Source organism: Vidua chalybeata, chromosome Z, assembly GCF_026979565.1.
Source record: "Vidua chalybeata isolate OUT-0048 chromosome Z, bVidCha1 merged haplotype, whole genome shotgun sequence".
In the NCBI taxonomy this organism is placed as follows: Eukaryota; Metazoa; Chordata; class Aves; order Passeriformes; family Viduidae; genus Vidua; species Vidua chalybeata.
The window spans coordinates 26,849,729-26,903,172 of NC_071570.1; the positions used below are offsets into that span (position 1 = coordinate 26,849,729).

The 53,444-nt window shown below is 44.1% G+C and overlaps 3 protein-coding genes across 3 annotated transcripts in view; all 3 read left to right on the top strand.

Annotated features, from left to right (window-relative positions):
• Positions 1–1,465: 1,465 nt before the first annotated feature.
• S100Z (S100 calcium binding protein Z) lies at positions 1,466–38,668 on the top strand. Its single transcript, XM_053931772.1, has 3 exons — positions 1,466–1,514; positions 36,038–36,195; positions 37,341–38,668. The coding sequence occupies exons 2-3, from the start codon at positions 36,055–36,057 to the stop codon at positions 37,512–37,514; spliced, it is 315 nt and encodes a 104-aa protein (XP_053787747.1). The 5' UTR covers positions 1,466–1,514; positions 36,038–36,054; the 3' UTR covers positions 37,515–38,668.
• Positions 1,686–7,797, top strand: F2RL1 (F2R like trypsin receptor 1). The gene is made up of 2 exons (XM_053931771.1): positions 1,686–1,908; positions 5,922–7,797. The coding sequence occupies exons 1-2, from the start codon at positions 1,839–1,841 to the stop codon at positions 7,022–7,024; spliced, it is 1,173 nt and encodes a 390-aa protein (XP_053787746.1). The 5' UTR covers positions 1,686–1,838; the 3' UTR covers positions 7,025–7,797.
• A 6,714-nt stretch (positions 38,669–45,382) lies between the features above and the next one.
• Positions 45,383–53,444, top strand: part of CRHBP (corticotropin releasing hormone binding protein) — a 12,708-nt gene continuing 4,646 nt past the window's right edge. Inside the window, exons 1-6 of the mRNA XM_053931934.1 lie at positions 45,383–45,545; positions 48,528–48,657; positions 48,997–49,182; positions 49,613–49,706; positions 50,309–50,466; positions 52,375–52,585. Coding sequence (XP_053787909.1) covers positions 45,466–45,545; positions 48,528–48,657; positions 48,997–49,182; positions 49,613–49,706; positions 50,309–50,466; positions 52,375–52,585 — 859 coding nt within the window. The 5' untranslated portion in view covers positions 45,383–45,465. The remainder of the gene's footprint in view (positions 45,546–48,527; positions 48,658–48,996; positions 49,183–49,612; positions 49,707–50,308; positions 50,467–52,374; positions 52,586–53,444) is intronic.

Sequence of the window (53,444 nt, forward strand, 5' to 3'; positions counted from 1 at the left end):
CTGGGACTCAGATGAGAAATCTGTTAACTGTGTGGATGACAAACACAGACACACACAGATACTTACTTTGCTTACTTACTGTGCTTTAAGCATGCAGTAATTTATAACAAAGACTCAAAACCAACAGGCCCTTAATGTCAATTCTGACACCCAAAACTTCCCAATGCCATTTACTTTCATCTCTCTGTACTCCCAGACATCTATTCCCAACTGTATCTCATGAGCATCACAGAAAGACAAAACCAAAAGAAATTTATTCTCTTTCAGAACCATGTAAAACTGAGTATATTCATATAAATAGAATGCTCATTCAAAAAAGGAGAAAAGAAGGCAATTTTATCAGTGCTTGAACACAGAGCATTTTGCAGAATAAGGCAGAGAGAGCATTTCTGTCTGCAGGTATGAACCAGGGTTGAACACATTCCGGAATTAATTTAACACATTCTGGTTTTAATTCTGGAATTTGGTAAGCAGTGTGCTTGATCTGATGACCATGAAAATGTTCAAAATTCGTATCTGTGCAGATAAACAGAAAATACTGATGACATTACTTTGTGTTTAATTTTGTTCCTGAAATCCCTATTTGCAAAACCAAAGGGAAGTTGGGCTGCCAAGTGAAAACTTCTTACTTAACCTTTCTTAGTGGGTCATGTCAGCACAGTACCACAAATGCATGTGGGTTAAGCAGCAATTACAGTTTTCTGCCCATCTGTCGTATGACACATGTAACCCATATATGACATATCTGGGCCCAGTGCTGTTTAACGTGCTCATCCATGACTTCAATGAAGGGCCAGATGCCTCCTCAGAGAGTCTGCTGACAACACAAAGCTGGAGGAGTCTCTGATACCCGGAGTGCCCATGACAGACTGGACTTCATCAATGTCTTTAATGATCTGAAGGGAGGCTGCCAAGATGGACCAGGCTTTTCACAGTTGTGCCAAGCAATAGGGTAACAGGGAGAAACTGATGCACAGGACATTCCACCTGAACATGAACAAGAACTTCTCCACTGTGAGGGTGACAGAGCACTGAACAGATTGACCAGCGAAGGTGTGGAGTCTTCTTCTCCAGAAGTATGCAAAAGCTGACTGGACAGGACAAAATCCCGAGTAATGCACTCCAGAGGACCCTGCTTGGGCAGGGAGACTGGATCAGATGACTTTCTCTGGCTTCTTCCAACCTGACCTGTTCTAAGATTCCACGATTCTGTGATTCCGTAATGCTATAACACGGAAGGATAAGAAACCTGGAACGCACAACACGGTGTGTTCACGAGGCAGCTGAAGTGAATGCTCCCACTAAACGCTCCTGGGTCCTGCCGGTGTGACCCAGAACAATCCTGCTCCGCCGCACCAGCAGCCTGGCACGGACCGTGGCCGCTGCAGTGGTGGCCGCTGCAGCCGCGCTGCTCAGCTGTACTGGGCAGTCAGGGGCCGTTAACAGCGCAGCCGCTGCGGCAGGGCCCACCGGCGGACTCGGGGATGGGCGACCGCGGGCTCAGCGTGAGCACGGTAAGAGCCGGGACCCCCGGGAGCCCCTCCGCCCCTCAGCGGCCGAGCGGTAGCCAGGCGCGGCCTGACGGTGACTAACAGCCTGCGGGGGCTGCAGCGGACCCGCCATTTTGCGCCGGGCGGAACGGAGCCAGCAGCGAGCGACTCCCACCATTTCGGGGACAGCGCCGCCACCCTCCGCCGTGAGGGAAGGGCTCGGCCTGGCCCCGTCCGCGGCAGGGCTGGTCCTGGGCCCGGCCGCGCCCCTCGCTCCGCCCCTCTCAGGTAATCAGGTGGAACGGGTCGTGAGTGTGGACGGAGTGGCGGCGGCTGGAGTGCGGTGAGATGGTTGCACGCCGTGGGTTGTGCCTGCTGCTGTTCTATGCGCTGCTGGGAGCTGCCGCCACTGCTGAAGGTGAGCGGAGCGGCGTGAGCCTGCCAGCTTGGCTGGGATCAGCGGGGCGGCCAGCGCGGCACGCCCGGCGGGCTCGGCCGCCGCCCCTCAGCCGCGGGCGGGGGCACGGCGGGGCGCTCGGTGGGGCAGGTGTCTGGCCTGGCTGGGATTTGGGGAGCCCGGAGTGGACGGGGCGGGGTTCCGCGGAGCCGAGGGGGTCGGAAAGTTCGTGCGGATGGCAGTATGGCTGCCGGGACCCGCGGGCAGGGCTCCCCGGCCGGGAGGGAAAGCGCTTCACGGCGAGCAGGCGGGTGTGGCGAGCAGCCCTCTCAGGGCTTGTGGGACGCGTGGGGCTTGGCTTCACCCGCCTTGTAGAGAACCGTGGAATGGTCTGGCTTGGAAGGGACCGTAAAACTCCTCTCTAATTCCACCCCACTCCCCCCCGCCACGGGCAGGGAGGGACAGCTTCCACTAGACCAGGTTGCTTAAGAGTCCGGTCTAGCTTGGCCTTGAACACTGCCGCGGACGGGGCATCTACAACTTTTCTGGGCAACCTGTTGCAGCGCCTCACCACCCTTACATAAAGAGTTTATTCCTACTGTCTAGTCTAAATCTACTCTCTTGCCATTAAAAACCATTCCGTCTGGTCCTGTCACTTAGTGGCCTTGTAAAACGCCCCTCTCCAACCTTCTTGTAGTCTCCTTCCCACCTCCCCTTGTGATAAACATGAAAAAAAACTTTAAAGACCATGTTCTTGGTTTTTTTCCCCTGATCTAAAAAGCTAGGATTCTTTTTAAATTTTTAGTCTGTGCTATTCCTTGTTGAATGTAAGTGAAGTTTGAGGAAAAAAAAACCTAAACAGTCATTCATATTAATAGTTCACTGCATGAAGTTAATTTTTCGCCACATTTTATAATAAACCTCATTGCCATATCTGTGCATACCTTTTCACTGTGTCCTTCCATATTTCATTTACCGGGCTTATTTACCTAATAAAATAATACACGTAAAGACTGTGTAAATATTGAAGCTAAGCATAGGATATATGTTGTATACGTATTGAAGCCAAACATACGTCATATTTTCTCAAGGGATAGATGCTAGGTAGCTGCCAATTGTGTTCTTCAGACCAGAGTTGCTGAAATTAAGCTGCCATTTAATAGCCTAATTTTCTGGCCTGGACGGAGTGAGGAATTTGGAATTCTCGGGGACGAGGGAGGTTACAGATCAAAAAACCAATTTAGTCCTGTTGGTAGTATTACTGCCATGAGTAAACTGGTTAACTTCTGGATACTCCGTGCTGCTGTCACTTTTGTGTCTGCAGGGTAGGCATAATCCTGTGTTTGGTATGTAGTGGGTTATATCTTCTGGACAAATGGCAAAGGTGTTGAAACAGTCTTTTGTGGGAGGAGAGAGTACGCTTTTCCCGTGGGCAGATTAGCAAGTCAACTGCATTCTCTGTATGTGAGTCAAGCAGGGTGAAACTCGGCTTGGAAAAGAGCCCGATTGTTATGGAAAACGGCAAGTGGTGAATGAGTAAGGAAGGGATGTAGAAATGCACATACCTAGCAAAGGATCGGTTGCTCAGTGAGGGAGTGTTAACTGCAGGGAAACAGGACACTGTCTCCTTATATGTGTAGGTTGCTAGTTGCACTGAAAAAAAGCTGCCCAGTATATTTTGAGGCTCGAATTAAAGTCAGCATAAAAACAAGACTTGTCTTACAAAGTAGAATAGAGCAAACCTTTGTCTCTATTCTGACACTCTAGCAATACAAAGTCCTGTCTGTGATTCAGGTATCTGTGCATCCACTTTAGTGTACCTCTTACTGTAGTGTCTCATACTAACACTCTAGGACTTTTGGATGAGGCTTTTTTTTTTTTTTTCTACCTAACCTCTGAACTTCAATTGCAAATAATTGTTTTATATCTGATCACAAAACTTCAGTAATAACAAAGTGGTAGTATTTACTCTTCTAGTTCTGTACAATAATTTGAGTCTTAGGAGTGGAATGAAAATAGCATGACTTCAATTTGATAGTATCGACCACTTTCTGATGGACAGGTGCTTAACATTGCACTATATGATGCATTTTATTACTGTATCCTGATCACTGCTATCAACTTAGTCTGTAGGGTCTGCTTCCAAGCATCTCCAGGATCTTTCTCAGCTAAGCTGTGAGCCTAAGAAAATCAACATTGCTTAGCTCATTATCACTTGAGTATCTGGTATCTGTAAGCTGTGTCCTTAGGGAGAACCCTTTTTATGGGTTCTCCTATTCGCAGCTCATCTTAGGGAACTAGGATTGCTGCATTATAATTAAATTTTGCAGTCTTGAACAGTATTCCTGATGTGATCATGGGGCTTGAATGTCTGAACGGATTATTTTTTATAATTCTGCTTTGTTTGTAATAAATACACCACATGTAGACAAAAATGACTATTTGGCATTTGAATTAATTTTCTTTAGGGTGCTGGTTTTGTTAGTATAATTTAAGCCTCTGTCTTCATGCAGTCTACTGCAAAGATTTGTCCATGTTATTGTACAGGCAAAAAGTTTTCTTGCACCTCAGTTTTCCAGTGAAGGCTCCCTGGACCTGGAGATTTTTAAGTGCTCAAGTGAATCTAAGTTAACTTAATTCAAAACTCTGATGACTGTCAGTATTTCTGTATACAATTTCAGAAGGTTGCAGAATCTAGACAGGAATCTAATGCTGTACATCAGACTTTTGCAGTTAGAATTTGAAAGGAGCAGCTATCTAAAGTGGGCTGCTTTGTGGAGTCTGTACTGAGAAATGCACACTTTTGTATTTACATATTTATTGTGTAAGAATTCTTTATAATGTGGAAGGTGGAAGCATTTTTTCATTTGGAACTGTATTAATTATTTTTTAACAAAGGGGCGGGCCATGCTTCAACATTGTTCATGGCTGCTCACTGTTCAGGTACTCAAAAAGACTCTTTTTATATTACAATTGGGAGGCTTTGGCTAAATAAATCCACAAATATTGATAGAAAGTTTAGAAATAATCCTCCCTAAACCAGTCAGCTACCATGTCCATACAGTTTAGCTGGATGTCTGTAGGTGAATGTCTGACTTTTCAGAATGGTGTGCATTCCAGGACATAGTTTGTAAAGTTTAGCCTGTTAGCAGAGGAGGACTGTGCTGTGAGTGCAGGGGTCATGAACTGGGCTGTTCAAAGTCCGTCCTCCAGGACTCAATTTAGGAGCACCTGCCTCACCCATATGGTTTGTAAGCTCCCACAGCATTTGAAGAGGCAGAGCAAGGCTTGTAGTGACAGCAGTTTGTGTATGAAGCAGCCTTAGATGTCAGCTCTACCACCTGATATTTCCAGTAGAAACCACAGGGAGCAACTCTTCTGAAGGAGGTCCCAGGTGAGGACTGTATTGCAATTTCATGCACAGAGTTAGTGTGTTCAAATTTCTGTTCAGATATGCTGTAATGTGTGGCGTGCCCTGGAGATTATTTGTGCATGGCTTTGCACATGGCATTCTGACTTTCAGTTTTACCTTGACTGAAGGTAGTATGTTCCTTTTTTACTGCACACCTGATTTTTGGGCCATCTAAACTGGCAAAGCTTCTACTGCAATTAAATTAGCCTGCTGTGAAGTTCTCTAAGTCCCAGCACTCAGGTGATCTGGCACTGGTGTGTGAAAATGGTGCCCTGGGGTAGTTGAAGCAGTTTCTACTGTAACTCTTCAGGTGGTAGGAGCACCCAACAGCCCGTTTTAAAAAGGCACTTCTAACAAGGCATTTTTAATATCACTGGTGACATGGAGAAGTGTTTTGGTTTGTGGTAGAATCCTTGAATTCTTGAAGGGATAAAGGTTGCCTTTTGGATAATAAATTTAAAAGAAAGGGAAGCTAAATAAGTGTTTGAACATCAGTCTTAATTTTTCTGTTGATAAGGCTGTCTGTAAATGTTCAGAGCAAATCGCTGTATCTAGTTTATTTATAAAGAGCAAAAAGTCTGTACTTCAACAACAGTAACAACATTTTTTTTTTTAATTTTAGAGAATGATCGCTCCAGCAAAACAAAAGGAAGAAGTTTCATTGGCCATAAGGTTCAAAATGCAAATAATTCTGAAGAGTTGTACGAGGTGGATGAATTTGTAGCAGAAGTCCTCACAGGAAAGCTGACTACAGTTTTTATTCCCATTGTTTATATATTTGTCTTTATAATCGGTTTGCCAAGCAATGCCTTGGCCCTCTGGGTCTTTTTTTTCCGAACAAAGAAGAAACATCCGGCTGTGATTTATATGGTTAACTTGGCATTGGCAGACCTTCTTTTTGTTGTCTGGTTCCCACTGAAGATTTCATACCATCTAAATGGCAATAACTGGCTATTTGGTGAAGGTCTCTGTAAAGTATTTGTTGGCTTTTTCTATGGAAATATGTACTGTTCCATCCTCTTCATGACATGTCTCAGTGTACAACGGTATTGGGTTGTAGTGAACCCCATAGTGCATTCAAAAAAGAAATCAGAAATTGCTTTGGGCATCTCCATTGCTATCTGGATACTGATTTTGTTGGGCACCATACCATTGTATCTTGTTAATCAGACAGCATATATTTCAAATCTTAACATCACAACCTGCCATGATGTGTTGCCTGAAATTGTTTCGGCTCATGACATGTTCAGTTACTTCCTCTCACTTGCAACTGGACTCTTCTTAATCCCAGCTATCATCACTGCTGTTGCATACATTCTAATGATTAAGACCCTGAGTGCTTCCATCATAGATGTAAGCACTGGGAAGAAACGAAAAAGAGCAGTCAAACTCATTATTGTTGTCCTGTCCATGTATCTCATCTGTTTTACACCTAGCAATGTGCTGATTATTGTACACTATTCACTCCTCAAAGCCTACAGCCAGAGCCATCTGTATGTGTGGTACATAACTGCACTGTGTCTTTCCATTTTGAATAGTTGTATTGATCCATTCATCTATTATTATATTTCAAAAGACTTCAGAGACAACCTTAAATACGCTCTTCTTTGCCGAAGTGTGCGAACTACACAGAGGATGCAAGTGTCTCTCTCATCAAGCAGGTACCCGAAGAAATCAAATTCTTATTCTTCAAACTCAAGTAGGACCAATAAATCAACCTACTGAGTTTAATCTTAGGAAAATGAACTTTTGTTATTACTGGTGAAAGGATATGAGTGACAATAGACTTATTTTGTACAAGAGAGTCTGAAGAAACACTTTTGCATTTTAATTATATCGAAGTCTGGAATTTGGAACTGACAGTTGTTCTGTGTAGAAATCATAAGCAGATAAATCTTCCTGGGGAAAAAAAAGAAGACATTTCAGATGTTGTGCAAAAATGCTGCTGACCTAGAAGTGAGGCTGAAGACATTCTTGTTGAATATAAAAGTTGGTAAAAAGCAAAATTTCTCTGGAATATTGTGCAGTTTTTTTAGTATTTTTAATTACCAGAAAATCTTTTTTGTTTAACAGCAACTGTAATGTATTAAGCATCTGAACAGGTTTTGTGTATAGGACCTTGCTCTGTGTACCTGCTTACACTGAACATCATTTGAAGCTGTAGAGAGAAGTAGAGGAGAATCCATTTCACCCTCTTGGATTAGACTGCTTATTATCTTTGGTATAATATAATTTATGTATTGTTTTCCATGTTACTGTGCTGTAAATACTAACATAGCAAAAACCTATAATGTTATCCTGTTTGAGTTGACAAGCTGATCTTATCAGTTAGTGCTGGGATAAAATGTTAGTTGCGATTATCCACTGTTACTTAACATTTGCCAGTACACGATCTTATATGGGGATATACAACAAAGTTTTGATTGATAGCTATTTGATTTTATAAAATGTGCCTTGTATTTTTTAAGACATCTAAATAAGATTTTTTTTTTATAACACATTTGAGTTGAGTGCTTTTTTTTTGCATGCACTTTTAAAAGTAGTTTTAAAAATTACATGCACTTACAAAAGTAGTTCATCTTGATAGTTCAACTTGCCTGGCTTCACATAACAAAGATTATATTCCTAACAATTAATTATAAGCATGACGACTGTAGCTGTAATGTCTCAATGGGTAGAGTAAAATTTACCTAATGACACATTTGTTTGGAGAGCAATGAAAGTAGGATGTTTTGTGATAGTATTTCAGAGGACCAAGCTAAAATAGCAATGTATATTAACATATGTCTCATTAAGGAGTGGAGAGTTTACTCCAGCTCTAGATGAGATGGGACACAAATGTTTCTCGGACATAAACAGTTTTCTCTTTCTGTTTCTTGACAAATGCAGGGAAATAATTGCATATTTATTACTGAACTGAAGGTGTTAGCACCCTTACTGGAAAATAAATGTACATAAGAGGCCACAGTTCACTGGAAGAATTTGAAATTAAGAGAGTTACACTGTCTTCACAAAGGCTGTCTGAACTCTTTCTGTAGCCTGTTCCCTTTATCTTGCTAAGCAGTATGCTTCCTGCTCTATATGCAGTAGTGAGTCATATGAAAAAAGGGTATCCAGTTCATGTACTTACAGACCTACCTGTGCTCTGTCAGAAGTACAAAGGTTATAGCTTATATGTTGTAAAGATGATAAATTGTCAGTGTGTGTCTGTATAATACCACAAAGAGACTGCTCATGATTCACAGATGACTGTTAAATGTCTAAAATACGACATGCTTAATATAGCCTGTCTTTTGGGGAACAAGATTTATTTCTTACCATTATTTAATCAGAAGTGCACTAAGCACTGTTTGTATATCTATACTCTCTTCATTGTTTCTTTCCTGTCATTCCTGTCAAATAATTAGACAACTCTATTCCAGGTCACGTGAAGGAAAGTGCTGATCCTCTTGACCATTTCTCCCTTCTAGCCTTCACCTGCAGGTTGGTAAAGCAGGCTGCAATGAAGGATCTTTCTTACCTGTGGCAACAGTGGAGGTCTGCCAATGGCATGAGTAAGAATTAGATGGTACTGCAGTCTGTTGAAAGCTTCTTGAGAAAGAAGTTCTAATAAATAGAATGATTTCTTTTTAAAATGGGGCCCTATGATGTGTGCCAGATTTTGGAGAATACTATTCATAGAGCTCATAGTCATTTAAGTGAAGCTTTCCCTCTGTGTAGTCATATTGCAAATCCTTAATTTAGCATGAATTAGTTTGCTTCAATTAACAAAGCAGTTAGACTAGGCTGGTTGTTAATTCGATTTGATTCAGTTCCTTGAATTGGCAATTTTGTGCCTGTGCAGCCAGGTAGTGGCAGGGTAAGAACATATAGCCTAGGAGGGTGGAGGTGGTTGCTTAAATCTTTTTTTGGGGGGGTAGTGGACAAGGGGAGGCTGTATTCTTGGGTAGGGTTGGTTAGTATAAAGGAGATTGTCTTCAGCTTAAAATAAATGCATTCCCAAACAGTGCCAGCTTTGCAATTCAAACACTAAGTAAGAGAACCAAAAACTCTCCCTACTATTACTGATTAAAGGTTTAGATGCTAAAAAAATAATCAGTGCAACATTCATGAAAGCATCAGGAAGTTGAAAATCAGTGTATTTTATGTGCACCGTGTCAAGCTTTCATAAGCTCAAGCTTATGCCACACCTGAGAAGTAGATTAGCGTTTCCCTTAACCCAGCGCTGTGATCACAGTGTTTCCTCATACTGTCACAAGCGAGTGTGACCTTGGGGTGGACTGGATCAGTTCTGGGTTAAAGTTAAACCAGGAGGATGGTGAAAAGTTTACTTTTGGCTTGGAACAGTATTTGGTTGTTTTGCTATATGAGCTCTTTGTTCAGAACAAGAGAGAGGCTCAGACTGTCTGACCACCAGCATGCTTCCACTGTGCAACTGCAAGGCAAGTCGAAGCACAGTAGCTGCCTAGCCTCCCAGGCAGCAGGGAGCAAGCCTCTACCCATGACCATAGGAATGGCTCTGCTCATTCTGGCTCAGGGTACGTCCAGCTCTGCCAGAGTAATCTTCCCATGTGTTCCTCTGGAGGTCAACAAGACAGCAAGGCATCAAGGGACATGTCAAGAAAACAGCAGGACTGCTGCACAAGGCACCTGGCCAACATACTAGATGCACAGAAGATGTGGCCAGCACCACTTGTGTACTGCACTTTGGAGAATAGTTGAAATGTGCTCTGAAGTTCAGAAAAAAAAAAAAAAAAAAAAAAGGAGAGAAAAGCTGGGGCAGCTAAGGTCCTTGCCAGCTGTGAGGAAAGCTGCTGCCAAGCAGGATTATCTGACTAGAGAACATGTATAACAGCAACTGAAAGAAGTTAGAGGCAGATACTCAGGTAGGAGTGAAACCAGCACAGCCGAGAATCACATCCTGCATCATACTGTCTCAACATCCTGCTACCTTCAGCATTAGAATTTCCTTAAGTCTAATTTGGCTGGCCTCATTTGAGTGTTATGTTGTCAACCTCATTTTATTCACTTAGAATCAGGACCCATAGTCTTCATTGGATGTTCCCTCGTTCCTAAAGGAGAAGATAATGTGAATAAGTCCCTTACTGTCTTGTCCATCCACTTGAAATTTTGTAAGCCACTATCATATTCCTTGTTAGGTACTTTGCACATTGAGGTGTCATAGCCAGTTCCTTCCCAGTCATCCACTCTCAACATCAGTCTTGTTTCCTTTCTCTGAGACCTTCCCATTTCCATACACAGTCTCTAAATGGCACATAGTATTCGAGCTATGGATGGTACAGTGATGACTTCTGTTTTGCACTGTTGCTTTTCCAATAGCCCCTGCTATTCAATGTTGGTTTTATTTTATTTTTTCTCCTGCTCCTTAGCAATGAGCTGGCATGTACATACAGCTGCCTGTAATTACATCTCTCTCCTGACTGGTTACAGTCATTTCACAAGCCATAGTTCTGTATGCCAAGTTAGAATGTTAGCAGCAAACTTTTGTTCCTCAGTGCTTTACCCTCTTCAGACCATTTATAAACGTGCAGAACAGTACAGGTCTGGCACCACAGTGGTGAGGTACTGGCATAGTGAAGACTGACTCTTTTTCTGCTGCCATTTCTTTCTTTACAATCACTTATTCTAAAACAACCTTCCCTCTTATTCCATGGCTGACTACGTTATTTGAAAGTCTTTGATCAGAAATTTTGCCAAAAAGTCTTTTGGAAATCCAGGTAGACTGGATATGCTGGATCACCCTTATCTCCACTTGTGCTTGGCCTCTTCCAAGAACTCCATAAAGCTTTTAGGTTCAGAATTCTTTTAACAAAAACAGTGGCGACTTTTACCAGAAAGGTCAAGAAGTTCCATAGTGATGTCCCATCTTAGACTCTTCACTGTCTGCTCAGTACATATATTGAGCTCATGGAGCTATATTTTCCTTGACATGTCAGAACCTTTTATTGATTACAGCATTGACTCCCAGTAGTCAGGTATAATTCTGGCAAGAGATAACACACTTCAGTTAGTAATTCAGCTATTTTGTCAAAGTTTTTTCATAACTCCTCAATGAATACCACCCAGTGCCCACCAAGTTTAGCATTCAATTTGTCTGACTGTGGTATGACGACTGAAGATATTTAGAATATTATTTTGTAACTGCCCTGGGAATCAAGCAGCATAATGCCTACTTACAATAACAGCCATTTGGGACCTAAGTTTCATTAGCGATGTATTTGATCTGTCATAGGCTCTTTGAACATGATTAATAAACAGCATCACTCTTAAATACAGCATAAGCACAGGAGTCATCATAATTTTGATTCAACAATAGGCAGGAGGGTATGTATTACCTACATGTTTTGTCTCAGGAGTGATAACCTTCTTTAGATTTGCAGGTAAACATTCTCCAGGCACTGTTTTGCTAGCAGGACCAGTACAACAGGCTGGCTACATAGTCAGCTCTCTGTCATCCAGGCCAAGGGTGGTGGAGATGCTTCAGATAATGGAAAAAAGACTAGAGATTGTGAAGGATGCATGGAATGCTGTGCAGAGACACTGTGACAACTTCTCTCAATCCATGAGGACTCACTGATCCAGTGCTAACTTTTGTGACTTGGACTTTTCTTCATTGAAGTGTATCTACAACCAGCTTCCCTGATGGTCTGGCCAGCTCTTTGGAGGCCAGGAAAAGGGAAAAAAGGCGTATTTGTGTGAACATGGAGATGGGTAGGTTCACAGCTACTCTGGAGTTCATAAAGAACCTGGGATTGCACCTGTGGTACAGAGTCAGGTCAGTAGTACCAAGGACTGCCTGGTATTTGTGACTAAATCCTGTCAGAGTCAATCTCCAGTGTCTGTGCCTCAATATAGATGCAGCATTCCAAGTGCAGAGATAGCTAGTGTGTCCACTCCCATGTCTCTGGGTACTCTGCTTCCCTGCCACATAGCTGTTGAATGCTATGTGCAACTTGTGTCAATGCGGTGCTCACCTGGATATTGCTTTTTGCCAGAGCATAGGAGTGTCCACAGAAGAGAACGAGTGCAATCTCTGATCACCTGACCCATAGCTAAAGCCCTAATGTAGCTGTAACCTAGAGACTGCACCTTTGTGGTGGAACTTGCTACACTTGGTCTCCATGGGATTATTATGTGTATTGTAAAGCAGAGTCCTGCTGCTAAAGTTAGGTCTGTATTTGGAGTTCTGCATGTCGACAACATGGTCTGCAGGTACCACACATGGACTAAGCCTCAATCCTTTGTTTCGAAAGTGTTAGTAATATGCAGTAAAGAGCATGAATGAGCACTTGTATAGTGAAGCAAGGCAACAAAATGTGGGAGGAGAAGAAAAGCCTAAATTTGACCAGTCTACATGTGGAACTTGAGAAATGCCCCGATAACAACTCTCAGATGTCAGTTGGTGCAGAGATCTCTGGTGAAACAATGGGCAGGAGGGGTGTCTGTATTTTAAAATACTTCTAAAAATCAATGTATAGTAATTCTTAAGGCTGGTAGGATTTTATTTGTCAAGCATACATCAAGTGGTGAGTGCTCTATCAGAACAAACATGAATGGGATGAGTGAATATCTCTGTTGCAGTTATCAACTACATTTGGTTCCGCAACTGCACTCCAGCTTTGTGCCTCACCTTCAAGAAGCAAACTGCTAGGGACAGAGTTCAGTATGTTTGAGTCTGAAGTGCTGTTTATTTGATAATACCTTTTCCCCTCCCTTGTCCAATTAATAGCATTTACCAGGCTTTTAATGTCCATGTGATGTCTTGGAGAGGAGATTAATACTCTTCCACAGTTCATGGTACATATATAGTTCCTGTTGCTTAGTAAGGGCTTAGTTCAGGGATGTCTTGAACATTTGAGCTATGCTGCCTTCAATTATATTATGGCAGTGTAGCAGTGTAGAACACCATCAATATTCATGCTTTCTCCACAGAGTCTGAGTCCAAGACAGTATGTACTCATAGTGTTGTGGTTTAGCAGCTGGGTCCATGATTCCCCAGCTGAATGACTGCAATGGGGACTGCTCTATCACATAATCCTGTGTACTGCAGCAAGTGGAGAGGTAGAGCTCATTTCTATGGAGCCTGTGTCTGCATAAGTAAGCACTTTGGGAAAATAAGTAATTTAGGTGGGTAAAACAAGGGGATATGCTGCTGCTTTGGAGAGGCTAACCCACTAAATAAGAGGAAATAAATGAAATAATTAACTTGAAGAACATAAATTAAAAGATAAAATGTGATGGATAGAAGGAGTTTCCCTAATGTACTGAAGAGTGTCCTGTGTCATGCATTTACAAAACCCAGGAGGATATAAAGACAATACAAGAAGCAGTGGATGAGCCAAAATGACATTATCTCGGGAAGGAGCGCCACACTCTGGTGTTCCTGGATTTAGCTGGCAGTGACTCGGGACTAGCGCATACTTTCAGATTGACACAACACGACCCTTGACATTTCATCTTCAAATCCCAGTCTGGCAAACCTGTCTGGCTTTCTGTGAGTGGATGAGCTGAACAACATGGTTCAAAATGTAAAAGTATCTAGGACAAGCCTCTAGCACTAATTCAGGACATGTTGGAGGCAAGTGGTGCTGTATCCCATTCAAATGAAGATGCCTGTTTTGGTTTGAAGTCACTAATGTGTCTCTATTAATTTCAGGAGCACAGCTGGAAATGCTTGGGGTGGCTGTATTGTAGTGATATTATTTGTGAGCTGGAGTGAAGTGTGCTATTGCTATTAAGAGTGATTTGATGGTGAAATGAAATGCTGAAAGGAACTTATGGAACTGCTCTGTCATAATTTATGACCTAATGCATACACTCTGTTGTGTGTATTAGGCTGGTTGCCTGGAAGCTCCCTGTGTCACTATGACTAAATAGGCGGAGACATGAATACTACAACAATAGCCAGTAAGATGATCCTCAGTAAATGAGTGACTGCCAGACCCTGGGTGAGCACAAGGCTGAGGAGCCTTGCAGCACTCCCAGCAAGCATGGCATTTTGGTTAGCAGGGTCAGCAATGGAGACAACAAAGGAAATCTCTAAAGGTGATGGCTGGTGCACTGTTTGTCAAGGGTCTGTTTGGTCTGATGTCTCTGAAGAATGCAGGTGCCTTTGTTCAGGTTTATTATTGAAGGATGTGGAGCTGGCTCAAGCATCAGCAAAAGTCAGCCCACAGTGAGCTCTGTGTAATCAAATTCAGCAGTTTGAGCCAAGAAGGAGATGGCAAGAGAGAGGTGAGAGAGAGAGTCCACTGCCAGCTATCTCCACTCTGGTAATTGTAGGGACAGCTGGATACAGAAGGTATCTTTAGAACATGGGATAGCACAGAGGCACCTCTGCCAGACATGGGGAAATGGCGGTGCCTGACTTTGCTGCTAAAGTCATGGCTTCCACTACTTGGACCTCAAATCAAGATAGCAGGCTTTAGAAAGCAGCCCTCTTGTTTCAACAGTCTTTTATCTTCTATGTGTGGTTTAAGTTTAAAAAATGTTTGGCATGAACACCAACCCTACAATCACTGCTGGTTGCAGCACCCAAAGACACTGAACCAGACCTGTCAGATGTGATTGGGAAGAACAAGGGCTCCAGAGGGCACTGTGGCTTGAGGACCATTTGTGTTCTTGTTCAGGTAGTGGTGTCACTCTGTGCACATGGCACACATCTTATGCCAGCTGATGCAGAGTTTCCCTTAGCATGAACTCATGGTACCTCTTTGCTGAGCAATTAATTCCTTTTTCAAAGTGAGAGTTCCTCACTGTTTGTAATCAGAAGTCAGCTCAAGGCACACATCTCTGCTTTGGTATCTAAGCATCTTAAATGAATAGACAGACACCTGCAGAAGGTAGTTAATCTTGCCTGGCAGCCTCTTTCCTCCCCCCCCAGAGCACCCGCTTCCCCATGAGGAGCCAAAGCCAGTGTACTAAAGTCAGAGATGCAAGACCTTTGGTTCTTGATGTTTCCGTGGAGTACAGAGCCTCCCTTGAGATCACACCTATACTGTTGAGTATCAGCCTCCTAGCTTAAGGAGGCTTGCAGTGCTGGGAAATGGTGCCGTCTGAGCAGACAAAAGGGACACGGCATGGTGCAGGACCACGGCTTCTCAGCGAATGGGGAGAGGTATGTGTCACATGCCAACTAAGCTATCAGTCTAAGCCTAAGGAGGTCGGTGGTATTCAGGAACTAGCTGAAGACTCTGTCGATCATCTGGGGAAAGAACGTTGCATACAGGATCATGCTTTGTTTAATTTTCTGAGTATCTAAGAACAGAGCTGATACAGTGATTAAAGGCTCCCTCTTGTGTTTCTAACTGTTATTGCACACTTTAACAAACAAGCGTGAAAGACAATCCGGTTTCCGTGTGCTGTGCTTTGTTTTGTAATTCCCCATTTCAAAATACACATTCATATCTGATGTAAGAGAAGAAGAAGGACTTAACAGGTGATATTAAATATCCCTGCTAGGTTTGGGATCGGGGAAGCAGATTGCTGGGGAGATATGGGCTCCTGGAGTGTAACTTTCAAAGCAGAATATTCTCACAATATCTTTCAATCTCCTTTATTTTTTCTTGGATTTGAAACACTGACAAAAACAAATCTTCAAAGCATAAGCTTATCTGAGCAAGAAGAAGTATTGCTGTCTAAGTCTTGTAATCCAGATTTCCGGAATAGTATGACATGCAAAAAGTTTATTGTCAGTGATAGTTAATTTCTGTCTTTATTTCCAGAGCATCTGAGCCCATGTGAAGCTTTCCATTGTGGAAATGTTGCTTCAACTTCTACCTGTAACTTAATGCATATTTACCATGGCCATTGAAATTACAAGTAACTTTGTGTTGCTGAAGGTGGTGGCTGAGGCTGCTTCACAAGAGTGGACTCAAGAAAAAAAAATTACTTCTTAAGTAAGAAATCAATCTTTGAGAAAAAGCAGAGCTTGATATATCCTGGTTTTTTTCCAGATCTTCATCTATCCAATATTGTTGGATATTAGGAAAAAGTTTTTTACTGAAAGGGTGATAAAGTACTGGAATGGCCTGCCCAGGGAGGTGGTGGAGTTGCCATCCCTGGATGTGTTTAAAAAAAAGACTGGATGTGGCACTTGCTGCCCTGGTTTAGTTGAGGTGTTAGGGCATGGGTTGGACTCGATGATCTTGAAGGTCTCTTCCAACCTAGTGATTCTATGATTCTGTGTGATTCTGTGATTCCTCAATGAGGAATTGTAATAGTCTTGCAAGATGCTGCAAGTCCTCATTTCTTTGATATCACAGGCGGAACGTGGGCTGGGATGCCTTTCTTGAGCTGCAACCTATTGTGTAGGTGAGTCAGGAACAACTGAGAGCGCTGGACCTGTCCCATTAGTGGGATTGCATCATTAGAAGAAATGAGAGCATCTGCTTTTCCTTGTACTGCAGACTTTTCTTGACAGTAACCTGAAGAATGAAGGATGGGGAATGCCTGCACTCAGCTGCCTGACAAAAGAAATACATACTTTGTTATATAATTTAGTAACTTTCCACAGATCAGCAACATCAGTAAGTTGGAAAGTTCCGTGAGTGGCATAATTTTACATAGATGATCCCTACAATCTACAATAAAAGACATCAATGCCTGTTATTTTTCAATGACCACTGGAAGATGCAACATGTGTAATTAATAAATGTACCATAACTAGAAGGCTGTACAATTAAGGCAGCAGTCACTAATGATATAGTACTAGTTTCTGACATACGTCTGCCAGAGGATGCCTCTAAAGAGTCTTAACAGCCTCAGTTATTTGAGATTGCTTCTTTTTATCTGAAAATAAGGATAATTTCACTTTTGTACCAAAAGGAACATATTTAAATATCCAACTCAACACAATAGAAAGACAATAGTAGCATAAACTTGCTCCTGCAAACCCACCAGCCTCTTATATCTGACAACTACCCCAAGAAACCAGAATATTCTAGAAAAGGAGAACAAGTAGGGATGGTGATACATTAAGCTTTTTAATTCAGGGATGGTAGTACTTTGTGTCATCAAAAGTACACCTAAAACCTCATTTAGCACCAGTCTTTGCATATGTGTCAGTTGTCCTGCTTTCACTGGAAATAATGGAGTGACAATGAGCTTTAAAACAACCTTTAAATGATGACAAAAAAGTTAGTTTGGAAAAGACTTTCCATACAGGTAAAATCTAATGTCACTCTAAAATCAAAAAAAGCAAAAAAAAAAAAAAAAGGCAAAAAAACCCACAAAAAAACCCACAAAAAAAAACCAAACCAAAAAAAAACCCCAAAAAACCCACAAAAACTTGCAGGGGAAGTAAAAGCATAAATTTTAAAATGTTGCACATTATATTAGTCACTGATGTTCTCCTTTTCATAGCTCAGGTGTGTTAAAATACAAGTCCTCCGTGCTTCACCTGGGTGCCCAGCCTGTCCGGGGGAAAACCCTCAGAGGACTGGTCCACGGGGAGGATGTGGCAGGACCCGGATAGCTCCACCGTAAGGACGAGAGGGTCTGAAGTGGCTTTATTCCTAGAGGCTTTATTTCAGGAGCGTCGCAGGAACAGGAGGGTGAAACGAGGAACATGAACTCTCCAGAAGGGAGTGAAGTCTGGAAGCCCCGAGGAAAGGCGGGGCTGGGTATTAAGGGCAAAGAAGTGGGAGTGGTTAGGGTACAAAACAGCCAATGGGCAACGGGTAAAGGGGGGGAGACAGAGTGGGGTGACATACAGAGAACTAATCGGGGTACAGAGGAGGAGTGGCATTCCAATAGGAGCCAATGGGGGTAACAGAATAACTGAACTTTCTGGAACTGGGGAGTATGCTAAACATTGATGGACAGCTCTTCTGGGGTGGAGAGCAGCAGCTGGTTGGCAACCTTTTTCTACACTGTTGCTGCCTCCCAAGGGAGAGCAGGAACCCCTCCCACAACTCCCCCTTTCTGATTTATTACAAAAACATTCCCCAAGTTCCTCGTTAACATCTTCTTAAAAATAGTTAAGGCTACAGAAATTAAGAAAATAATAATCAAAATCCAAATTAAACCTTTAACGATTGTCATGGCCCACCCAGGAACACCCCACTGGGACAAGGTCTTGTTCACCGCATCCACAGCCCTGGTTTCAGTCTTTAAGTCTTTGACTAACGCCTGGATCCGCTGGATGTTGGTTTGGATGGATGTGCTCTTCGATGTCAAGTTGAAGCAGCACATCCCTTCAAAGTCCTCGCAGCTATGGCCATGGGCGAGCAGCAGAAAATTGATGGCCGCTCTGTTCTGTAAGGTGGCGTGCCTGGTGGTCTCTTCTTCTGCCAAGAGGTCTGATAATGCGGCAGGCGTAGCGTTGGCCTGCTTACTCATCCAACACCCCAGGTGAGAAATCTCACCGAGGGCTTTCGCTGCCGCGTACCATGGTAGAAAAATAGAAGCGGCAATCCTCTTTCCCTCACTCCAATCATAAATTTCGGAATCGCAATTTGGGTCAAATTCACCATACGATCGCTTTTTGCGTGCCAGTTGACTTTTCTTCTTCCAATCCAGAATTTGGGTTTTATTGGGGGTTAGCGTCGTAAGCTTGCCAAGGCTACAGGGGCCCCCTTTGGTATTGGAGGGGATCCCAGCCCACGCCCTGTCCCCACAGATGAGAAACACACCCCAAGGGAGCTCCTTAGGGAATGGGTAGGACTTGGACAACACAGGGCCTGTGTAATTGCACCACTCATTGATGTATTTTCTATTTGCTGGTGTTATGTCTTTAATGTTTTGCCCTGGTTTTGTTTGTGGGGCCTTAGTATAAAACCGAATACAAAAGTGGACCCTTGTGGACCCCAGTAGGTCCAATTCCTGGGGTTCCTGTGGTGCCTGTGGTAATGTCCTCATCCAACTCATCCAGGAGTCTGCCGGGTTGAGTTTCATCCCCGTGAACGGAAAATCATTTTCGGACAGGGGGACTCCCACCAGGCATGTAGACAACGGATTGTCTACACTGCCCATGGCCATGCAAAGCTGTTCTTGTCCTATAGACTTTGCCAGCGTGACCCAGACGTTTTCCTTGGGCTGTGGCACAAGCCAGCTTCCTGCCAGGTAGAGCCATAAGATGGTGACGAAGGCAGCTGCAGGAAGCCAGTCGCTGCGGGGTGTTCTGGCTGATGTAATTGCCATCTGGGTGGTCGGTAATCTAATAACTCGAACATACAAAAAGAAATAAGACCAAGGGTCCCCTCAAATCCCCATCCTCCCCTGTTTAAATTAACATTGAAACACAAAATTGTGGGGTCAGGTGTGAGGGTAAGGGGGGCGAGGAAAGTGGTAGGACGGGAAAGGGTAAGGAATGGTTGGGGATGGGGTCAGGGGGTAAACTGTCCAAGCCGGTGGGAAGTATCGATTAGTTATCAGAGTCCTTGTGGCGGCGTCGATGGGTCTGCTTCCCTTCCTTTTCCTCCGACTCCAGGCGACGGTGGTATCCGCTGGAGCTGTCGTCTCGGGGGAGTGGTCCGGGGTGTGGCTTTCCTTCACGATGTCTTCCCGGTATGGTTTTATAAACTTGTCTGGGATCCACCTGGGGCCCTGTTCTGTGGAGACACAGCCATACCCTCTCCCCCACGTTATCAGCGGGTATGGACCTTTGATGTTCCTGGACTCAGGGTCTTTCACGAGCACTGGTGGTCTTTCTTTCAACTGCGACCTGGTGTTGTTGTGAAAGTGGCGTAGTATCGGGGGCTTTGGCTCGTGGTCCGAACAGTTCATGAAATTGAGAACATATAGGGCTTTGCACAACCTCTCTACAGGGCTTGTGGTAAGGGCCGAATCGTTTTGCTGCTCTAGCAGTTTTTTTATTTCTTGATGTTTTCTCTCCACAATTGATTGTCCTGTAGGGTTGTGTGGGATACCTGTGATGTGATCAATGCCCCATTGTTGCACGAATTCCATGAATTGTTTGGACACAAACCCTGGTCCATTGTCTGTTTTGATTGTTTTAGGGACACCCAAGGTGGAGAAAGCCATGTATAAGTGTTTGATGATATCCTTTGTTTTTTCCCCCGTGTGGGTGGAGCCAAACACTGCCCCCAAGAACGTGTCTACAGACACATGGATGTACTTCAGCCGCCCAAAGGAGGGAAAGTGTGTTATATCTGTTTGCCAGGTTTCCAATGCCCCCAATCCCCGAGGGTTAACCCCCGTCACTAAGGATGGTAAGGCGTGGGATTGGCAATTGGGGCAGGTGGCTAAGATGGCCCGCGCCTGCTCCTTGGAGATTTTAAACTGACGGCAAAGCACCGGAGCATTTTGGTGGAAAAAGGCGTGGCTCATCTTAGCCTGCATGTGGACATCTGGCAAGGTGGGTCTTAGAACTGTAGGGTTTACAGAGGTGGAGGTGGCCAGCATCGCCAGGGCGTCCGCTCTCCGGTTGCCCTCAGTGATGTCACCTGGCAGGTCTGTGTGTGACCTAACATGCAGAATGTGATACGGTTGCTCCCGGTGGGAGATAAGCCAAATGAGTTTTGAGAGCAATCCGTACAATCCTTTGTTGTGAATTTCTTTGAGCAGGCGTGCTCAGCCCGCTCTGCTATCCCGGCCACATAAGCCGAATCAGTGACGAGATTAAAAGGTTGTTGGAATTATTTGAAGACTCTCACGACCGCTGCAAGCTCAGGATCTGGGGGGATCACTGAACTATTTGGACATCAGACTCCCACTTCTGACTGTCCAGGTCCTTCCAGGTGATCACTGACTTGTGGGATCTACCTAACCCATCGGTGAACACCGTGAGAGCACCTTTCAATGGAATCTTACTTTTGAAAGATTTTGGGGCCAAATACAAGGTGTCTTTAAAAAGTTTGTGTTTGGGATAATGTATTAAAATTTGACCAGGATAGCTGTCTACCGAAATCTGTAAATTTTCATTTGTTTGTAAGAGGAAATCCCATTGGTCCAAATTTAATGGTAAGTAAATGCATGCTGGGTCACACCCTGCGAGTGTCCAGAGGCGCTGGCGGGCCTTGATAATGAGTTTTGCCATCAATTCCGGAAAAGGTGTCACTGTTTTTGTGGGCTGGTGTGGGAGGAACAACCACTCGATGATCAGGAGTGAGTCCCTCTGGCTCTTGTCCCACTGGAATAAGAGGGCATGTAAGTTCGGGGACTTACCTAAGATGGCACAGTTGATGGGGAGGGACCGCACAACCTGATGCGCCTGGCGGGACTTGATGGCAGCTGCGACTCTCTCCAGGGCCTCACGGGCATCCGGGGTGAGATGGCATGGGGATGCCAGGTCGCCATCGCCTTTCAGCAGTTGGAACAGCGGTGACAGTTCCTCTGTGGTGAGTCCTAGGAGCGGTCGAATCCATGTGATGATGCCGCAGAGCTGCTGCAAGTCCCACAGGGTTTGAGGGTTGTCCTTGATGGTGAGGGACTGGGGCGCGACGGTTCTTCCCGTGATTAGGAAGCCCAAATATTTCCAGGGGGATGACAGCTGGATCTTCTCCTCTGCAATTTGGAATCCTGAGTCCTTGATGGTCTTTATTGTCTTTTCCAAGGCCACTTTCAAGTAGGTCGCGTCAGCGGCGCAAATTAAAATGTTGTCCATGTAGTGCAAAAAGAATGCCTCGGGAAAGAGGCGACGGACCGGGGAAAGGACCTGAGCCACAAAAGTTTGGCAGAGCACAGGGGAATTTTTCAATCCCTGGGGCAGAGTGGTCCACTGATAGCGTTCATATGGCTCTCCTCGGTTGATGGAGGGAACCGAGAAGGCAAATCTGGGAGCATCTCTGGGATACAATGGGATATTAAAGAAGCAATCCTTGATATCAAGGATTGCAAGCTGCCAATCCCGGGGCAGCATGGAGGGAGAGGGAAGGCCTGGTTGCAAGGGGCCCATATTTTCAATGACATCATTAACCCTGCGTAGGTCTTGGAGCAGGTGCCACCTGTCTTTGCCAGGTTTCTTAATCACAAAGACGGGTGTGTTCCAGGGGCTGGTGGAAGGTATTAAATGCCCCAGGCGCACCTGCTCCTCCACAAGTTCATTGAGCGCCTTTAATTTTTCAGATGGTAAGGGCCACTGGTCCACCCACACTGGTGTATCTGTCTTCCAATTGAGCGGTGGGGAGGTGTGCTCCGCAGTGGCCCAGACTAAAAATCCCACGCAGGGTTTGGGATGTCAAGTCGGGCACCCCATTGGGATAAAACGTCCCTACCTAACAATTTGATATTGGAAGCTACCACAAAAGGTCTAATCGTGGCAACTTGACCCTCCGGCTCCTCCACACATACCAGATGTTTGCTCCGGCGGGAATTAACAGCACCTCCCACGCCGGAGATTGTGCCACAAGGGGACACCAGCTCCCAGTTGCGAGGCCACTCTGCCTGGGGAATGATGGTAACATCCACGCCGGTGTCTGCCATCAGGTCGAGTGAGATGGACTTTCCCTGTAAAACAAAAGAAGTCTTAATAATAGGTCTCTGTCTGCTTACGTTTTGTACAAGAAAGGCCGAAGAGTCCAAATCCGAAGAAAGGTCCGTTGAAAGGTCCATGCCAGTGTCTTCTGTGTGGACATGCAAGATGTAGCAAAGGGCTAAAGGAGACCCCTTAGGCAAGGAGAATGGAGGCTGGTAACATACCGCGGAGACGGTGAGCTCTGTCCCCGGCTCGAAGTAGACGACCTCTGGGATGATGGTGAGGTTGTCCGGCGTGTTGGCGGTGTCTCCTAACAGCAAAACAGTGGCGGGGTAGTCACAGTAGGGCGGTGGCAGGAATCCCGCCGGGACGCAAACCAAGTCCTCATCTGGAAACATGACGTGAAGGCTGGTCCGGAGGACTTGGCGACGGGCGCAGTTCAGTTGCCTGGTTCTTCTGAGGAGCCGGAGCCCGTCCTCCTGGCTGCGGACGTCCGGAGAAGTGTACCACTGGGGCCGTGGTTCTCCGGGAGAGATGGCAGCCCCGGGCACTGGGACGGGCCATTTGGTGTCATCGCGCTCTGCCTTCCGTTTCCCGGCCGATGGAAGCGGGGATTCCTGTATGTTAGTCTCGGGGAGGGGTTGTAAGGGTGGTAAGACCTATCTGGCGGCCAGTGTGGGCAGTTCGCTTGGATGTGGCCCAACTGGCCGCAGCCGAAACAGCGAGTGTTCATCAGGTCTACCATCGCCTCCCCCACCCCTTTGCTCACCACAAATGCCACTGTCTGCTCCATCGAAGTTGCCTTGGTGCACGCCTCTACCATCTTAGCGATGGTAGGCTCCGGATCCTGGGGAAGAGCTCTCAGGATCTTCTTGGTCTCCAGGTTGGCATTGGTCAGGGCCATCTTTCGCAATAGTTCTTCTCGGGCCTCGACATTCTCAATCTGCCTGTCGATGGCTTCCTTTAACCTGTCCACAAACTTGATAAAAGTTTCATCAGGGCCTTGAAGAACTGATGAAAAGTTTTGGAGGGGGGTGGTACCATCGGGGATTTTCAGCAGTGCCTCCTTCCCAGCGTCCCTTATGTCACTTAACAAATTCTCGGGGAGGAGGATTTGGTCCTCAGGTCTGCTAAATTCCCCTTCCCCTGCCAGAGCTTCAAGTCCCTCTGCGCCGTCTCCTAACACCTCCTTGAGATCATACTTTTTTAGGAGAGGCTTAATCAATTTTTTCCAATGTATCTCCCACAGAAGGAATTCTGTGGGGGACAGCAGGGCCTTCGCTATATAGCGAAGGTCATGTTGTACAAGGCAATGTCCCGAAAAGGAAAGGTCTAAAACATTTTTAAAGAAGGGAGAATTTCTCCCATAATCTTTGGCCGCTCTCCTCAACTCCTTTACTTCAGCATACGGTAACTGTTCCCACCTCGGCTCTTTTCCCCTCTTATGCACAATTGGTGCCGCAAATGGACCTAGATCCCTTGCGAGATCTAGGTCCCCATCCTTAATGGCCTCGGCCCGGATCCAGGCCCAGCCCTCCCCCGGCTTGGTTGTGGGCCGGGGATCGTCGCTGTCCTCATCCTCTTCCGAGGATGAGGCAGGACGGGCTAGGGCGCAGAGCCTTTCCCTTGCCGGTGGGTCCCGGTACCGGGAGACCCTGCAGGCCAAGATGGCCTGCTTCCGTCTGGGCCTACTTCCGGTTCCGGTAGTGTGGGAACCGGGGGCGGCATGAGAGGGGGCGTGGCCTGACCCACCAATGGGGCGTGGCCTGACCCACCCACTGGGGCGTGGCCTTCCGGCAGGCCTGTCCCACCCACCAGGGGCCCACCCAGGGGCGTGGTCAAGGAGGCAGGATGGGAGGGTCCCGACGTCACCGAAATCGACGCGTGATGGGGGGTGGGACCCGATGCAGGGGCGGCAACCGACGGAGGGGGCGGAGCTGTTACAGTGGCGGGAACCCGAGGGGGTGAGGAGGAGGAGGAGGAGGCACCCTTTTGTGCTGTGTGGCGACCGGCCACGAGGCCGTCACCATTTTGAGGTATTAAAACAGCATTGGAACAACCATGACAACTGGGGATACAACTGGGGTCAGGGAATCGTGGAACGAGGGAGTAGGTAGGGCTCGTGCTGGGGTGGCCAGTCCCAACACAAGGAGAGGACAGGGTGGAACGGGAGGCAGCAGGGAGATGGCAGCAACCCTGTGCCTCATTCTGGCAGGATCTGTCTCCCGATCCATCCTTAGGGGAAGTGGGGTTAGGAGCGGGGGGGTGGAATGAGGGGTAGGAGAACTGGGACCCAAACTTTCCCCTTTCGATTTAACTAAATTAAAAATGGAATCATAAATTGGAAAAAATCTCCCCACTTTAAAATTCCCCGTAACTTGAACATCATAAATGTAACGTCCAACTTTCCCCCAAAACAAAACAGAAAAGACATCGTCCATGGAGATGTCAGGAAAGTGCTCAAAAATAAATTTAACGAAAGATTTTAAAACCCCTTTTTTAAAGGAAACATTCCCCAACACAAGGGCGGACTTAACTTGGATATAAAACTCCCGTCGTGCAGGGGAAAGGCGGTTTCCCATTTTTCCCGCTGCAAGAGAGATCCCCGGCCAAAGCAAAAGGAGAAAAGAAAAAAGAAGAGCCTGCGTCGGCTGCTCACCTCGAGCAGCGAAACTCACCAACACCGGGACGCGACGAAAAGAAGAAAGCTGTGGCGGAGCGGTGGAGTGCTGCTGGTCTCGTGAAATCCAGCGCTTCCCCCGAAGCTGCAGGGTCGGATCTCCACGAGTTATCAGCAGCGCCAGGAGGCAGAAGCCTTCTAACAATCGAAGTAGAGCTGCCCCTGGAAGCAGTGGCGAACGGCGCTTGAAGTCCCGGAGCGCGGGGTCGCGGATCTGGACGCTCACGGGAGACGCTCTTCGGTGACCAGGGCAGTGGTTGCCGTGTTCGGGACGCCTCTTGTGTTAAAATACAAGTCCTCTGGGCTTCACCCGGGTGCCCAGCCTGTCCGGGGGAAAACCCTCAGAGGACTGGTCCGCGGGGAGGATGTGGCGGGACCCGGATAGCTCCACCGTAAGGACGAGAGGGTCTGAAGTGGCTTTATTCCTAGAGGCTTTATTTCAGGAGCGTCGCAGGAACAGGAGGGTGAAACGAGGAACACGAACTCTCCAGAAGGGAGTGAAGTCCGGAAGCCCCGAGGAAAGGCGGGGCTGGGTATTAAGGGCAAAGAAGTGGGAGTGGTTAGGGTACAAAACAACCAATGGGCAACGGGTAAAGGGGGGGAGACAGAGTGGGGTGACATACAGAGAACTAATTGGGGTACAGAGGAGGAGTGGTATTCTAACAGGAGCCAATGGGGGTAACAGAATAACTGAACTTTCTGGAACTGGGGAGTATGCTAAACATTGATTGACAGCTCTTCTGGGGTGGAGAGCAGCAGCTGGTTGGCAACCTTTTTCTACACTGTTGCTGCCTCCCAAGGGAGAGCAGGAACCCCTCCCACACTCAGGGACTCTGATATTTTCAAATATCTGAAAAGTAAATAACAGAAATTCATGTGAATCTGATTATGAAGGAATTTCTGTTCAGAGTGATATATGCTTCTTAGAAGGTACAATATTAATGTTATTAAACTCTCAGGTATAACAGTTTGGAGAACTCACTGCAGAGAGTTTGAATGCAACCTGTACAATGTCCTGTGGTTAAGAAAGAATTTAAACAGTATTATGTCAGTCTTCGAAGTAAAGAGAAGACACTTTGATAGAAGGTGTAATACTGTTCAACATGGCAAGGAGGAGATGAGGAGGAGGCTGTGAACGTAACTCATGCTTTTTCAAGGCTTTGTTATAGAAGTACTTGGGAAATGGAGCAAGAGCAATAAAACAAAATATCCTTTTAGAAGGCAATAGAGCAAAGGATTTGTGGATGGCTGCTCTGTTTTCTACAGCAGACATGATGACTTATTTTAGTAGGACATAGTGCACATTTCAGTGTAATTGCTTTGTAGGCTTTCTATCCTTCAAAATTCTTACTCACCCATTTTAACTCACTTTGGTCTTTGGATTTTATTTCCCTTTTTTTCCAAATTTTGATTATATATTTTAAACATGATGTGTATTGGTTGAGTAATAGTTATGCAATCACCTGTGTTAGCTTTGTCTCTTCTAACATCTGTGTCTTTGGTTTTATGCACTGAAGGTTTTTGCTGAAACACTAATTTTTTTTCCGTTCATGCTAATTTTGTGCCTCTAATGTAGCAGACTTGAAAGTGAGCTAACTGATCAGCTACAGAAAACAGGCTTCCTGTAGCAGGATGATGGGAAATGATGAGTTTCTTTTTGTAAGAAACTCATGCTGCAGACTGAGATGCAATGAAGGCTACTAGAGCCAGGGGAGCCCTTTGCAAATGCAGGGGCTGAAAAGCTTCAAGTGTTATTCATGGGAGGTGCAGAAGCAAGGATAAAAACAGCAAGAAGTGAAACAGAGGAATCAGAACAGCAGTACCCAGCAAGTGCTGGCAAAGGCTTGAGAATGTGTTTGTGCTGTTTCCAGGGATACACAAGTGCAAGTGCATGCTGGGCTTATATCTAGCCTCTTGGCACCAGACGTGTCAGGTGGCACAGGGCTGTGGTATGAGATTGACAGTGTGTGGCCAGGGTGTGAGCCAGGAGACCAACAGGAAGCCCAGGGACCATCACATTGTTTGACAGGAAAGAGCTCCCTGACTGGCCAGGTATGGTTTGCATGAGGTACAGCTTGCACGTGGTACCTGCCAGGGCTTTAGGAGCCAGGAGCTCCTGCTACTGCCCTGCAAAGGGAGGGATAGAGGCACAACAGATGGTGTACATACCACAGTGTATTATCAATTTCTCCTCCAAATGCAGAGAAAACATGCAGCCCCACATTCTAAGGTGTGAAGAGGAAATTATGCCTGTTGACTTTCTCTGTTACTTCCACCATCTCAGCTAGTCTTGATTTTCACATGCATGCAAAATATCTCTGGGCCATTTATGGTGCTCGTTAAACCAAGAAAAACTAACTAATTTCCTTGTTTTTTAAAGACAATTAAATAAATTGTACATTAGCTACCTCTGCCTCTGCCTCCTAATTCACATCAGCCTCTAATGCTCAAACTGGCTCCTGCTGAGACATGCATTGCTCCTGTAGGGTTGGATCAGCTTCTTTCCTAGTATTATCAGAAATTCACTTTTCTGGAGCAGATCCCTCAGAGCAACTGCAGCTGTAATAGCTGTAAGATCATCCAGAGCATACTGTAAGCATAATGTATAATTACTTCTTACCTTCTCTGTGCCACTGTTGAATACACATAATTTTTTGACATTCCCAGTAACATACTTCTGCAGGCTGAGATATGTTGTGTATTTAGCTCTTTCTAACATAGAAGCTGTTTCTTTGCTGCTCTTATAATTCTGCTGTACTGAGTGTAAAATGAAGGTGGGAAGACTGCCATGATGTTGAATAAATAGGCTTCCCTTGAACTCATTGGCATAAAAACACTTCCATTTTTTTGTGTTCTATTTCTTTCCTAGCCTTGTTTGTTGTCAGGTTCTTGCTGAACCAACATGTTCACTTGCAGTAAACCCAAGATCTCTCTCATGAATTCTCATAATCAAATCAGAGCTTATAATGTCCCCATGACACTTTGTGTTTAATCTATGTTGAATTTATCTGACTATATATTTATTATATTTATGTATCACTTAATTTCATGAGGTCCTCTTGCATCCTTCACAGCACAAGGATGTTTTAAACTTTAATTTCTGTCTCTGTGTAACTTGTATCAACAACAAAAAAGTATCTGTTCATTCTCCTTCCCTTTCTGAAATCACCAATGACCATATTGATTAGCACTGCCTCCAGAACATGTGCCTGTGAGACCCTATTTCTTGTTCAGTTCCCTTGTAAAACCCAATAATTTATTCTTAATTACCTATCTTCCAGTTAGACATTTCCTGTGTGATTTTTTTTATTGTATCCCATGGCAACCTAATTTCCTTAAGAGTGAGGAATGCTTTCTGGGAACAAGGAGGGCAGTAATCAGGGAGGTCAGTCATCACAAACTTCTTCAGCGAGTGCCTGCAGATTTACATTGTGACTCTTCTTTACTTTCCCCCAGTGTACTGTGTTTAGTCATGTTCCCACCCTTCTGGTTTTCAGGTGGGTCTCTACCCCTTTATCCAACATGACAGCAGACCTAATGTTCACCAACTCTCTGGATAGTACTTGGCATTGTACCAGTCAGTTTTCCTTGCTGTGGTCCTGAGCCAAAGGCTTCCATTGTTCATCTACCTCAAGTTCTTCTAGAGGTCCAGGCTGGATTCCATCCTGTCCCGGATCATTACCTCTTGTTTTGAGGATCTGTCCTATAACATGTTCTACCTGCACTTCAGACTAAGCAGATCCTACAACATATCTCTTTCTCTATCCTCTGGGAACGTCTCCAAGCTCCAGCACAGTAAAAACACATGCAAAATACTTACTTAGGCTTTCAGCCATGTCCTTATCTTTTTTTTTAAAGCCTTCCTTCTATACCTTCACCATCTACTGGCTCTCGATGCCTCTTGAGGTTTCTTGATCCCATTGCACTTGGACAAGAATTCGTGGCTGTTTGCAGAATGCTCCTGTAACATTTTTGGAGAGCATTACACTACTCTAGGCTTTTCCTACATTTACCCTCCAAATAGGAGCATTGACCTTAAGTGCTTCTGAACTTTCTTTTTCCCTCTGCATTTGGTAAGTTTGGGATGAGTTGTTAAGGGCCAATAGTGGAATACAAAGCCTGACTTCAGTAAATCATGTGCCTAAATTCCATTATTCTAACACTGACCTATATTAAGTACTTAAATTCTCTGCAGAGTTTATACCTCTAGCTAACAGGGCTGTGCAATGGTCATTTTTTTCCTCTGTAATTTTTAATGATAATGCTTCTTGATTGGTGTGCTGTTCACAATGCTGCCCCCTGTACAGGGCTTACTGTAGTAAAGCAGTAGTAAAACACCTGTGTGTACCTGGGAGCAGAGAGGAGGGAGTTTCTCTCCCTTGGTTCCCGCAGCTTTGGCAGTTGTTGCTAGCTTGAGATCTGGAAGAAGCAGTTCTTCAGCAGGACACTAAGGGGCAGCTCCAGACCAAAGGAATATTCCTACTTTTTTTTATACACACAAATTAAGAGAACAGTATATTTTCCTCATTTTTCTATATTTAGAAAAATCTATATACTGATTTAACATCCGTAGTGCCCAGAAATACTGAATCAAGTTCATCTGGAATGTTTTTTTTTCCTGTTGTATTTTTACTATTTTGTTTGGCACTGGTGATGAAGAAGGTGTGAGTTTATTTGCCAGTCACCTGCAAAAGGGACCACTTGAGCTCAAATGGAGGATAGAGAAGATGAAAAAACGTGGTGAGCTCTGCATCTGGAGCTATGGTGGCCACCTTACACACCACAGCATGGCCAAGCACATGTACCATTGCGTAGTTGCATGGGTCAGAAGCCCTCACTGCTCAGAGATGCTCCTTGGCAACAGAAAGCTAGTCACACAAGGCCCTGGAGTCCCATTCCCAAAATAGCAGCTGCTGTATGAATTCTTTGAAACCAGGAAGGAGGAACTGAGGCACGAATAAATCAACAACCTACCTAAGACCATGGAAAATCTATATAAGATTTTGTTACCACTACAACTTAGTAGGTGCCCTGCTCACCATCCTGGGACACAAACCACTACCTGCAAGGAGAGATCCCAATAGTTATGAAACATAACCTGAACCTAGCTGCAAAACCCTTGTGGAAGGAACCGGACATTGGAGTGAATCAGAATGAAGACTGCTGCATGTTAGTATAAGTTTGAATCATGCTTTTTTGCATGAGCCAGTCAGAGCCACCATATCTCCAAGGGATGGGTTTGCCCTACTGGTAAGCAGATCTAATATAAGGCAAATGAGTATCCTGACTTTGTTCAGATGGTGATGTATTGCCAAGTTCTAGCTGTAATGTGAGCTGCCACAGCCAGCTGGCACTGTGTGTGTGGTCTCTGATTACCAGGCTGCTCTGTAACAGGACCCTCTGCCACTACCTGGGGCACAAATGGCTCAGATTCTCCATCTACACCAAGATATTTTATGCTATTTTGGCACCCTTCCTGGGCGTAGATAGACAACATTAAATTCATAAATTTATTGGCTGATACACAGCTGGACAGATCCATCTGCTTCAGAGGCATAAGACGAAGAAAGAACTGTAGCCAGAAATATTTCTAAACTCCAGTTTAGGGTTAATGGAAGTTTTCTACATATTTTACAGATAACAGTACATTCATATACAATAGATGTTGCCTTCACAGGCTAGTAATGGATCGTTGCTCACAAAGGTGAGCAATTTTATATGAGGAGGAGAAGAAAGCAGTAAGTGGTAACTGAAGTCAGTACCTCAAATACTGACAATGCTACAATTTCTGTGCTAAGTAGGTATCACAAGAGGAATGACCACTATGGGAACAAGCAGGGTTCAATGATCCGGACAGTTCAGTGAAAAAGTCACGTATTTTGGAAAAGAGGTGTGTAACTTGTTCAAAACATATTCTCAACAGAGAATATAAGGACCCACTTCAGTTGGGCAGCCCTTGAAGTGTAACCCATTAAAAAAGATACCTAGAGAGTAAACCACCAAATCTAGGTGGTAAAAGCTACTAGCAAGACATTTAACTGTTCTTTGCTATTTTGCTGCCTATGGGATTACAGCAGTTAAAACAGCTTTGAAGATGTGAGCTGGAACCTGGCGGGGGGGGGGGGGGGGGGAGACATTCCTTATGTAAATGAATAGATCAATCAGCCACCAGATATGGAAACAAATCACCAATGAAAATGCTGACAACCCTAAAATGAGAAAATGTTCATTATAATTTAACAAGAACTTCTAACTGAAATGTAAGTCTCATAAACTCCTTAATCTATTTAGTACACTCTAGTCTAATCTAGGCTCTAATCCAATACAGGATTTTTATTGTGTAGTATAAATGTCCTTATGAGCCTTGCAGTTTTGCCTCCTATCTCACCTTTTTCAACTTTGGGATCATCCCAGAGCTTTCTCTTCTCCAGGCTGGACAACCTCAAGTCCTCACACAAGAGGTACTCCATCCCTCTGATCATCTTCTGGAAGTCATGCTGACTGACTCATTGTGTAAGCCTAGCTAGCCTAAGTCTATCACTTGCTTGAGAAAAGATGGCAGAATTCAGCCTTGTAGACTACTTGTGCTGGGCCAGGTGGAGACTCTACCCCTTCCCCTTCTGACAGCCATCGCTTCCACAGTGCAATATGGAACTTTAATGTTGAAATACTCATTGGGAAAGTATATAAGGGTCAAGGGCATAACATGAAAAGGACAGTAAAACATGGAAATAGATTGGGTAAGTCAGGGTAGACTGCTAGACAGATAGACTGCTTCCAAATTTCTTTTTGAGTTTAAGTGAAGAGTCAACACTATTTGAAGGTAATTTATAAAGTCAAAATATTTGTGGTAGTGGTAGGTGATGCAAAAAGGGCCAGTGCTCACAACTGTACTTTGGGATGCTCAGACTGGATGTTAGGGCAGCCATCTTCCCCAGGGAGATAGTGCAACGCCTGAGCAGGATACCCAAGAACTTGTGAAATCTCCATCTTTGGAGATGTTTAGTGTTTACCTAACAAAACTGTGTCTGTATAGTCTAATGCTGAAGATTATCCAGCTTTGAGCAGGCAGTGGAACTAAGCATCTCCAGAAGTTCTTTCCCACCAACACTGCTGTTATTTGGCAGGCTCTGATGGACAAAGTTAAGCTATGAATGAGGAAGACACCATCCTTCATTGTGTCTACAGGCAGTCCTACATTCTCTGTCAAACACATCTGGTGCTGCTCCTGTGCTTAACCTGCTGGAAACCAGAGTGCAGGGTGAGGACTGATGGGAGAATGGTGTTTGTTGATACAGTCAGGTCTTGACCTGATACTGAACTGCTTTGCAGTCTGTGCTGACTTTAATTATCTTCAGTGCCAACTAGATATTGTACTAAAAGAGATTGTGCTGGAGTGTTTGATGAGGAAGCATATAACAATTGATGGATAATCTTGAATTTTGAGTAGACAGTGCTAGGACTTGCCTTCATAGAAGTTGTGAGACATCTGCTGTCACTGGAGCCACTGGCAGGATTTCACTAGCCAGGGAGGAAAGGACTGGACACAGCAAATTGCATGGATCCTTGACAAACAAGCTCAATGTATCTGTTCCCTGTGTATGTCATCCACTAGTAGATAGAAAAGAAGGTTCCTTGCACAATTAGCTGGAGTGAAAGTATCTGTAGAAAGAATCTGCACATATTATATCACTGTATAAATTATTGACCTGATGTTCTGGAGATAATAGAGTAAACCCTTTCTTTCTTCTATCCTAAGGATGGCAACTCTGAAAGTTTACACCTGCTTCCTGGAAGTTGTACCTCCTGTAGACTCTGCTTAGATAATTAATTTGCAATATTCATTAGCCAGAGGATCAGTGTAATAATATATAGACAAACAGAAGGATTTCATGCTTATATATTGAGTCAGCTGTGTTTTTTTTTTTCTGGTTGTGGGTGAAGCTGCTGCTGAATAAATGGCAAAAACCCACATAAACCTAACAACAAAAAACAACTAAGTATTTTCATGTTTATCTGTATAATATTTCTGTGCAATAGTTATAATCATTAGTGAATCACAGGCAAGACAGAACACTGTGACTGTAGCTACATTAGGAGCTCCGTGCTTTTTCTTCTCATCTGCAGACACAGAGGATTCCCAGAACTGAGTGGGAGAGATTTGCTGTGCCTGATACCACTCATGTTCTTCTCTCATATGCTCTATATGATCCAGCTAGATCCCAGTGTTGATAGGAGGACAGAAGCAAAGGGATAACTCCTGCACAAAATCAGGCACCCATGAGCTTTCCCCAAATGCAGAAGAGGTATAGAGAGCAGCTCTCCTCTTCACCTTCCTCTGACTCCAGAAGAGATATGTTCCTCTTGTTCCTCTGGTTTCTACCGTAACCTTTTATAATAATTCCCTGAGTGCTGGCTTGCCCTTCCCTGGGGAGTACTCCTGGTCACAGGGATGGCAGTTGCAGGTGCATGCCCTGCACACAGTACCATGCCTGCCCACAGGGACCTCTAGCCAGAAGGGCCTGCCTATTTTGGAAATGACACTTTACACAGTCACTTCCCTTATCACTGGGATTCAGTATTTTTATGAGTTCCACCCCCTCTTCTTCCCTCCCTTTTTCCTCAAAGGCCCACACAAGACCCCCCAGGTTGTGGAGACTTGTCACAACAGCACAGGCAGAAGAAACATGTCTGAAGGCACAGGAGGCAGGCAAGGGTGTGGGCTGAGATACATGGTAGTAGTCAAAATTAGGAGTGCTTGGAGGATTTCAGAACTAAAAACAATGGCCATCTAATTCTCTTTCCCTCTGGCTGGAATGAAACAAAGAAGGAGCTGCAGCTCCGTGCCCTGTTCACCTGCACAGTTGTGCTTGCTGGACAAATGTGTGCAGCTGGTACAAGGCTTTATTAAGGGAAACTAAACCCTCAAGCAAACTCACAAGCAGTTTTCTGTTTCGAGTCTCTGTCATGAAAACCCTGGCTATTTGTTATTTGGGTTGGTAAGCCCTACCATGGTGAAGCTGCTGTTTCCTGCGTCCCTCAGCCATCATTCCCAGCATCAACAAGCTCCTGGAATTGGGACAGAAGACGCTTATTGCCCTTCTGAGGCCAGGTCATTTATTCAGAGAAAGATGATGGACTACAGTTTTTGTGCATGACTGTAAAAATGAAGCCAAGACACTTGTTCAGTGTACACTGTAATTCCAGGCATGCCTTCCACTGAAACTAGTTCCCTGATTTCCTCCTGAGGACTCATTTACTACACAAGAATTTAATTCATCAAGAGATAATGTTTTAGGTGTATGGAGATATCTGACAATTAAAATAGACATCTCAAGGGATATGTGGCAAACTGACATGGAAGCCTACCCCCAGGTACCCAGGTACCTTTGAATGCTGGCTGGCAGCACAGAGGCAGTTAGACTGTAGAAATGCTGAAAGACAGAATAGAAAGTGGTTTAGAAATGGTGGAAAGTTGTTTTATATCGACTTGGTGATTGTTAGCATTTTCTAATTTTGACCTTCAAGGCCCTGAATGGGAGTAGTTGTAAAAGGTCAAATAATAAAAAGTATCCCATGTGTTCCAAATGCAGCCTTTACTCTGCCTGGTGAATATTTTAGTGACCTAGTTACAGCAAGAGGCTTTTATTGAACAGAGTAGGCAAATGCAGAGGGAAACAGAAGACCCATCATCCCCGTGACAATTATACGTCTGTCTCTATTTGTGTAATCCACCCCCTCAGCCTGATAAACAAGAGCCTGTGCATGGGTTTTGAAAGGAAGGTGACCATCACCTTCTGCGATCTGGGTATTTTGCTGCGTACACCTCCACTAGCCTGTAAAGAAGGTAAGTCTTAACCTCTGCATGACAATATTGTTCAGTACTCCAGTCCTACCCTGAAGTGCATTCTGGCTTTTTAATCTTTCTCCAGGGCTTATTCAACATGTTTCACTTACACTTGATTTCTACTTTCAGTTACTTTTGGAGTCCACTATTTTGCAAGTAATTACACTTCGATCTGGATTTTTGTTATTGTTGTTGTTGTTGTTGTTGTTGTTGCTTCCCTGTGTACCTTCTTATTGTATGCTCAATGAAGCAAACCTTGGGGATGACCAGCTCACACCTGTTTGCTGCAGGCAATTTATAGGAAAAAGGCTCAGCCCAAGCAAACATAACCAAATAAAGTGACAGATGATACTTATTACAGGTGATCTTCCTCTGGCCACCTTTAAACTGATGTGGAGCTTTCTATATAAATGGACTTTCACTTTCACAGATGGAACTTTTTGAAGACATTTTCTTGAGAAAATTTTAAAATTAGCAGGTAGGAAGGTATGCCTTCATTTTTCCTGTATTTTCAGGTATGGGCACAAAAGATTTCCTTTTACAGCAGCTTTATAAAATGGATACCAGTACATAATTTTCTTAAATAAAAATCCTTTATTTCTGTTCGCTTTTTTGAAGCAATTGCTTATGAGTTCAGAACAATGGGGTTTTTTTTATTACAGTCCATCCTTGCTCACACTCAGGTAATAGGATGGATCAACTGAAAGCCTAACTTGTAGTCTAACAATATCTGTCTTCATCTGGCCCTCCTTGCCTTCCCAGACACTGGCCTTTGGTTTGTGCAATGTCAGTCACCATATCTTTATCCCACAGCTCTCCTGCTCACTGCTATGACCACTCCACTGGAAGATGCAATGGACACCTTGATCAGGATTTTCCATCACTACTCGGGCAAAGAAGGAGACAGATATAAGCTCAGTAAAGGAGAACTCAAGGAGCTCCTCACCAGAGAGCTCACTGACTTCCTTTCAGTAAGATGCAGCTGTTGAACCTCCTGAGTATTATGAGTGTGTTAAGCAGCTATGCAAGTGCTTGGATAGGAATAGCACCTCCTTGTGCAAGGCCCACCCTGTCACAGTCTCTCAGATAACAGTTCCTTGTGGAGCTGTACAGAAGAATATGACATCACATTTCCCATTTGAGAAGTATGTTTTCTGAGGGTGGTCAAGCCCCAGTACCCTCCCATGTACCACTGACAGCAGAGATGGGTACTGGTGCTCTGCAAACTCCACAGTGCTTTTGAGCAGGAGGGCTAGGCCAGCGTAGAAGCAGTAGTAAGATCAATGCTAAAAAATTATCAATTAGTTTGTTTGTTTCTTTGTTTGTTTGTTTTTAATAATAGGGAATAGATAAGTCCATTGAAGGATTAAATGCAGCAACCAGTTGTCATGAGACAGGAAAGTAGCTTGTGCACACTGGCCACACAGTACTGCTGCTTGTGTGCCCTGCAAAGAGGTGCTAAAAAATCCTTTCAATGATAAGCTGCTAATTTGAATATCTCTTTCTATGCTTGTTATCTTCTACATTACACAGCATAGATGCTTGTATGGAATAATAAGCTTTAAAAATAACGATTTTATGTATCCTCTTAATTGTAAAAATTATTGTGGACTCTTGACCACCAGCAGGATTTTCTTTATGTTGCATCCATTTCCTTGAATTGGATTTTCTTTTAATCTTGGCTATTGATTCATTATTATGAGATTCAGTGTTCTTGCTCCCACTGAATAGGATGGTTGTTTGCCAACCAGAGGTCTTCTGAATTTGATGAATGGATATATAATATGACCATTTATGAGTATTCTGTTGGAAATCTAAGTACTATTTGTCATGGGAAGATACAGAGAAATGCACTTTAGAGATCCATTTTGACAAAAGGGATCAATGTTCAGTATCTCCTAAAATCTGTTTGATTCATTTCAGTCCTTATTTAGTCCTTATAAGGGCTGCACTGTCTTTAGTTTCTGATGTTATAGTGACTAGACATGTATTACTGTTCAGGTGCATATTTAATGCAGCCCTTTAACAATACAAGCCTCATAACATAGTGGTGCCAGGCATGTCAGAACTGCACATTCAAGATTTGCACAGCTAAGTCACTTTTCTTTCTCTCTAGGGCCAAAAGGACCCTCTCCTGGTTGATAAAATTATGAATGACCTGGACTCCAATAAGGACGATGAAGTGGATTTTAATGAATTTGTAATTCTGGTTGCTGCTTTGACTGTGGCATATAATGATTTCTTTGAAGAACAGCTAAAGAAAGAAGAATTTTTTAAATCCTTGGTGTAATCAATCTCCTGGCCACAAATGCAAGCAAAGCATGCCTAGTTAGGTAGCCCTCCTTGGTGTTTAGTGAATGCAAACCATAATTCCTCCAACTGTTACTGCTCTAAGACATTAATGGAGCTAATCAGCAGCTGGTGTAAGCTGGACCACAGCCAGCTTACACTACTTGAGATGTGTAATATTTCCAGTCTTTGCAGTCCATGCATCTGTAACATGCCTTCATCAGTTGCCCAGGTCAAGGGCTTGGGGTGACAGATCATTTGGCATGAGTTGAGACTTCCATTTCTTCAATGTCAGTGGAAAGTAAAAGGCACAGGAATGTTACTTATATACTTTCTGAATGGAAAAATTTTTGAATGAGACATAACATTTGCAAGTTAGTTTTCAATCATTTTATAATAATCTTATTTTGCAGCTCAAAATCAGCAGGTTCTTTTTAGCTCAGTTCTGCTTATTCTAAAATCTTTGTTAGCTGCTGCTCCCCACACTCATATTTCAGATGTGGTCACAGCTGTCTCTTGCTGCTGGAGCATACAATACCGCTTGCCATTGTTACGGGTTCATTTCCCACATGTCTCCAGCTTCAATTTTGTTCTGTTGACATTGCTGCATCCCAGTAGTCAACCTCTTCACTTGGCATAAATAAATTTATTCATATCATAAATTATTCAAGTACATAGAAGATTTAGTCAGCAAATTGCTTGGAGGGAGGGCTGATGTAAGGACTGAGTCTTTGGGGGAAATGTGTAAATGACTTCTGCTTTCACTACTTTGGCATGGTTAAAAGGAGGCCTTTTAGGACCACTTGTTGAAGATTTAATGATGAAATTCCAGGGTACAGCTTTGTAGTGTGAGTTTTTATGGAAATGTGAATTTTATGGCAATGTAAGTTTTATGGAAAAACTATTATTTCATCTTACACTGATCCCCACCCTGTATGGAAGCAGGGGTTCCATGGCCAGGCAAAGAGAGAGTAGGTCAACCCCTTCCAGTGTTATCTTGCTCTTGGTTTGAATTAAGAGTATTTAAGCACTCCTGTTTGAATTAAGCATACTTCTGAAGCCCTGCAAATTCTCAGTGGCAGAATATTGTGGCTTTTTTTCCTGCATGGAGAGCTCTCTTATTTCCTTGTTATTTTCTGGTAACTTCAAACTCTAATAAAGGGCATCTGAATTAAATTAAGATTTGCTGTTTGTGTAAGACGTTATTAAAAAACCACTCTTCAATGAAGGTGTGCCCTGCTGGGCAACATTTGAGGAATGTAGTTCACTTGTCTCTCCTTCCCAGGCATCCAAACATCATTTAGCAAAGTGTACATTTGTATGAAATTGTATATGATTAAGAATATGTAAATTATTATAAGTGGGGGATTTTGCAGGGTGTAATAAATGTAACAAGGGGCAGACATCATCCTAAGAACAGGGTCATCACCAAATAGTGTTATTTGGTGATGACCAATATAACAGAAGAATTATTTGGTGATGACCAAATAACAGAAGAAAAGCAAACTTTGCAATGGTGACAGTGCCACAGCATGCTTTAACCCTGCAGTGACGAAGATATACAGGATTCACAAAATATCCTCTAGACCAACACAACAAAAAGTACAAAAGTAAAACTGGCAACAACTGGACAAGTTTTTGTCCCCTTTAATGTCATGTACCTCAATATCATTGCAAGCGTTGGACCAGGATGGCAAAAGCATCAGCCAGAAAACATAAGGCCGTTTCTATGGTTTCTTATGGGTCCCAGACCATTGCTAGCCTCTAAGCCTTTCCCTGTCCTCCAAGGAGAAGTGAAAGAAGAGCTGTTTAAAGCTTCAACTCCAAGCTAAAAGGAGTAAGATTATCCCAGTAAAAAACAGCTCCTTCTTTAAAAAATTTGAACAAGAATCTTTCTGGAAAGAAGCTCCAGAAATTTCATAAACCCTCTGCCCATCCCTGATGAACTCTTGTACATGTAGCAGCCCATGTGCATAGCAGAATTATGCTGGGTCACAGCTGGCAGCAACAATTTGCCCTGGAGTCAGGCAGCAAGAGTCATTGCTGCGGTGGAGAGGGCCAGTGGAGCCATCTTATCAGCTTAATTTACTAGGGACTGTGTGCATCCTAACTGCTCTGTGGAAGGGGCTTACATGTGGATGAGTCGTGGATGAGATGAATCAAAGGAGAATGACTCAAATTATCTTTTTTCCAACAAAGTTTCATAAAACCTCTTAAATCACTGGTATTGGTTTGTCCTGTTAAGTGTTTCTTTGTTGCTGTTTTAACTGCAAGGACAAATGTTAAACTCTGTTCTGTCAGAAGAAACCACTTTGTACAAAGACTGGAAACCAAGCAGAAAAGTAAGAAAATACACAAAACACATTCAAAAGCTCAAACCCACAAAGTCTTCACACAATATGAGGCCCTGGGGTAAGACTAGCCGTCCTATTCTTGGGCTACCTATGGGCTGACCCTCTGTACCAGTGGCCCTCTCTCACCCCTCTCCCACAGGAACCAACTAATGTTCCTTTAGAACATTAGTTGTTCCAGTAGACATTGCTTCTAAGAAAGATATATGAGGATCACCTGAAAGTTTTGAATTGCCTCTGAGCCAGAACAAAACTGTGAGCAATCCTCTGTTCAAAATGGCATTGAAACCACTGACATTGGCTATGCAAGAGGGTACATTCAAGGCCAACCTCACTATGAACACGATATCTGGCAGATGTGAACCTTTTGGGTTTTCAGTCTCTCTTTCAAACCTGAAGGCATGATATTTTTTCTCATTGTTTACTGTTATTTTCCTGCTGACTTCAAGTCTTTTTGTAGTACATGGATCTAGGGAGCATTTTGAAGTCTTAGATGCAGATCAAGCTTGCTGTGTGGCTTTCTCCGGAGTGCCTCAGTGTTAGGAATGATGTCAAATTACAGACATTTTTTCCATTTGTTATATCAGGCTGTCTGGAAAACCTATAGAAAATTGAACGCCAAAACATTGCCTAATATTTTCAAGTTGCATTAAAGACCAATAAAAATACAACAATGCCAGACAAGATCTTTTCTATATATTGTGAAATTGCTTTGCTTGACATCTAAAGAGCAGATTTGCAGAAGATAAATTCCATTATCTTGAAAGCCTCAGCCTCTTCCATTTGTTTTTATTTCAGTTTGAAAGAGACTTGTGCCAGAGTGCAACTGGCAACACAAAACTTGATGCATTACCTGTTGGTAAATTTATAACTTCAGATTTGTTATCCAACTACCAATCCCAAAGAGCTGAGGACAAGGAGTTTGTAATGGAGCTGTGTCCCCAAGTGGTGACTTACCACCTAGATCCACTAGGAAGGCACCACCTTTCAGTGGAAGGTGTGGAAGTGCAATGGGATAATAATCCCAAGCAGTGTGGAAGGCATCAAGTGCAATGGGTAACAGTCTTCCAAAACACTGTTTTTGCCCTGTAAAGATGAAGGACAAAGTTGCCTGGCATTGTGAGAAGGGAAAGGGAAGAGACCCCAGGAGACCCCAGCAGAACAGATGATGTTTCCAGTAGCCAGTAATGTTAGTTACTGCCATCCACCAATTGTAGCAGAGCAGGTCCACCCCAGGTCCCTCAGCCACCCAAGGCAGGTTCTTTTTCCATGCTCCATGCTGGAGCACAAAGCAGGGTGGGGCCAGGCAAAAAACTCTCAGGGACAGCCCAGAGTCCATCATACAAGCTCAACAGCACAGATAAAAGATCCAGCTCCTCTCTGATCACAGCCTTGAAAAGGTTGGGTAAAAGGTCGCACACGAAACTTGTATCTGAACTCAGATTAATCTATATAAAGGTTTTTGACTGGCAGGAAGATTTAGATTTAGATTAAGATTTAGACTGTGATATGACATCATGTGCATGTCTAATAAGGGCTTTGATTGACAGGCCATCAATTATTGCATGTGTCTTTAGGGATAATTACGTCCGTTGAATAGTGCTGTATTATTTGAAGAAAAAAGGGGTAACATTTTCAATTTTATCTTTCTTCTGCCACATGATATGGCATGAGAGAGAATGTTTAATTTATGATCTGGAAATCTGTTTTCAAAATGAATTCTGTCCACATTCTTCCCTCTGAGCTGGAGGATGGTGGGCTATATGTACTGGGCAGCCATCAAAGAGAACACATGAATAAATTTCAGCAAAAATATTAAAAAAAAAAAGAAACACCAAAAAACTTGTCATTTTTAAATACCAGCTCTCAGCCACCTGCTATCAGTTGTGTATAAGGGGCAACTCCCAAGGAAGAGAACTGCAGCTGCATCCACTTATTTTGCCCTTGCAAGCAGATTCTCAGCTGATGTAAAATGACAGAGCCTATAGCACTCAGTGGCATAATTTTGCAGCAGCTGAGAACATGTGCTTGAGACTCTAAATTAGCCTTCAACGGAAAGTTGTGTTTCTGTAAGCTGGTTGGCTAAATAAGGACATGTCTATAAAACTGCAAATATTGCAACAAGACAGCAAAGAGGAAGACAGAAGAAGTAGTTTCTCAGAGTCCAGGTCTTTGGGGGAAAATCAGTGGAAAATGTTCCTATTACACATTTGCTTTAAATTCTAAGCTGCCCTCTCAAATCCTCTTTGACTGCATGGGGTGCAGAGCAATCATCACAGTATAGCTTTCAAATATCTGTCAGTGGACTCTGCCTTAAAACTCCTAGTATTGCTTTGATTTTACATTCCCAGTAGTTGCATGAACTAAGAAAAACACTACAGAATAAAAATGGCAGGAAAAAGATCTGTGTGTAAAACAAGTTATAAAGGGCAGAAAAGCAACTGAACCACCTGGAGCACTACTTAAGATTGTTTTTTCAGAGTAGAAAAATGGCAAGAAGTTGAGAATGTTGCAGAAAGATGTAAATTCCTCAGCTCTGGCTGGGGACATCAAGTGGCAGTAGCAAACAGATCCCTGTGGCTGAGTGATGTGTCTAGATGAGACACAGGGCTGGAGAGTTCCATCCCATTGAGCTATTGATGCCTTTGGTAGATGAAAACAAAACTGGTTTTGCCCTTGCACTAATGACCTAATTCTGCAATTTTAGAAAAAACCTATTGCTCGGGGAGGGGTTTTTTTGAGTCATTTTTTGTGCCCTAGGAGTAGTATTACAAGAAGGAGAATAGTTTATGTTTGAAATTAAAAAGCCCATTTCTGCACTTGAGCTAGATGCTCTGTGACATTGCTAGCAAAGGTGAAACTGCCTTTAGACTTCAGGAGGTGGAAAAATGCTGACCAGGTGAGCCAAGGTCCTTCAACATATGTGATTTTTACACTAACACAAGATATTCCTGTACTTTCCCCTGAAAGCATTTGGAGCCTAACTGATCAAATTGGCACCACAGACTGCACAGTACTGGGGATGGCTGGTAAAGAATCACACACATGAAAAACAAAGGACTATACAGAGGGAGGAATTGAAAGGATAAATATACCATTGTTGGGTATGCTGACATCTCTCATCTGACTCATACTGACTGCCTGAATTGTGTAACAGTTCACAGTGTTTCTGAAGTTGGGTCCATTACTGCGATGTCTAAGACTACCAGAATTGTGTTGAATTACAGATGTTTTCTGAATAAGAATGATTCTCCTCAGGGAGAGTCACTTCAGCTAAGAAATACTTGTCCTTCTTGGATAAAAAAACCCAAAATATCTTAAAATATCACTTATGAAAGTGGTGCTTTGTCAAAGGTAAAGTTTATACTTCAGAGATTAAACAAATTTTAAAACATGATATGTGGAAATACAGGGATTTCTCAACACATCTGAGATTGTATTCTGTGTAATAAACTGGTTCAGTGTTGAAAACAGTGATAGATGGTCTAGTAGCCCCAAGCTGAACAGGAAATTTGGAGAGAAGGAACAGGGGCTGTTGCTTTGGGGAGGGTCACTGGGAGAAAGTTGCAGCCATGGGAAAGATCTAGAACAGGATGTGACCTGGGCCATGAGGGTTACACTTCCAAGCAAAGTCTAGATGCAGTAGCTGTGCCATGTTTTGGAAAGGAGACTGTTCTTCTGCAAGGGCACTGGTACTGATCAGAGTAGCTGCTGCAGCTGGCAAAGGCAAATATGATGGGCTCGAAGAGGCTGCCGGGTGGCCATGCTGACACCTGTGTGCAGCTCTGGTGTTGAGGCTTCTCACAGCAACCCTTGAGGGCAGAGATTCTGTTTAAAGGATCCACAGAGGAGGAAAGTCCATGCTAAAATTAAACAGCTCAACAAACATCCGGCACCTCTCCTAACACCAGAGCAATGGCATGTGGTTTTTCCAGTCACCCATTCTCATATCTCTTTTCTCCTTCCTGAGAAAAAACTTTTCTCCCACTTCTTGGCCCTGACTGCTTTGTGTAGATGCTGGTTGACTCACAGGCAGAGCTGGTAGAGATAACCGCCATCAGGGTAATCTCAGTGTCTGAATGTAATGTTTGCTTGATTATTTGTAACCTGGTAAACTGCGAGTTTCACAATCTTTGCTTTTAGCCAATGCCATAAACAGAGTTAATGCAACACTTATCAACAAGCCTGCATGATGCTGATAGGCTTTCAGTTCATAAATCACATGTGTTTGTCATCCCTCTAAGCCACTTAATGTGACAAATCACACCATCTCTTGTGTCAAACTGCCCAGAGTTAACAAGTCACTCTTACTTCACCTTATGGAAAGTTCAGCTCTATTTAAAGCAAATGTAGACACAAACAGAGAAGTAATAGAAGTAGTGTTACAGAGAGATGTGTGGTGAGGTTTGGAATAGGCGTGTCATACCCAGCACAAAGCTGAGGCAGACAGGCAGCAACAGAAATCAGTGATGGAGATGCAGAGTGATTACAGAGGGAGGAGTCCTGGGCTCAGGTTGGATCATGGACTGTTGGGACACCTGCCTGATACTGAAACAAACACAAGAGTAAAGGATTGAAGCACAAAATGTGATCTCAGACTTTGTGTTTCTGCAGCTGGAAATGCTCTCCTTCAGCTGTCATTGTAACTCTGATTGTTGTTTTTACAGAAAGAACATATCTTCAAACCATTGACAGGGCCAATTTACTTTAGCCATGGTGAATTCTGTCTTTCCTATTGTATGTCCATAGTCCCAGTGCTTAAACTGAGCCAGGAACAGAAGCTTCTTACACATTTGTCTTTAGCTCAGACAGAGTTTGAAGCAAAATCTTGTATATGTCTGTATCAAATATGTGGTTTCCTTATGGCTTTCAGGACTGTGACTTGCTGTACAGTCTTCCCCTTGCTTTCTTTTCTGTGGTGTTATTTCAAAGCAGTGACTGATTGTGATTTAGCAAAGATGGGACAAAAAATTTAGCCTTCACTGTAGCAGTTGTGACACTATAGAGGCACTAGATTTCTTTCTCACTTTAATCTGGGCTAACTGATCCCATTGTTCAGAAACATTATACTGAAGGATTCACAAAGAGTTGAACATGTATAATAAACTAGAAGTGATGTGCAGCAATCTCCTCCTCTTCAAAGCCACTGATATTGGTATGAGACCTGCAGCCACATGATAACAAGACAGGAATGACTAGCACTACGTCTCACAGACACCATGAAGGAAGTGAAAAGCTAACCCCTGAATGAATTCTCAGTTACAGTGGGAAAAAGCATAAGGGAAATAAATGTAGCTCAGCACAATGTTTAGCAGCTGACACAATATGAAGTTTAAAATCCAGTCAGATGTCTCACACTGTGCATGACTCCACATGGCATCTCTTCAGCCAGCACTGAGCAGCAGTGAGAAATCAGCATGAACAGCTGAGGACAGCGTGCCGGACTGCTCCTCTTCCCTGGAGCAGTTGTACTGCAGTCTCACTGCTGCTCCTCTCAGTTCAAGAAACCACAAGCAGAGGAGCCCCCATGGGACATGCAGAAGCCAGGCTGATCCCTGTGGTGTGAAGCTGCTTGGAACTGTGTCTATGCAGAAAATATGAATGCATATTGAAGATCCTGATGCTAGTGAGGGGTTTGGTCTGCTTGAGCCGCTTGTGCAAGAAGTCAGGCTGCAGCTGAGGTAAGAAGAGATGGGCACCCATGGGATCCTTTTTGAAAGCAGAAAGGGTTCATAACACCTGGCCCCTCTTTGCTACATGGGGGGATCTCTAAGGATTGCCTGTACCTCAAGCACTTCTCACTAAGAAATCTCACTGCTGAGCACTTCATGTATATCCTTCCTGTGACAACTACTTTTACTTTTTATGAGAAGAAGCTGCATTTACCATCTGTATGATAGGACAGAGCATGATTTGATCACCTTGGGGGAGGGTAAATGGAGTTTGTTTCACTACTGTCTTTATTCAGCTTTATTTTCTCCACTTCTTACTATAGCTGGGATTTCTTCTTTGCTATAATATTTGACAAGACACCTACAAGCTTTGAGCACGAGTGGGGAAGGCAGGTCCTCCAAAGCACATTCCTGAAAAGCTCATCCATGAGCACTGCTTCAACAGCCCAAGGCTCTGCACAGGCTGGGGTGCCTAAACAATAGCATCCTGAGCTGCACCAGATCAGAGTGAGTGAAGCCCTGCACTCAGCCCAGACTCTAACCAGCACCATGGCTTTCCATCATTTCTGCCAGGGAAAGGGGCTGCTCCCAGAGTAATTTACAATTGTTAGCAGATCAAGATGCCAATCAACTGGATTATTTAACTTTTGACAGGATGTCACTGGGAAGGCATTTTACTGTGCTAAACAATTTGATATTAACAAAAAATTTTGTCCTTCAGAGTCTTATTATGACTCAATTCCATGAAAGAAAAATGACACTCTCCTCAATTCACCAAGGGTTTGTATCACACTGAAGGTGCTTTTCCCTTCTGAAATGCTGCAGGGTGTTTTGAACTCAATTCATAATGATTTTTCTTTACTTTGTTAGTCACATTCTCATCTCCTGAAAATCTCTGTTTCTGCAAGTGACTTCTAACAAAAGCAGTGCTGCAGCAGGCAAAGGGAGGGTAGAGGGGAAGGGGACCTGTGATACACTAAGGAGGAAACAGAGCTGAGTGAGAAGATGACCTCACATCCTCTCTCACCCTCTGGCAGTTGGGATGCATGGCTAGGAGATGAACCTCCTCTTTTCCCTTTGAGTGTTCCCTTTTGGGGATCTATCTACTTGAGCTCCACCTGAGGCAGCAGAGCCCCAGCCAGCAGCAGCAGCTGCATCTCTTTGCGTGTGATTCCATTTTCCATCCCAAACACTTGCGTTCCCCAAGCATTAGAGCTGCATAAAAAAAGGCATATGAGACTGGGGGCTGAGGACAGCCCTGTGTTTGAAGACATAGAGAGTTACCCCAGGCACTGGGGGGCTTTGTGATGAGGCTGGTCAGGATGTCATCAGGCTTCATCAGCTCCTGTTGAGCCCAGAGCTGAAAAGTGGGGGGGGGGAGAAAACCAACTTGGCACCTCTGTTAAAATTAATTTCCACATCAACAGCAAAGGGTATCTGAGTTCAGCTTTTGCACCAATGTTACACAGAATATCTGTATATTCATAACAAATTCCAAGGTGTTGCATAGGAATTTCAAAGTCACTATAGGCCCTGTGTGAGCAATAAATTACAGCAGATATGGAGGTGGCATATATTGTCCCTCCCACCACCTTGTTTATTGGAGAAGGACAGTACCCTCACTTCATCTGCCAGGATGTCCTTCAGACTGTGGCACTTCCCGCTTTTCTTCCACTGGTGAATGTTGTGCTAAGCCCAGATTTCAGCTATTCATAGACAAGAGTTTAAACTATGGTGACATCACTGCTGTATATTTCATTCTGAGTAGATCACCTCACATCTGGTTTAACAGAGTCATAATATTTTAGCTGCAGTGCCATGTGTCCTTCACTAATTTTTGGAGTTGAATTCTGAAATTTGAAATCTTCAGTAACAAATTCACACACAATCAAACATGTTGTCCTCCACTAAAGATCTTGAAGGACTCACAGCAAGATAATGTCCCTGTCTGACATTCAGGAGGCACTCAGGCAGTCACACTCCCATCACGAGAGCCTTTAACTGCTGGATCCAAGCCCCTTTATAGCAGGCAGCTCCAGTGAGCCCCACTAAACTCCCTACACATCCCACACTCACTCAGGCAGATCAGCTTTCCTCACCAGTTCAAGCCCAGACTTCCCACAGCAGAGCCTCAGACCTCTGTCTCCTTTAGGTAATTTTATAATGGTGCAGCAACAGAATAGAAACCTTGAGCTACTGCCTCCAGAGAGGGACCCTGAACAAAGGAATGCCTGGGCTTTTACACCCTCACAGTCTATGTATATGAAGGTCTGTGATCTTCCAGCTGAGTCCTCGACTCTTGCTGTATCTCCTAGTGTCTGGATCCCTGGGCTTTCTGGAATTCAAAAGGTCAGCAGTTCACAGCCTCTTACTTTGGGCTCGGACTCCTGCCCCCCAGACCTCTATCTGCAGCTCTCACTGCAGCTGCACACCCAGCTCCCTGCACTGTTGCATTCCTCAACACTCAGTGTCTGAGGTATAGGCTGGGGACTGTCAGGGCAAACTGGGACACTGCAGCCAGAATTTGGGATTGGAGGGGTCAAGCTCTAATTTTAACCTTACCAGTCTCTTTAGAGAGTGAGGAAAAAAATAGCAAGTAAGGCTGGGCTCCTCTGCCCTTCTGATCCTCATGGTCTCCAAGGCACCTCTCACCTTCCTGATTAATGTTCCAGCCATCCTCTAATCCAAACTGGGACTAAACCCTGCAGTTTTCCAACAAAACTTGTAATTCCCAAGGAACCTCAATGGATTTCAGGTTCTACATCTAATACCTCTGCTGAGTTCCTGATTTGTAGTACTCAGCAGAGTTACGAATTTTCACTCACAAACTTTTAAAGGTCTTCTCAGGTTTCACTTGAGGATCAAGGCTGAAGCAGTATCAGGAGTTCTGTGATGAATATGCCCTTGGGAAGACCAAGTTTTCATACTTTCTGTATGAAAGCTGGTTTTGGTGGGAAGAGCTGTCTGGTTTTGCCTGTGTGTTTGCTGCAGAGCCCTGGAGGGATGCTGGCACAGGCTGCAAACCTGCCTGGGACACAAGGGTCACCACCCAGGCCTGGCCAGCAGGAAGCACAGGCACAGGCACTACAGAGAGCTGCAGTGCAGCAGAGGTAGGCAGAAGGTAAGCAGAAAGCCCTGCAGGTCTGAAATACCCCGTGACTGCCCCAGGAGGAGGGAGGGATGCTCCTCATTGCTTTCTTTGCAATAACTGGAAATAAACACAGTGCATAAGTGCCCCATATGCACAGGGATGGGCTCTCTCTCCCAGAGATTTTCAGCTATTTCACCAGACAGATTAGGAGGAAAGACATCTGCCACAGAGGGGAATTCAACTGTCTTGAAAATTTGTGGCTGCAATTTGGACCCTTGTCATGCCCACGTACTGTGTCACTGTGAGAGGAATTCAGTTACCATGGGTTACCCTATCAGTACGGGGACCAAGTGCCTCCCCTCCCAACAGCTCTATAAAAAGAGTCACTCCAAGACACCCTGGCGGCTTCTGCATACCGGCACAATCCCTGAGAAACTTGGCCACGGGGGGACGGCTGCTAAAGGAGGTGTCAGCATGCCGTCTGCTTTCCAATTTCAATGCCACCTCGTTCTCATCTTCCTGGCAGCCTCCAAAGGAGAAACCAGATACTTAGAGGTGAGCAATAGGGCTGATGATTAAACATCTCACTGTGCTTTTAGCTGCTGTCTTCTAACTTGTGCTCTCACCTTTTGAGCATTGTGCTTTATTCTCTCTCCCTTTCCTTTCCCTCTTCTGCATTAAACTTACACCTGGGTAACATTAATGCAACAATCCCATGTATTCTGTACTACCCCTCTATTTATTTATGCTCAGCAATTCTGAGGATTTAAGAAACTCTCAGTGCACTTAGCTGCCGGGCTCACCTCTTAGATCCCAGGTTTATTTCCCCTCTCTTGCAGGTTGGCAGCTTTCTGCCTGAGCTCTTGCACAGCTGCACTGTTTCTGGAGGGGGGACATAATATGCTGTGCTTGTTCTTGAGAGGTGCAGGGACAGAGCTGCATTTCACTTTGCCCCAGACTCTTCTTGCCCTACATCTTTAACCAGGTGAGGGATGCTGGTGAAGATGACCCCTTCCTACTACTCAGTGAAGATCTGAAGCGAGAGCTGTCTGCAGGACAGATCTACCGGCGGTCGCTCCGTGAGTTTCTTTGGTGCTCTGGTAGGGAGTACTGACAGGTGGGAGAATCCTGGGCATACTTCAGGGAGGGGAAGGGGCTAATTGGGAGTAACAGAGCTGCAGGAGCTTTTTGCAAGACTAGGGAGAAGAAGGACAAAGCATTAAACCCGCAGAAACCTGTGGTTTAAGGCAGAGGGTGGGGTTCATAGTTAATGGTCCCAAATAACTGGAGTAGGATGGGGATTCCCCACCCATGTCCCTAGGCAGGGTCACATTGCTAAGGGGTGGGGCAGGTGTAGCAGCTGTGACTGGAGCGAAATCTGAAAGAATAGAGTGTTTGCGCACTTGTGCACGTGTACACACCGAGTTTTCTGCTCAGAGATGCATTGACACACCATCCCCCCCGTCGCATGTTTGTGCTCACACCTGCCAGTTACTATTTATCCTCTGATGCTCAGCAGGCTCCTAATTGCTTCAGCTGGCTCTCCCTGTCCTCACTGCCAGCCGGATCCCAGTGCGGGGGGGTCTCTCCTATCCCCCTCCTTCCTTGCACAGTGGGAGCTGGCACGGGATCTTCCTTCAGAACAGGCAGAGGCAGCAGCCCTTTGTCCCTGCTTCTCCAGGGTGCATTGACATGCTGAGTATAGAGGGGCAGTTCACCTTCACTGCAGACCAACCACAGCTGCACTGCGCAACCTTCTTCATCGGGGAGCCCGAGGAGCTCATCACAATACACTACGACTTTGTAAACATCGACTGCCAAGGGGGGGACTTCCTGAAGGTAAAAAACTGCAAGTCTCTGCTCTCCTCTGACTTGTGAGGTGTTTGCTGTGTGTGCAAGGGGCAGGCGAGTGCATGTGCACATCTGTGTGTTGTGTGTGTTTTTGCGTAAAAAACAGGCTTTCACAAAGCAAGCCCCTCCGGGATGGCTTCTTCTCCTTCCTGAGGCACTCTGAGTATGTGTCCTCCCCCATCACCACTCCTCTAAAGCAAAGTCAGATGCAGGATGAGGATCCTTCTCCAGCCTACAGTACTGGCTCTTCTGAACTTTTCCAGAAGCGCCTCTATGGAGTGTCCATACCTGGGTGGACGGCTGAAAATTTGGTCAGTAGGATTTACTTATTGCACTGTGAATCACATGAGCCCTGCAGATGATGATATAGATCTCTGGATCACTGTTACTGCTCTGGGACCTCTGCTCTCAGGTCACTTAGCATCATATTAATAGTGACTGGACCATTGCAGGCTTTCTTTAAAATTTCCCTGCTAGAACTTTTCAGGACATTGGCTCTGAACAGAAAGAGGCTCACGTCTCAGAGCCATTTATATTCCAGTGTTAAAAAACTTTACCAGCACATTTCTCTGGCAGGCAGGAGCATTCACCAAGATCTGAACTTGGTCAAGGAGAGAAGGGGAGGCTCGATGGTCTCTGGCTCCCTTGGCTTTGCACTTTGCCCTTTGTGCTGAACTGGCAAGGCACAGAACAGACCACATCCCATTTAGTGGCAAGCTGAGGTCCAGGAACAGGGAGAAGGAGAAAAGCTGCCCTTCAGCCCTTTCCTTGTCTCCTGCTCAGAATTCTGTCCTTTCATTCCATATCTTGACTGAGATGTCTCCCCATGTGGCTACAGGGAGACTGATTTCAGTCTCTTGTGGGGCTAAGGCTTTTGTACCTGCACTTATGGTCACTCATGGAGGCTAGAAAAATGCCAAGATATCTTTTTGTTTTATTGAGCTTTCCTTTCTTTGGTAATGGTTTCCCAAACTTTTCTATTATATTACTATGTATATATATAAGCAGCTTTTCCCTCATGTAATTTGAGCACCTGCATCCCATTACTTCAGAAACTTACAGTTCTGGCAAATCCAGAGACAGATCCTGATGTTTTTTTCATCAGGAAGTCTCACATCAGACTTACTGACTGAAGTGATGGCTGAACCTGGTCCTTGAATTTTGGGGGTATTGACTGAAGTGTTCAAGGAATTACCATGTGAGAGCAGCTAGGAGGGAACTGAAACAGCAAACCAGGCAGCTGAGTATCTATGCTAGAGCTAATACGTATTTCTACTTCTGATCTGAAGATGGTGGGGGAAGATTGTTGCTTTTTTGTTATGAAGGAAAGATTTGTAGAAGTTGATGCTTAAGATCCAGATAAAAAACAGGACTTGTTTTATTTTCTGGTGGTTAGGATGAAGTAAAATAGCTGACACAAGTGAGAGCAATACCTCTGCCAATAATTCCTCCCCAAAGTTTTTTGTATTCCAATATCTCTGCAGGACCACTGGGACCATTAATGACAAGCTGCAAAGCATCCAAATCCAGCTGGTCAAAAACTTCTCATAGTGACAATGCAATTTCAAAAAAAAAAAAAAAAACCAAAAAGAATGTGATGATGCTGAAGAAAAAAGGGATACTTCCCTCAAAACAAAAATTAGATTACAAAAGTTGTCACCTGAAGGAGATAAAAACAACATTAAAAGTAATATGTATCCCTTTCCTAAACATCCATTAAAGCATGAATAATTAGTTAAATGTTAGGAAATCAATAAATAGAACAAATTTTTGTTTTCAGTTTGTGGCTTTGAACAGGTTATATGGTGTCAAGAGTGTCTGTTATACTTCATGTTTCTGTTCTCTGCTAACAGAGTATTAAGCAAAATCTGGTTTTATATTATTGAATCTCTGTAGGTGTTTGATGGATGGATACTCAAGGGAGAGAAATTTCCCAGTTCCTTGGACCATCCACTCACCACTTCTCAAAGATATGTAGACTTCTGTGAAAGTGGGAATATTCAGAGGAGCATCAGATCATCACAGAATGTGGCAATGATCTTCTTCAGGATTCAGCTACCAGGCAATGGATTTAGTGTCACAATCAAGAAAAACAGCAATCTCTTCCGTAAGTCTGTATTTCATACCACCAAAGGGGCTTGAATTTGGGGCAGGAAGCAAAGAGAATGTGCTGCTTTGTACTGAGTTTTATCACTGTGGTTATATGCACTGACATGGCTGCGGTAAGGTTGGTGGAGCCATGTGCACGTGCATGCCTGCAGGCTTGATTCAGGCTCAGTATGTGCCCCTAAGGAAAAAAAGGAGCTTAAGAGATCATACAGGCTTCAATATGCAAGACCATAAGGCTCTTTCTTTCAAATAAGATCCTTCCCAATCTAACGTTGGCATGTTTCAACACATTTAGCTAGAACAAATAGTATTAATTGAGCAACTTCAATCTCAGCATTTTCTAGATCTGAGTGAACAATGAGGAAAAAAATATTTGAAAAAGTTAAACAGTAAAATCAGTGTATTGAATGGATATGTGGTAGTTATGAGAGATATATGATCACAGAGATCGATCTGCAAGTTCTTTGCCTAAGCCTCTAGCTGGCAAGGCACAAATTATCATAGAATCATGGAATGCCTTGGGTTGAAAGAGATCATAAAGGTCATCTCGTTTCAACCCACCCCCCACACCGCCCTCCACCATGGCCAGGAATGCCACATACTAGACCAGGTTATCCAGGGTCTTATCCAACTTGGTAGTGAACTCTTCCAGCAGTTGGGCACTCACAACTTGACTGGGCAACCTGTCCAGTACTTCACTTGAATTGTGTTTTCCAGAGAGGACAGGACATTTAACAATTATTGTTCAGGCCAGTCTGATTTATCTCCTAACTGCTCAGTGACCAAACAAAACAAAAACAGAACAAACAAACAAAACAAAAATCAAACAAACAAAAACCTCCACCCAAACAACAAAC

Bases quoted from the DNA above. Each gene is read 5' to 3' on its own strand.
- F2RL1 (XM_053931771.1), top strand. From the start codon at position 1,839: ATGGTTGCACGCCGTGGGTTGTGCCTGCTGCTGTTCTATGCGCTGCTG. The intron at 1,909-5,921 runs GTGAGCGGAGCG...TTTTAATTTTAG, and splicing joins AGCTGCCGCCACTGCTGAAG to AGAATGATCGCTCCAGCAAA.
- S100Z (XM_053931772.1), top strand. From the start codon at position 36,055: ATGACCACTCCACTGGAAGATGCAATGGACACCTTGATCAGGATTTTC. The intron at 36,196-37,340 runs GTAAGATGCAGC...CTTTCTCTCTAG, and splicing joins AGCTCACTGACTTCCTTTCA to GGCCAAAAGGACCCTCTCCT.